The sequence below is a fragment of the Zingiber officinale genome, chromosome 3A, assembly GCF_018446385.1.
Source record: "Zingiber officinale cultivar Zhangliang chromosome 3A, Zo_v1.1, whole genome shotgun sequence".
Taxonomy (NCBI): domain Eukaryota; kingdom Viridiplantae; phylum Streptophyta; class Magnoliopsida; order Zingiberales; family Zingiberaceae; genus Zingiber; species Zingiber officinale.
This window is the reverse complement of record NC_055990.1, coordinates 90,438,331-90,510,419: the sequence shown is the minus strand read 5'-3', so window position 1 is coordinate 90,510,419 and position 72,089 is coordinate 90,438,331. Positions and strand designations below refer to the sequence as shown.

Genomic DNA, 72,089 nt, shown 5'->3' with positions numbered 1-72,089 from the left:
GATCTAGACTCCATGGCACTATAGCAGAGGCCAACTTAGCCAGTTCATCCGCCACTTGATTTTCAGATCTAGGAACTTTTTGTATATTTACTTCTTGAAACTGGGACTTCAACTTATCAAATGCTTCAGCATATAACTTAAGCCTGTCATTATTAATTTCAAAATTACCTGACAGTTGTTGAGCTGCTAATTGAGAATCGAAATAAATAAGGACGCCCCTATATGTCGCGCGGCCTGCAATCCTGTTATCAGGGCTTCATATTCTGCTTCATTGTTGGTGGCTCTGTAATTCAATCTGATGGAGAGTTGAAGTCTGTCTTCCCTTGGAGATATAAGAAGAACACCAATTCTGCTGCCTTGTCTAGTTGAAGAACCATCTACATAAACTTTCCAAATGTCTTTTTCCTCAGGGCTTTGAACTTCTATGATGAAGTCCGCTAGAGCTTGTGCATTGATAGCCGAGCGAGGTTGATATTGAATGTCATATTCCCCAAGTTCAGTTGTCCATTTGATCAGTCGACCTGATGCCTCTGGGTTGAGTAACACCCGTCCAAGAGTACTGTTGGTTAATACAATAATCTCATGTGCTAAGAAATATGGGCGCAACCTCCGAGCAGTCAATACTAGGGCATAAGCTAATTTTTCTAGTGTAGTGTATCTACACTCAGCTCCTTTTAATAAATGGCTAGAAAAATATATAGGTTGTTGTTCCTTTCCTTCTTGTCTGACTAATACAGAGCCCACGACGTTTTCATTAGCAGACAAATATACCCAAAGAGTTTCTCCTACTATGGGTTTAGCCAATACAGGGAGAGTAGACAAATAATCTTTCAATTCTTGGAAGGCCTTATCACATTCTTCATTCCACTAAAATTTATTAGCTTTTCTAAGTATTTTAAAGAAATGGAAACTACGATCGGCCGATTTAGAAATGAATCTAGATAAGGCTGTAATCCGGCCTGTCAGTCTCTGAGCTTCTCTCATGTTGCGTGGTGGCTCCATGTTCTGCAGTGCTTTGACCTTGCTTGGGTTGGCTTCTATCCCTCGTTCGGACACCATATATCCCAGGAACTTCCCCCCTTTCGCTCCGAATAAGCATTTGCTTGGATTTAATTTGAGCCCATACTGCCTTGCAGGTCTCTTCTATATCCCTGCATAGATCAGCAACTTGAAGAGACATAATTAAGATGTCATCAACATATACTTCCATATTTCTACCAATCTGCTTCTGGAAGACCTTATTCATAAGCCTTTGATAGGTTGCTCCTGCATTTTTTAGTCCGAAAGGCATAACATTATAACAATAAGTACCTTCAAATGTTATAAAACTGACTTTTTCTTGATCTTCTTTAGCTAAGGGAACCTGATGATAACCCTGGTAAGCGTCTAGCATAGAGATGTATTCGCATCCCGCAGTGGAATCTACCAATTGATCGATCCTGGGTAGTGGATAATAGTCTTTTGGGCAATCTTTGTTGAGATCTCGGAAATCAATGCATACTCGCCATTTGTTTCCAGGCTTGGAGACTAACACCACATTAGCTAGCCAGCTTGGAAATTATACTTACCTAATGTAACCGGCTTCCATGAGTTTAGTTATTTCTTCTTTAATAATCTGATTTTGTTCCGCACTAAAACTCCTTTTTCTTTGCATGACCGGGCAGGCATCTGGGAAGACATGCAAAGAATGCTCCATGACTGTAGGAGAAACGCCCGAGACTTCTTTGGGAGTCCAGGCAAATACATCATCATTCTTCTTCAGGCATTGCACTAATTCGGCTTTCAGAGCAGGCTCAAGATTAGCCGCAATATATGTAGTAGCTTCAGGTCGACCGACCTGGATCTGAACTTCTTCCTTTTCTTCAAAAACCAGGACGGGATGCTTCTCCCGAATGGCATTAACTTCCATTCTTTGAATCTTTCGGGCAGTGTTAGCTTCATTCCAAATTATTTCCACATAACATTTTTGGGCTGTCTTCTGATCACCTCGCACCTCCCCGACTTGGTCATCCACAAGAAATTTGATCTTCTGACAAAAAGTAGAAACGCCCGCCCTAAATTCGTTTAAGGCAGGCCGACCCAGTATCACATTATAAGAGGATGGAGCGTCTACCACCATAAAATAAGATCTCCTGGTTCTCATCAGAGGCTCTTCTCCCAGAGATATGGCCAACTTTATTTGGCCTAATAGTTGTACTTCGTTACCTGTGAATCCCTAGAGAGGAGTAACGATCTGTTGAAGTTCACTCGGATCAATTTGCAGTTGATCGAAAGCCTTCTTGAATATAATATTGACATAACTGCCCGTATCTATGAAGGTACGAGCAATGGTGTAGTTGGCTATCACAGCTTTGATGATCAGGGCATCATCATGGGGTATTTCTACCCCCTCGAGATCTCTAGGCCCGAAACTTATTTCGGGACCGGCCGCTCGTTCCCTACTACATCCCACAGCATGAATTTCCAGTCTTCGGGCATGTGCCTTTCTGGCTCTATTAGAGTCCCCATCAGTGGGTCCGCCCATAATCATATTGATATTACCCCGAGCAGCATTGCTTCTGTTTTCTTCCTGCTGAGTCGTCACAGCTTCAGAAGGTGCTTTCTCTGACACTTGGCTGGTACCGACCTTGCTGCCTGGGGTACTGCTGTCGATAATAGTTCTGCCTCTGATAACGCTCCCGATTAGCTCGTTTATTTCTTAAAACAAAACAGTCTTCAGTATGATGACTGCTAGTTTTATGATAAGTGCACCATCTCCTCGGTGCCTCTGGTTGTATTTCTACGTGTTGTACAGCTTGTGGGTGATACTCTGGTTGTCGATAAGGTGGATGAGTTACTCTAGGCCCTCTTGGTGGAGGCACGGGGGCCGGAGCTTTCTCCTTGACCTGGGTAGGGGAAGAGGTAGCACCTTCCTTCCTACGAGCAGCTTGAGCTTCTTCTACATTAATAAACTCAGTAGCCCGCTCAATCAAGGAATCAAAATTAACAGGAGAATTTCTTACCAAATCTTTAAAGAAACCATTATCATTCAAACCTTGAGAGAAAGCGCTTACTAATATTTCAGTAGCAGCATTAGGTACATCAATAGCTACCTGATTGAACCTTTTGATGTATGCTCGGATAGACTCTTTAGACGCCTTCTTGATTGAAAACAAACTCCAAGGGGTCTTATGATGTTAGCTAGAGCCCTAGCGTCAATCATTTGATGATTGTATTTTGGACTTGTTGTATCATATTCTATATAAATAAAGGCATTTGGTTTTTGGTTATTATACTTACTTGTATTGGTGTCAAATAAACTAAGTATAATAACGTCCTTGAGTAGAAGGTTCTCACCTATATCAATCGGTTAGTTGAACCGATAGTGAGATGACATAGGGAACACTACTCTTAATCATTCCTAGTCGAGTATTAACATTCAGGGACAATGTTAATGCAATAATACTAGCATGTAGGTCAACTCGATGACTTGATCTCACAAGTCATGGATATAAAGATATCAAGTTGACACATGGATATGCATTGGAGAATGTATACTGAATGACCCGCCATGAGAGAGTATCATGGATCGTTATATGAGTGTCATATACTTTCTCATGTGGCTATTAGTATGACTACTAGTCCTTAGACCTGAAGTCACTATGGTTCCCTACATAAGGAGTTATGTACTTTGGTTTCGTCAAACGTCACCCGTAACTGGGTGGACTATAAAGGCGATTACTGGGTATGTAACAAATTATGTGGAGGGATGTGAGTGATGTAGATGGGATCTATCCCTCCTATATGACGGGAGAGACATCGATATTCTTGATAGAGTGAGACCACGAAGTGCATGGCCATGCCCAAATGAGTCAATATGAGATATTGAGCTCATTTGATTAAGTGAGTCTACTTGGAGTTCAAGATTTAGATTGATTAGAGAATGACACGGTCTATACCTCACATTGATCAATCTACATGTCTAGGATAGAAGGACACTTGTCATATATTGTGAGGAGTCACAATTAGTAGTCACAAGGTGATGTTGGATCTCAACATTCTTGTAACTTGGGTAGTAATGATGTATTGCTAGATACCGCTCATTACTTATGTTTCTAAATGAGTTTAGGGGCATTGCTAACGTTACAAGAACCTATTGGGTCACACACAAAGAACAAGTGGATGGAGATTAGGTTCATATGATGAACCAAGAGGATTAGATTCATTTGATGAATCAAATTGGATTAAGAGTAATCCTAATTGAGTTGGACTCAATTGAGTTGGACTCAATTGGATTAAGAGTAATCAAATTGGTAATAATCATATTGATATTACCCCGAGCAGCATTGCTTCTGTTTTCTTCCTGCTGAGCCGTCACAGCTTCAGAAGGTGCTTTCTCTGACACTTGGCTGGTACCGACGGGACTGGTATTGCCTCCTACCGAGGCTTGACCGGGCGATATTCAAGTTTGAGTGGGCTTTGCTGCCTGGGGTACTGCTGTCGATAATAGTTCTGCCTCTGATAACGCTCCCGATTAGCTCGTTTATTTCTTAAAACAAAATAGTCTTCAGTATGATGACTGCTAGTTTTATGATAAGTGCACCATCTCCTCGGTGCCTCTAGTTGTATTTCTACGCGTTGTACAGCTTGTGGGCGATACTCTGGTTGTCGATAAGGTGGATGAGTTACTCTAGGCCCTCTTGGTGGAGGCACGGGGGCCGGAGCTTTCTCCTTGACCTGGGTAGGGGAAGAGGTAGCACCTTCCTTCCTACGAGCAGCTTGAGCTTCTTCTACATTAATAAACTCAGTAGCCCGCTCAATCAAGGAATCAAAATTAACAGGGGAATTTCTTACCAAATCTTTAAAGAAATCATTATCATTCAAACCTTGAGAGAAAGCGCTTACTAATATTTCAGTAGTAGCATTAGGTACATCAATAGCTACCTGATTGAACCTTTTGATGTATGCTCGGATAGACTCTTTAGACGCCTTCTTGATTGAAAACAAACTCCAAGGGATCTTATGAAGTTAACTAGAGCCCTAGAGTCAATCATTTGATGATTGTATTTTGGACTTGTTGTATCATATTCTATATAAATAAAGGCATTTGGTTTTTGGTTATTATACTTACTTGTATTGGTGTCAAATAAACTAAATATAATAACGTCCTTGAGTAGAAGGTTCTCACATATATCAATCGGTTAGTTGAACCGATAGTGAGATGACATAGGGAACACTACTCTTAATCATTCCTAGTCGAGTATTAACATTCAGGGACAATGTTAATGCAATAAGACTAGCATGTAGGTCAACTCGATGACTTGATCTCATAAGTCATGGATATAAAGATATCAAGTTGACACATGAATATGCATTGGAGAATGTATACTGAATGACCCGCCATGAGAAAGTATCATGGATCGTTATATGAGTGTCATATACTTTCTCATGTGGCTATTAGTATGACTACTAGTCCTTAGACCTGAAGTCACCATGGTTCCCTACATAAGGAGTTATGTACTTTGGTTTCGTCAAACGTCACCCGTAACTGGGTGGACTATAAAGGCGATTACTGGGTATGTAACAAATTATGCGGAGGGATGTGAGTGATGTAGATGGGATCTATCCCTCCTATATGACGGGAGAGACATCGGTATTCTTGATAGAGTGAGACCACGAAGTGCATGGCAATGCCCAAATGAGTCAATATGAGATATTGAGCTCATTTGATTAAGTGAGTCTACTTGGAGTTCAAGATTTAGATTGATTAGAGGATGACACGGTCTATGCCTCACATTGATCAATCTAGTTGTCTAGGATAGAAGGACACTTGTCATATATTGGGAGGAGTCACAATTAGTAGTCACAAGGTGATGTTGGATCTCTACATTCTTGTAACTTGGGTAGTAATGATGTATTGCTAGATACTGCTCATTACTTATGTTTCTAAATGAGTTTAGAGGCATTGCTAACGTTACAAGAACCTATTGGGTCACACACAAAGAACAAGTGGATGGAGATTAGGTTCATATGATGAACCAAGAGGATTAGATTCATTTGATGAATCAAATTGGATTAAGAGTAATCCTAATTGGGCTAATTGAGTTAGACTCAAGTTGATTCATGTGTTCAATGAGTCTAATTTAGATTATGACTCATTGAATCAATTTAATTAAATGAATTAAATTCATTATATTAAATTGGCTTGAATTAAATGGTTGGATTAGATCAACCATGAGAGAGATTAAGTCAAGTTTGACTTGACTTGAGAGGAAGATAAAGAGTCAAGTTTGACTTGACTTTATGCCACCTCATTGGTGAGTTGGCATTAAGTGGACCAATGATGATACTGCACATCATCATGGTTACTTAAGTGAAGTGCCACCTCATGGGAGTTACCAAGAGTTGTGACTCTTGGGATCCCATGGAGGTTACAAACCACTTAATTAGATGAAAAGAGTTTCATTTTGCAAGTGTAACTCTCATTCAAGTGATCTTCCTCCTCCTAAGCTCTCTTCTTGCTCCTTCTCTTCTCTTGGTCGTGGGTTTCAAGCAAGGGAGAAGGTGTGTGAGTTGTGTTCCAAGAGAATAAGGGAAAGTGAAGGTAACAAAGGAGGATACTACTAGTGAGTGTATAAGATTCCTTTTTGCTTTCTCTCTTTTCTCTCTTTTAAATCCTACCCGAGAGCCCAAGAAGTGCTAGCACACTTGTGGTGCTCTCTTCTCCATCCTTGAGTGTTAGAAAACACTTCTTGTTCGTGTGGATATCACTAGAGAGTTGTCTACGTTGACAACTTCGAGATCCGGTGTACCTTGGACTTGCGGGATTAGCGAGGGCATGCATCGAAGATATAAAATATTTTTCCTTTGTAGATCTACTGTAGATCATAGTTTGAAACTCGTACTCGTATTTTCAAAATTTTTCTTCGCACAGATCCAATGTCTAGGGGGCTTCGGGGTTTCCGTGACGCGAAAAAGCGATTTTCGCGGCTCGAAAAATCCAACAGTGGTATCAGAGACACGTGCGAAGCTTGTACGAGTTTAGTTTTTGTTTTTATGACAAAAATTCAGTTCTGTGATATTCTGTAATTTTATGGTTTTTTGAGTTTTTATGGGTATTTTTCTCGTAGAAGCGAAAGACAAGTGTTTCGGCACTTGTAGGCTTCGACTACCGAGAAGAATTTTCCAAAACGGCAAAGTTTCGCCCCAAAATATTTTGGGACAGTGGGCTAAGGTGCTCTTGGATCGCTTAGGAGCAACTCACGAAGGTAAGATCGCGGGTAGGGGTACTCCCCCTAACCCCACAAGGGGATTTGCTCCGCGATTGTGCCCGAAATCGCTAATCAGGACCGCCGGAGAAAATTTACTCATAAAATCTATAAAATTATAAAAAATTACAGAAAATTATGAAAAATATATAATTTTGAATTATATATTATTTTTGTGATAGTCATGGCCCAAAAACTCAATTCGATTGGACAATTTGTGTTGTAATTCATAATACGGCCTGCGCGCTGTGATGTGATGTGTGTGTTGTACTTGTATTTTTATTTTTTTTTATTTTATTCGTGACCTGCGCGTCGTGTCTTTCTCTTATATTCTGGTTGTAAATTAAATTTAGACTCGAATGTAACTCGAGTTTCAAAATTATAATGTACATAATTGGAGCTGTGGAAGGTCCACTCGAGACAGAGTTACGAGGAGGGCGCGAGCAACACAAGGTGGTCAAACGAAGAAGCTTGAGAAGCTGTTGACCTTAGGTTGACCATCCGATTTTCTCATTGACTTGAGAAGATCGTAGTAGGGCCATGATATAATCACAAAATTATTTGATTAATTATTTAATTAATTGTTTTGTGTGTATGTGATGCATGCTAGTTAATTAAGTAATTAATTAGTGTCTTACGATTAGATTAGATCTAAGTCGTGCACATGATGCACCCTTCGATTAGATTAGATCTATCGAGTATATGATACGCATCATCGTTTAGATTAGATCTAAATCACGTCAACTCGTAATGTCTACCATGCCGTGATACCTACCACTACCTCGATCGCATGTTGTTGTTGAATCTGCCAAAGCAGAGCAACACATACTATCTTGGTAGGGTACGGAGGGACAATCTTGGTCCCGCCTATCAATGCATGGGTGAGTACAACTCAATTAGATTGAGTATTCCTAGTTAACTCGGTTGGATCGAGTATAACTATAGGCATTCTTCCAACGATTGGAAAGTTAGGTCAAAATCACATATATATTAACTCTCGGGCGTATTAGCCAAAGCTAACTCGAGTTTTAATATAAATGCGGATTTTGATTCTATAAACAAGAGTTGCATAGAGATGTAATTGGTAATCGTTACCTACCGATCATACTAAGTCTTGGGCGTATTAGCCAAAGCTAACTCAAGGGTTAGTATGATGTGGATCTTGTCCCACATGAATTATAGAATTCAGTGGGAGCATCATTTAATTAAAGGCCTAATTAAATGATTAAGAATATGATATTTATTTCTGCATTTATTTCTGTTGTAGATTACCATAACGTCGAATACGAACATCTTCTCCCTGCGATCTGTCCTTAAGAAGAGCAAGCTCAACGGAGCAAATTTTCTGGACTGGTACAGGAACCTGAGAATAGTTCTCACCCAAGAACGTAAACTGTACGTTCTGGAGCAGCCCATTCCGGAGGCTCCTCCTGCCACTGCCACGCGAGCAGACCGAGATGCTTACAAGAAGCATCAAGATGACGCATTAGATGTGTCCTGTCTTATGCTCGCGATCATGAACTCTGAGCTTCAGAAGCAACATGAGTTGATGGGTGCTTACGATATGGTTGAACATCTTTGTCACCTATATCAAGGACAAGTAAGGCACTGGAAGAGAAACTCCAAAGGATACATGGAAGATCTTAAGAAGAAGAGAAATAAGATTTCTACTTCAGGTATACATGTTATAGAAGTCAACCTCTCTATTTCTTCATCGTGGGTATTAGATACCAGATGTGCTTCGCACATTTGTACTAATGTACAAGCGCTGAGAAATAGCAGGGCATTGACGAAGGGTGAGATAGACCTACGAGTAGGCAATGGAGCACGGATTGCTGCTATTGCTGTAGGAACTTACCATCTATCTCTGCCCTCTGGGCTTGTACTAGAATTAGATGATTTTTGTTATGTGCCTGCCTTGACTAAGAACATAATTTCAGTTTCTTGTTTGGACAAGAAAGGATTTTCGTTTATAATAAAGAACAAATGTTGTTTCGTCTATTTAAATGATATGTTCTATTGTAGTGCACTTCTGATAAAAGGACTCTATATTCTAGACCTTGAGAGCCCTATCTATAACATAAATACCAAGAGGTTCAAGTCAAATGACATGAACCAAACCTACCTCTGGCACTGTCGCTTAGGTCATATAAATGACAAGCGCTTATCCCAGCTCCATAAGGATGGTTTGCTGGACTCATTTGATTTTGAATCATATGAGATATGCGAGTCATGCCTACGAGGCAAGATGACCAAGACTCTCTTTAGTGGGCATAGCAAGAGAGCAACTGATTTGTTAGGACTCATACATAGTGATATATGTGGCCCTTTCAATGTTGCTGCTAGAGGCGGTTATAGATACTTCATCACATTTACTGATGACTTCAGTAGATATGGTTATGTGTACTTGATGACACATAAGTCTGAATCCTTTGAAAAGTTCAAAGAATTCAAGTATGAAGTACAGAACCAGCTTGGCAAGAGTATTAAGATACTTCGATCCGATCGAGGTGGAGAATACCTTAGCCATGAGTTCCGTGACTATCTAGCTGAGTGTGGGATTCTATCCCAACTCACTCCTCCTAGAATACAACAGTGGAACGGTGTATCCGAAAGGAGGAATCGTACCCTATTAGATATGGTACGATCTTTGATGAGTTACACAGATCTTCCGACATACCTTTGGGGCTATACTCTAGACACGGCAGCTTTTATACTCAACCGAGTTCCATCCAAGGCCGTGATAAAGACACCATATAGGATATGGACTAGGAGAGATGCCCAGGTATCTTTCATGAGAATTTGGGGTTGTGAGGCTTACGTTCGATGTCAAGTCTCAGACAAGTTAGGACCCAAATCCGACAAGTGCTACTTTATTGGATATCCCAATGAAACTAAGGGATATTACTTCTACATTCCCAGTCAGCACAAGGTAGTTGTGGCAAAGACTGAGGTCTTTTTAGAAAGGGACTTTGTTTCTAGAAAGACTAGTGGGAGCGCGTTCGATCTTGAAGAAGTTCAAGATGCGAACAATAACACTGATGCCTCGATGGAAGTTGAACTGGAACCACAAAGTGTTGTGGATGATGTTGTTCCACAAAGAGTTGAGGAACAACAACCAGTTCAAGTAGACATACCTCCTCGCAGATCTGATAGGGTACGTCGTCAGCCTGAGAGATACTCATTTCTCTTGTCTGACCATGATGACGTTGTACTCATAGATGATGAGCCTACCACCTATCAGGAAGCTGTGATGAGACCAGATTCCGAGAAATGACTAGAGGCCATGAGATCCGAGATGGAATCCATGTACACCAACCAAGTATGGACTTTGGTTGATCCACCTGAAGGGGTAAAACCCATTGGGTGCAAGTGGGTCTTTAAGAGAAAGACTGACATGGATGGACTTATCTATAAGGGTCGCTTGGTAGCTAAAGGTTCCAAGCAGATTCATGGTATTGACTATGATGAAACCTTTTCTCCAGTAGCGATGTTTAAGTCCATTCGGATCATGCTTGCTATTGTAGTTTACTACGATTATGAGATCTAGCAGATGGATGTCAAAACTGCGTTTCTGAATGGAAACCTACTCGAGGATGTGTACATGACACAACCTGAAGGTTTTGTAAATCCAAAGCATACTAGCAGAGTATGCAAGCTGCATAGGTCCATTTATGGACTAATGCAAGCTTCTCGAAGCTGGAATCTTCGATTCGATGATGCGATCAAACAGTTTGGTTTCATCAAGAATGAAGATGAGCCTTGTGTCTACAAGAAGGTTGTAGGGGATATAGTTGTCTTCCTCATATTGTATGTGGATGACATACTACTCATTGGGAAGGACATCCCTATGCTTTAGTCTGTCAAGACTTAGCTAGGGAGTTGCTTCTCAATGAAGGACTTAGGTGAGACATCCCGCGTTCTAGGGATACAGATCTATAGAGATAGATCTAAGAGATTGCTTGGCCTAAGTCAGAGTACATACATTGACAAGGTACTCCTACGGTTTGCCATGCAGAACTCCAAAAAGGGATTTCTGTCGATGTCACATGGCATGAGTCTTTCGAAGACTCAAGGTCCCTCTTCTAGAGAGGAGAGAGACCGCATGGATCAGATCCCTTATGCCTCAGCCATAGGATCGATCTTGTACGCTATGCTATGTACTCGACCTGATGTCTCGTATGCTTTGAGCATGACGAGCAGATACCAGTCAGATCCAAGTGAAAGTCACTGGATAGCGGTCAAGAATATTTTTAAGTACTTAAGAAGGACTAAAGAATATTTCTTGATATATGGAGGCAATGATGAGCTAGCTGTAAAGGGTTACGGTGATGCTAGCTTCCAGACCGACCAGGATGACTATAGATCGCAGTCGGGGTTCGTGTTTTGCATTAATGGTGGTGCTGTGAGCTGGAAGAGTTCGAAGCAGGACACAGTAGCTGATTCTACAACAGAGGCCAAGTACATTTCTGCATCAGAGGCAGCAAAGGAGGCAGTTTGGATTCATAAGTTCATCACTGAACTTGGGGTGGTTCCTAGCATTGCTGACTCTATTGAACTCTATTGTGACAACAATGGAGCTATAGCACAGGCGAAGGAACCTCGCTCACACCAGCGGACCAAACACATACTACGGCGCTTCCATCTCATTCGAGATATCATCCAGAGAGGAGATGTGAAGATTTGCAGAGTACCTACAGAGGTTAACATCGCAGATCCCTTGACCAAGGCTTTGGCACAGAGGAAGCATGATGGTCACACTAGGTCATTGGGGCTTAGAGCCTACACTGATTGGCACTAGTGCTAGTGGGAGATTGTTAGCTAGAGCCCTAGAGCCAATCATTTGATGATTGTATTTTGGACTTGTTGTATCATATTCTATATAAATAAAGGCATTTGGTTTTTGGTTATTATACTTACTTGTATTGGTGTCAAATAAACTAAGTATAATAACGTCCTTGAGTAGAAGGTTCTCACCTATATCAATCGGTTAGTTGAACCGATAGTGAGATGATATAGGGAACACTACTCTTAATCATTCCTAGTCGAGTATTAACATTCAGGGACAATGTTAATGCAATAAGACTAGCATGTAGGTCAACTCGATGACTTGATCTCACAAGTCATGGATATAGAGATATCAAGTTGACACATGGATATGCATTGGAGAATGTATACTGAATGACCCGCCATGAGAAAGTATCATGGATCGTTATATGAGTGTCATATACTTTCTCATGTGGCTATTAGTATGACTACTAGTCCTTAGACCTGAAGTCACCATGGTTCCCTACATAAGGAGTTATGTACTTTGGTTTCGTCAAACGTCACCCGTAACTGGGTGGACTATAAAGGCGATTACTGGGTATGTAACAAATTATGCGGAGGGATGTGAGTGATGTAGATGGGATCTATCCCTCCTATATGACGGGAGAGACATCGGTATTCTTTATAGAGTGAGACCACGAAGTGCATGGCCATGCCCAAATGAGTCAATATGAGATATTGAGCTCATTTGATTAAGTGAGTCTACTTGGAGTTCAAGATTTAGATTGATTAGAGGATGACACGGTCTATGCCTCACATTGATCAATCTAGATGTCTAGGATAGAAGGACACTTGTCATATATTGTGAGGAGTCACAATTAGTAGTCACAAGGTGATGTTGGATCTCAACATTCTTGTAACTTGGGTAGTAATGATGTATTGCTAGATACCGCTCATTACTTATGTTTCTAAATGAGTTTAGGGGCATTGCTAACGTTACAAGAACCTATTGGGTCACACACAAAGAACAAGTGGATGGAGATTAGGTTCATATGATGAACCAAGAGGATTAGATTCATTTGATGAATCAAATTGGATTAAGAGTAATCCTAATTGGGCTAATTGAGTTGGACTCAAGTTGATTCATGTGTTCAATGAGTCTAATTTAGATTATGACTCATTGAATCAATTTAATTAAATGAATTAGATTCATTATATTAAATTGGCTTGAATTAAATGGTTGAATTAGATCAACCATGAGAGAGATTAAGTCAAGTTTGACTTGACTTGAGAGGAAGATAAAGAGTCAAGTTTGACTTGACTTTATGCCACCTCATTGGTGAGTTAGCATTAAGTGGACCAATGATGATACTGCACATCATCATGGTTACTTAAGTGAAGTGTCACCTCATGGGAGTTACCAAGAGTTGTGACTCTTGGTATCTCATGGAGGTTACAAACCACTTAATTAGATGAAAAGAGTTTCATTTTGCAAGTGTAACTCTCATTCAAATGATCTTCCTCCTCCTAAGCTCTCTTCTTGCTCCTTCTCTTCTCTTGGTCGTGGGTTTCAAGCAAGGGAGAAGGTGTGTGAGTTGTGTTCCAAGAGAATAAGGGAAAGTGAAGGTAACAAAGGAGGATACTACTAGTGAGTGTATAAGATTCCTTTTTGCTTTCTCTCTTTTCTCTCTTTTAAATCCTACCCGAGAGCCCAAGAAGTGCTAGCACACTTGTGGTGCTCTCTTCTCCATCCTTGAGTGTTAGAAAACACTTCTTGTTCGTGTGGATATCACTAGAGAGTTGTCTACGTTGACAACTTCGAGATCCGGCGTACCTTGGACTTGCGGGATTTGCGAGGGCACGCATCGAAGGTATAAAATATTTTTCCTTTGTAGATCTACTGTAGATCATAGTTTGAAACTCGTACTCGTATTTTCGAAAGTTTTCTTCGCACGGATCCAATGGCTAGGGGGTTTCGGGGTTTCCGCGACGCGAAAAAGTGATTTTTGCTGCCCGAAAAACCCAACATATGATACCTCTTGTTGCTGGAGAATGGTGTAGAAAGACTTTCTTGAAGTCCTTAAATTTTCGAATAGACCTCTCCGGCAATCTTTTGAACCAGTGATGTGTCGCTACTCCGAGGGTAGTGAGAAACATTCGACACTTCACCCCGTAAGAAAATTGTTGTAATAATACCACGTTCTCGAATTTCAACAGATGATCTTCTGGATCTGTTGTTCCAGTATATTTCCCGATCTGAAGATTTTAATACCGCTTAGGAAGTGGATCCTCTAGTACACTTTGAGAGAATGGGGAGATGACTTTCTCAAGTGAGCTATCACTAGTTATCATTTTGATCTTACGCTTTTCTTTATCGGGTGCTTCACTAGAGGATTCTTGGAACACAGGCCTTCTACCCCCTGATCCATAAGAGTGCGAAGGAAGACTCGTGGACGTCTCGTCGGAGAAACAGCAGCTGGAGGAAAATATGCATGTTCCTCTTCTTCTAGCTCTTTTCCTTTCCGATGCTCGGTAGTTGATATTGCCGAATTATGAGCTGTTGGCAGAGTAGCTCCAGTGTGGGCTTGATGTTGTTGTTGCTGTTGTTGCAAGGCTTTCTGTACATGAGAGTTGATGAGAAAATCCAAATCCTCACGACTGATAGTAAGTAGGTTTGATTTTCCAGCCTCTTCCATCCTGTAGTCTCAGATTCAGGTGAAATACCCACAGACGGCGCCAAATTTGATCTTGTCTGAGAAGCTGGACACGACAGAGATCCGGAAGAAGGAAACCCACCGTGCTGATGAAGAATGATGTCCGCAGAATACCGATCCGAGAAATCAAAAGCGGATCGGGAAAAAATAGAGTCACCGGAGGTTTTCCTCGTACAAAGACCCAATGACGAAGAAGAACGCCAACTCTGAAGAGAAGAAACCCAGATCCGAGGCTTCCAAGACTTCCTGCACACAAGAGACCAGCCAACACTCTTGTCAGTGACCTAAGACCGGGGTGGGAATCCCTGGCTAGGCCCTCCGACGCTCAAGTTAGTGATCTCTCTAAGTGTGGAAGAAAGAAGAAGGAGATGAACAGTAGTTGAAAATTAGGGTTCTGAATGTGCCCAATGACCTGAACTTACCTAGCCAACGGAGAGGATTCCCCCTTTTATACCACTTCATATAACCTCCTTGGTCATGAAGTGGACCCCGGTTTGTTAGAATTTGTTATGAGATGACGTCAGCTGTGTACTTGTAGTAAATGACTTTTAAGGAATCTTTATTGTACCCCAGATGTACCTCCTTTGTCGTTTAGCACCTGCAAAATAATCTAAAAGCACATTTGCCACCGAAATATATAATACCTGTCATGTGGTTACATATTGCAGATATCCTCATTAATCATCCTATTTGAAATATTTATCTCTATTTTTCTCATGAGGCTCCTGTCCGCACCCTTTTATGCTATTTATCCTATCTAGTAATAGACCATATTTTGTCAAGTATTTTTCTAAGGTGTTGGTCGATCTGGCTGATATTAACCTCCCTTCTTCAGGATATGTCGTGATCAATACTATTCTATATGTTTCAGAAGTATCTCCCGACCAATATTAACTTACCTCCTTTGGGGTGTATAGATCTTCCTCCTGGGAAGTATATTTCGATCGATATAGACTTACCTCTTATGTATCGGCTGATATTAGCCTACCTCCTTTGAGGTGTATAGATCTTCCTCTTGGGAAGCATATTTCGGTCGGTATAGACTTACCTCTTATGTATCGACCGATATTAGCCTACCTCCTTTGAGGTGTATAGATCTTCCTCCTGGGAAGCATATTTCGGTCGATATAGATTTACCTCTTATGTATCGGCCGATATTAGCCTACCTCCTTTGAGGTGTATAGATCTTCCTCCTGGGAAGCATTTTTCGGTCGGTATAGACTTACCTCTTATGTATCGTCCGATATTAGCCTATCTCCTTTGAGGTGTATAGATCTTCCTCCTGGGAAGCATATTTCGGTCGATATAGACTTACCTCTTATGTATCGACCGATATTAACCTACCTCCTTTGAGGTGTATAGATCTTCCTCCTGGGAAGCATATTTCGGTCGATACAGACTTACCTCTTTTTGAGATATGTCCCGACCGATATTAGCCTATCTCCCTGGTTTCATTACCTCCCTTCTTTTCCTTATCGGGGACCCTTGAAACCTTACCCATATCAGATACCAATCAAAAAGATATGTATAAGATATCTTGCACCATATCTACAAATAAAATCATTTTACGAATATAGTTTTTTATAGAAATAAAAAAGGAGAAAGTATAGAAATATGAATGCATGTATCTCTATTTGATAACTCTCATGAAGAAAAAATCATATTGATGCCCAAACAGAAGTCAATGTGGGTTCATAATTTCAACTGCTTATCAAGTTTTTTGTAAGAATTCAGCAACAATTGAAATAGATTCTAGTCCTAGAACATCAGAAAATATGATCAGGTAACAATTAGAATGCTCGAAATACCTGAATATAAAGGCCATGAAGATGATAAATATAAGAATGCCTAGAATACCCTGTAGTGTCCAGAACCAATTGTTTTAATTAAGAAAATTTTATTTAATTAATTCAGATTTAATTCGAATTGATTTAATTTAAATGAATAGCTTTAATCAGGTGTAATTAATTTAGTTATATAACATCAGAATTTATATAAAATTTCATGACTTAAATATGTATAAAATTTATACGACTTAAATAGGTATAAGATTTATTTCATCGGTATAGGTATAAAAATTTATATACCAAAGGGATATAAATTTTTATGTAGCATAAAAAAGGGAAACTTTTGTCAAAAATTTATTGTTAGGGGATAGAATTCAAAGTTTGGAAAGAGCAAGGTATATAAAAATTTTTATGAAATAATTTAAAGGATGAGAGGGATTTGACACAACCAACTTATATACCTTAGAAAGAAAAAAAAAACCTTGCTCCTATTTGGTATGTTCACCCACCTCTCCCAAACTCCTAGCCTCCACCTTCTTCAAAATCCCACGGGTCCTAAAGCCTCCCATCCTCACCTAAAGGTCGTCTGTCCTAAGCTCTAAAGGGCGGACGAGAGGAAGGAGATTGGTAGCAACGATTTGGAAGGCATAGTCTCTACTTTGATTAATGCTTTAATTTTAAAAAAATGAAAGAAAAAAATTGATAATCCTAATTAACCTTATTGACTATCCCTGAGGTGACCGGCCCGACTCCACAAAAATTTTCCACCAACCACCAGGATAAATCGAAAAACGCGCACAACGGGCAACCCAGAAGCCCAATATCCATTGGTTGCGCACCTTGTTTGGAAAAAAAAAATTCCTACAAATACGTCTAGCAGAGGATCAAACGGCGGGTGCATAAGTGAAACCTGGATGTTCTACCGAGGAGAGGAAATTGGAGGGTAATAATGAAAAGACCAAGAATACCCCGAGAACACCATGAATACTAGAAGTTCTAGAAGTCCCATCATATTCCAACCAAGGAGAGGAGTTCAATCTTACAGTCGAGAGGATAATAATAATTAGAAGATCTAGGATACCACAAGAATGCCATGAATATCCGAAATCCCTTCATGTTAAAGAGAGGAACTCGATCCTTCAGTTTGGAAAGTAATATCCATCCCGATCAAGGAGAGAAACTTGATCCTTCAGTCGATTAGGTAATAAGGAAAAGACCAAGAATACCCCTAGAATACAATGAATACGAGAAGTGCCAGAAGTCCTATCAATTCCGATCGAGGGAGGAGTTTGATCCTTCGGTCTGGAGGACTAAAAGCATCATAGTCAACTTTGAATACCAAACAATTATACTACCAAGCTTTTATTTTTTTCCATCAATAGTAGTTGAGAAGATAAATTGCATGAAGAGAAAAAGTGGATTCGTGTGATAGTTAAATTAATTAAGAAAACTTGACCATGAAAATAAATAAAATGAAAAAAAGAAATAAGAGTCGAAGGAAAATAGATAAGGGAACAAGAAAAAATATAAAAGATCAAAACATTAGATACCGACATCCTACCCTTTAGATTTCAAAGAAAATAGAACATTCTCATGTCATTCAAAGTGAAAACTAGACTGACGAAAAGAAAGAATGAGATTAGATAATGAATTTTTTATCAAATTTCAAGAAAAAGAGAAGAACATTTGTCAATCATCCACATATAAGCAAGTGGAAACAAGAATCCAAACCTAGAATGAAAAGGGTATGTTGTCATTATCAATATTAGTAAATATTTACAAGTTGACAAAGTTTATTAATTGATCGATATGTAACAAATGATCGATTGCATAATAAAAAAAATTAAAAGTATTGAAAATAATATGAAATTAAAGAAAAATTGCAAGTGATACTTATAATGAAAATGAAAAATTGGTGAATATGTTGTAAAGAAAAATATGTTGGGAGAAAATATGGTAACAACGAAATAATACTAGAAAATAGGTAATAAAGTATCATATCAAAAGTTCCCAGGTGTAGTAGCCGTGGAGGCTCAGAAGTAGGAAGTATTGTCATCATAAAGTGCATGCAGTCTGTAATGTCCCAATTTTTTTTTACAATATATAAATATGGGGCATCGCTTACTCATACTTTCATAGCAGTTCCTTAGTTCAAATAAAATTACATAGACGATTCGAAAGAAAACATAGCCAAATGCAGAATTTAAACTGGAAGGTCTTCGGGTTGTACTGCCATTGTCGCGAGTTGGCTCACTGATCAACACCTTCTGTCTAATCTGTCTCATTATCTGAAAAAAAACGTCTGTGAGTCGAGAGAGTCAGCATGTTCAAAATTATGTTATGCAATAGTTAGCATCTATATAATCTAGTGTACTAAGAGAAACAGATGCTATGTAACTTAGAACCTTCCTACTAACATACCATGAACGTAAACATTGACATCGACATAAGCAAGAGAGAATAAACATAAGCATGCATATGAATAAACATAATCATGAGCTACTAAGAGAAACACATGCTAGGTAACTTAGAACATTTCTACTAACATACCATGAACGTAAACATTGACATCGACATAAGCAAGAGAGAATAAACATAAGCATGCATATGAATAAACATAATCATGAGCATGTATATAAGCATAAATATAAGCATACGAACAAATATAATCATGAGCATGTACATAAGCATACGGATAGACTTAATCATGAGCATGTATATAAGCATAAATATAAGCATATGAACAAACTTGATCATGAGCATGTACATAAGCATAACATAAGCATACTTGCATGATATAAACATACACATAATTATAAACATACACATAAAAATAGACTTTATCATGAGCATATATATGAGCATACATGAGCATGGACATAGCATATCATGAACTTAACATATTTATAGCATATCATAAACCTAAATATTCATAGCATATCATGGACTTAACATATTTATAGCATAACATGAATCTGAACTTAGCATATCGTGAACCTAACTTATTCATAGCCAAACATGGAAATTGATATTGGGTTTCATTTGGGGCCTTGTCACCTAAACGGGATCCCTCTGGTGTCTTTTCCCTCACAGTATTCTTATCAAATCCTCATCATTTTGTCACAGTCGACTTACCCGATATTGGCTTCCTCTAGGGCCTTTTCCCGTAAACGAACTCCCTCTGGGGCCTTTTCCCATAAATAGAATCCTTTAGGGTCTTTTTCCTCACAGTATCCTCATTAATTCTTTATCATTATCATTACTTTATTACAGTCAACTCACCTAATATTGGCTCCCTCTAGGGCCTTTTCCCGTAAACAGGCTCCCTCTGGGCCCTTTTCCCTCACGGTATTCTCATCAAATCCTCATCATTTTGTCACAGTCGACTTACCCCGATATTGGGTTCCCTCTGGGATCTTTTCCCAAACGGGCTCTCTCTGGGGTCTTTCCCGTAAACGAACTCCCTCTAGGGCCTTTTTCCCTCATGATATTCTCATTAAGTAATTTTCATTATCGTGATAAGATGTAAGAGGAAACATAAGATCCACCTAAACCTAGATCATATTAAGGTATCATAATATTTCATAAGAAGAACATGAACATGATATTATACGCAAGCATGCAATTTCATATCATATATATAGCCTACTAAACTACCATGATGTGGAGTAAGAAGCAACTTGAACTTACCTAATCTAAAGATCCGAAGTCTAGACGTAGCATATATGCATAGTCATCATGATAAGTAGAACATAAATCAAAATCGTGAACTCATTTAAGGTACCTAAACATACATGAACCCGAGGAACTAACATAAACATGATATGAGGAAACATGAAGAAATCGTAGGGCAGCATCATGATGAATATGACCTTTAAAATAGAATTTAAAAACTACTCTTAGTAAACTGAAATTTACTAGTTTTGTAAGGTGATTTGAGCATTGGAAAGTTTCCAATCTTCTAATGGAAAGCAACTAAAGCATGGCCCAAACATGAAGTGCAACATCCCCATACATAACTCTTAAAACATAATTTAAACCTACATTTATCATGTCCGAAATTTGCAAGGTCTATAACTTATTTTGAGCATGCATAGTTCCCTAATTCCTAAGAGTATACAATTAGTAAAAATATGAAACAAGTTGTTAAGCGAGATCATGAGGACTAAAGCTCTAAACTGGAATTTAAAACTCACCACTTAAAAATTGAAACTTGGAAATCCTATTCTGTAATTTGAGCATGCAAAGTACTCTAACTTTTAAGGGTAAACACATAGGAAGCATGGAGCGGAGTTATCATCAAGATGAACAGCCACTAAAATCAGTAACTAAAACTGAGCCTATAGAATCCAAAACATGGTGAACCTTACAACCCCACTTGAGCATGCAAAGTCCTCTAATTTATAATGGGAAAACCTTAGTAAACATGAAACAATTGTGAAGGTATCATCAAGATGAATAATCCCTAAAATCAGTGACTAAACTCAATTCTTTAGAATCCAAAATGTATACAAATTTACAGAATTAACTAAAGTGCATACAAGTAGAGAACATACATAAACTTGTAAAGCAAGAACATGATGGACAACCCTTAAAATTTAGTGAGAAAACTAACCCCTCAAGAAGCCGAAAACCTCATCTATACATACCATTTAGAGCTTAGGAAAATAACTAAACTAGGATAGCTAAACATACATGAAATTGAGAGCTAAAATAAAACATGATATGTGAAGAACATGAAATAGTTGTAGTGTAGCATCAAGGTAAATGACCCCCCTAAAATCAGTGAATAAATCTCCTAAATAAAATATAAACCGTGGAAATTCTAGAACATAATTTGAGCATACAAAATTCTAAATCTTAGATAATGGTACTCTAAAAAAACTGAACTTAAACTAAGAAATATGAACCTAGCAAAAAGGTTTCCAAAACCGCTTTCTTATCATGTCCGAAGTTCCACATCTATACAAGCAATTGGGAGAATAAGAAAAGAACCTAATCTAGAGCATCATACCCCAATTATCAGCCAAGAACAGCAAGTTATAGGATCCGAATTACAACAAATCATAGAACTAGCAAAACATAACATCAGGTAGAGTTCATGCACAACTTGTAAAGAAACATAATAACCAACCCTTGACAATTAATGAGGGAACTACTCCTCATGAATCCGAAATCATGCATTTATACAAGTAATCAAAACTTTAAGAAAAGAACTTTAAACAAAAACACCACAACTCAATCTAAGGTATCCGAAATTCACAAAACATGGAAGCTAATTTAAAGTATTAACATATTTGAAAACATGTCTTAAGTACTTAACTATTACTCCTTGTCTTTCCTCGAAACTCTAGCACTGGTGGAGAAAACAAAGGGTAGGGGAAACCTCCTTAGGCCGGCGGCAACAAGAAGACAAGGTGGAGTTGAGGGTTTAAATAAAAGAGAGAACTTAGGGATTGGTCTCAATTTCTATTTCCACATCGCTCCACATATAATATGGTTATATAATTCCATATATATATTTTACTTAGTCGTATAAATTTTATTCATGATATATAATCTATAATACTATAATTTCTTAATTGGTTACCAAGTTCTCTTTCTATATATATTAATCCTATATTCTCCTTATTTAATTTTATTTTTTCTTTGTAATTATACCTAATATATATCACGTAATTTATTATTTTATTTCCATATTAGTTAGATGAATAATCTCTACAAATTTATAGATGCTAAGTTTTATCCCTAAATGTTAAGTCCTTTAATTCTAAGTTTTATCCACATATTATAGTTTTTCCTTTTTATTATCATACACGTTACATTTCTATAATTTATAGTACATATATTATTTATATCTCATTTACGATTAGATGGAAATTTATACGCATAAATGCTAAGTCATGTAAAATAAAAAATTTATATCTATATGTTATATTAATTTTTTTTATACACACATTTTGGTTTTTAAAATAAACTTTATACATATTTATATTCGTCCGTTTTCTTAATTGATTCATTTCAATTCGATAAATGTAAGTTAACTTAATCAAATCTAACTAAATCTATCTATTAAATTAATAAATTCTTAAATAAATCCAAATTCTAATTAAATTATAATTTAATCCAATAGATATCCTTAATTAAATAAATGATTTCGGACGTATACAGTCTTATTGGGAGAAAACAAAATATGCTCGATTACAGAGCAGAAATGAAGCAAATAAAAAAAATAGCAAGCAACCAGTAAAATTAGATGATAACTAAATTTAGACAGAAATATACTGAAATATAAAGGTAAACAAATCCGTTAGAAGTTGTCCAAGTTTACATGACACTTACAGACTATTAACTATTTGCTCAAAAATATCCAATGAGGCCACCTTGAAAGATGTACTATACAACGAATAAGATTTAGCATAGTCTCAATTGTTGCATCTCCAACATTTCATGAGTGCAGTAATATCAACATATTTCATCTGTAGCAAATTGTTTGAGGATGAGAAATAAAATGGCTCAACCAAATCTCTGTTGCAACAAATATTTAACTAGTAACTATAAAACACAATTACTAAGGATCATTAATTCAATTAATAGATTATGTGAAACAAAAACTTCCATAGTACCTATAAAGAATCTTGAAATACCAAGGTAAAAAAAAAGACATATTCAATGACTTACCAGTGTAGGTAGCTGGCCATGAGTAAATAGTCATCTGATCAAGAGATTTAACCCAATGACGGATAGTTATTTACTCCATCAGCAACAATTCCCTTGATTCCTCTTGGGCAGTCTTTGCCTTCTCCACATGAACTATAAAAATATACATGTTAGTATTTAACATCAGTAGCAAAGTAAAATAAGATTTACCATTCTTCTTCTTCCCTTTCTTGTGTCTTTTTTCATTGTGTTTATGGATTTTTTTTTTACTTATCTCTCTTTGAATTATTGAAAGGTAAGTTGGTGCATTCCCCTTTGATAAGGGAAGGAATTTATTTTGCACAAATTTAAACTCTTGAAAAGTACAGGTTAAGCCATGTAAGCATACCAATCCATCTTGATCACCATGAACCTTAAAACAGCCTTTTGGTTGCCTAGAATATTAGTCTCAGCAATATAAACTCCTTGTTGATAATTGTCCATCTGGTGTATAAAATATCAAGAAAAGCATACAAAGAAAAAAACAATTGCAAACTTTTATTATGCTATGATCATATTTAGACCAAAATGGAGTTGGGAGAAAGAGTCGAAAAATGAACTTACATAGTAGAATAGGCCAAGATAACAAAATATTCTAATATCTTCTACATGGTAAACTTATTTGACCAAATGAGGCATTTTTTTTTGTAAGTTTTACAAGTTCAATGTTACATGCACACACGTCCACCAGCCATCAACTCAGCAGGTAGGGCAAAATTTAAGTAAGAAATCCAATTAACTTATGGAGAATGAACAAACTCCATGACTTGGCAGTAACAAAATAAGTGATCATGTCAACACTCAATGGCTATAAAACACAATGATCATTTTCCGACCTTCAATACACCACAAAATGCATTTCAAAAAGATAACATCTATTTCACAGCCAAAAAGCACAAGGCATATCTGTAAGAATAGAATATGTTCACCTCATGAATCAATTTAACTTTAAATGTGTTTACATGTCTAACAGAAATAAAATTTTATGCACCAACAGTAAAAGAACAACATGGTGCTTTAAAATATTTAGAAAAGTTAGTGCCTGCATAATGAAATAACTTAAAAGTGCAGTATGTTTGAACTGGAGAATGTTTGTTATTTGCTATAAATTCTAATTAACTCAGAAGAAGAAGTATTTGCAAGACAACATATTTTCAGTGAGCATATCTTGTAATGAATGATCTAGGAGAGTGTTAAAGTGTTGAAAATAAAAAAACAAATGCAATGAGTTACGAGTCATATAGAAAATACATTTCGCATCAATAAAACAAAAAAGAAACTTACATTTTCAAATTCAATGAACAAATCATTTAGGGATATGAACAAATTCAATGAACATCCGGAGTTTTACTTGAGTTTAGCAGCAAGGCATCAATCTCTTGTAAGTTTCAGTTCCTTTTTGTGAATAGGAGTCCTGAAAGTTCTTTCTAGTTCTTGTTCATTATCTCTTATTTGCAATTAGAAGCACGCTTTCTTTTTTTGGTATCAGAGCTTGTTGTTCATATGGCTAACTAAACCTCTTAGCCAAGGTATTCAAAAGGAGAGGTCCCTGGGGTAATGATTTAACCATAGCTTTTGAAGGCTGCCAAATTTCAAGAGATTTGCCCAGTTCATAATAAGGCGACCTGAGTAGCTACCAGTAGATTGCAAAAGACCACAGTACGCGTAAGACTGCAGGAGGTAGCAGCAGTCCGTCGGGTGAGCAAGAAAACAAACTAGCACTCACTAAGCCGTAAATGATCTTGGTTAAATGTCAAGACGTTGGGAAGAAGCTATAGAAGAGTGGTACTCAAAATCTGATACCTCGAACTTAGAAGACCTTGACCTAGTTGAAACAAAGCCATCAACAAAAGAACTAGCTCACAACTTATCAGACAACTTATCAGTTGTATACGACCGTGTTTGTTTATCTTGTCGAGACCACCTTAAAAACTTTAAAACCATACTTGAGGAATTGGAGTTTTTGAAAAAGGAAAACCAAAAGACAAACAAAGCCCTAGTAAACCTAATAAAAGAGGTAATAGACAACAGACCCCTTACAGAGTCTAAAGTTCAAGAGTTGATCCTAAAAATAGTAGAGCAACCCAAGTTGATAGAAAAATATGCTTTACAATTATCTGCAGAATTAAAGAAAAAGCTGGAGCGAGTTGAAACCTTACTACATAAGGTAGAATCTTGGACTGGCACATGAGCTATATCAACACCCAAGCCAGCCAGAGTTATAGAGACGCCGTCCAAGCTACAGAAGAAATCGAGGCACCTGCTATTGGTTTTTGCAGACCAGCTGAGTACAAAGAACCAACCTCTAGCTCAGGAGCTTTACTGAAGCAAGGTAATACACAAATACAACTTTTAGTACAAATACAGGAGAAGCTGCTGCATATTGAAGAAAGAATAGCCAAACTTGAAGCTAAGAAGCTAACAACAACTCTTCCAAAGGAAGTTATCAAAGAATACGACTTCCAACGCAGAAGCCACCATGAAGGAAAAGAAACTTATTGGTACAGTTGAAACAACTATCAAATGCCAAAGCAGCACGCCTTGAGCTCTGGAAAAGCTACTTTCAACTACAGGATGTCATAAAAAGCATCAAGAACACGCCGCCATGAAAGGAACAGCTAATTAACCTTGATTCCCCATAACAATGTATTGAGCCTCGAGGAGCCACTCACTTGTTATCAGAAATAAAGCCTAAAAAGTAAGATAAGTCATATAGACTTTGTTGGAAAGTTGTATAGACTTCATTGGAAAGGTGCTAAAGAAGGAATCCGTGAATGATGATGGACCCAATGAGCACCCAGTTCACGCTTTTCTCTTCTTTATAAGTACCTTTAGTTCACTCTTGCAAAACACGGAAAAACATCCGGAGTTTTACTTGAGTTTAGCAGCAAGGCATCAATCTCTTGTAAGTTTCAGTTCCTTTTTGTGAATAAGAGTCCTGAAAGTTCGTGGCTGCAAATTGTTCTAGTGTGTGAATCCTAAAAGGATAAAATTACATGAGAAATCAAAGGAGGAAATGAAAGTAAATATCTATTATAAAATCAAAGATAATTGCAAGTGAACTTCTATGGATGAAAAAAGGTATGTATACGTTGCACCATAACTTAAAAGAAAAACACTTTATAAAAGTTACTTTACAGAAATAAAAAAGGAAAAATTATAGGTATAAGAAAGCATGTACTATCATTTCAGCAGCTTATCAAGTCTTCTGAAAGAATTCAAAAACAGCTCAAGTAGATTTCGTCCCCCAAACACCAGAAAACCTGACTCTATTGTGAAAAAAACAAATTAGACACTAAAATATCAGACATCACAAATTACAGAGAACGTAGATTTAGAAACCAATATGACAAAATTCATCTGAACAAATTTTAAAGAGAGACCACAAGTTTTCACAAACCACACTGATCCATCCATTTCAATAGAAGATTGAAAAAGAAAATCAGTCAAATATATAAAACTCAATTAGTTCAATAGAATAGCTTATTGCCAATAAACAAATTTTCAACTCCAAGAAGCAGGGAAATTAAGTGAAGATTCAAAAAACTACATCGCATATGTCAAACAAATTGTTACCTGCAATTATAGAAATCTTAGCATCCAAGAAAAGCAAGCTCTCAAATTACAAAAGAGCAGTAGTTATCAGGGCAGAATGGAATGAATTTAACTCCCAACACAGCAAGAAAACAAATCCGTGCAAGCATCAACTGCAAGACAACAGAGTAAAAAAATGCATCAGATTTGTTAGAAATACTTAATTAAGTAATTGTTTCAAGAAACAGATTAAAAAAAAGCATTGTTATCCAAATTAAAATTTGAATTAATCAATATATAAAAAGGTCACCTAAGATCTCAAAAGGAGTCTTGATGTAAATAAAAAGAAAGTAAGAAAACAAATGCCCATTATAAAATAAAACAAAATAACAAGTGAAGTATTGATGAGAAAAGTTAATAGTTCGTTAGATGGTAAATCCTATGGACAGAATAAAAAGTTGATAGAGCATATAACAATGATTATTTAGATATTTGAGGATATAAATTAAGTAATAATAGAACTATCATGTTCTTTAGAAAGAATAATATTGGCACCTCGAGCAATATGATTTGAGCGTGATAGACAAGCTTCCTGGTGTCACTTGTAATCTGTTACAAAGTAAAAATCATAAGAGAAGGAACAAGCAGATTTACAAAAAAAAGTGTTAATCTATAACAAACATAAAGAGAAATGATCAAAGAAAAGTATTTTCACATATATAGACCTTATAACTGAAAGAAGAATAAATAGGAGCAACACTTTTTGCCCATGATAATGCAATATATCATATCAAAGATGTACAGAAACACAATTTATCCAAATTTAACATAATGTATTCCAAACAAACCTATAAATTGAGAGAAGCAAATTCAGTTTTTATTAACACAATGCTAGAAATTATAAAAGATTGGATAATGAGTTTGCATCTCATACTTTTCGATCAGAATTTCCTAGATCCTTCAACAAATTAGGTGTTATCTTAGCATTAATATCCTCGTGAGGAAGTCAATTAGATCTAGATTCAGAAAAAGAGAATTCAATAAAAAAGGACAGCTCGGTGCACGAAGCTCTCGCCATGCGGGTCCCGGGAAGGATCCATTGTACGCAACCTTATCCTACTTTTTGCAAGAGATTATTCTCAGGATTCGAACCCGTGACCTTTTGGTCACAAAGCGACAAAAAGATATGTCTTTTCAACAAAAAGATAATTATCAAATAAATAACCATAGTGATGAATTAAATAAATCCAACAAAAAGATAATGTTGCATCATTCATACTTGACCTTATATGTGTTCTTTTCACACTTAGCATCCAAAGCACTCAAAAGAGCAAACTAGACATCAGTCAGGAAACCTTGAATGTCTCAGAAAGCAAAACTTAAGATTCTGATCGTCATAACAATTATTATTTGAAAAGTCAAAAAAATTAAACTGGGCCTACAATTTCAATAAATCTGATAGTCGCATTCGTGATTGGTAGATTGCAACCCAAACTCTTTGCAAAATTTAATTAAATTTTATAACCAATGCTTACTTTGAAGAGAAGATTTTGTGAGAATTACAAGTTGTAAAAAGATTCCAACAGCACCTTTAACTTTATAGGCGTAATTCCAAAGTCTTCAACTGTAGATACCATCCATGAAATGCCTTCACCGGAAACCTTGGGATTCTTGCTCTTTCATGATTTTGTAGAGCTTGAACATCAACAAAGCATCTTGTAAGAGATTATACAAATTTAAAAAAAAATTGTAAAAACAAATCAAATTCCTTTAATATCAAAAATAAATCATTGACCAACTACCTCACAAAAAATGGTAAAGCATTCCATTGCTTGATTTCATGTTTTAATATCAGCAGCCCTGTCGTTTATGCATGTCAAAAAGAAACATCCACTTAGACCCACTAGATTAAATATCCTTAAAATTAAAATCTAACTACAATGGCAAATTAGAATGGGAGAGCCGGCATGGGAGCAACTCATTCAAGAAAACTTTTGACATAGATACAAGAATATGAAGGAAAAATAAATAGTTGTTCCATACCCAAAAGACACAGCACCACGCATCACTTTGGAATTTTTTTCATGATAGAAGCCATTTAAGTAATGACATCAATGAGTAGGTGCTGAACTTGTCCCCATAAACACACTAAAATCTCTTATTAAGAAGTGTTGAAATCTATAACTATCTTTTTGTAATTTCCACTTTGGTATGTTACCTGTACATTTTCCTAATTCCATCAAAGTACATCACATAAAAACCAAATCAAAATCTAAACATATTATCTAGATTCTGAATATTCTCAATTTCCTCTTTAAAAAACAAATAGCTTAAAAGACATATTGAAGGGAAGCCTTGGCGCAACGATAAAGCTATCACAGGTTCGAATCCTGGAAACAACCTCTTGCAAAAAGCAAGGTAAGGTTACATACAATGGATCCTTCCCCGGGGCCCCGCATAGCGGGAGCTTCTTGCACCGGGCTGCCTTTTTTTTTATCAAATCTCAAGGTGATGTTGGATTTTTATGTGAATCTGAAAGATATGTAGTAGGGCCGGCACACACTTAAAAGAGAAACACTAGCACCATAATAATAAAATATTTAGCTTTTTATCTTTATCTTTATTTTATCCAATCAATCTGAGGTAACCAGTCACAGTGCAAAATTAATACTTTCAGAAAAATATATGAAAAATCAAATATCATTTCTGAAATGGATTTTCCAAAGTTAGAAATGATAAATATGTAACCCTTCTAGACACTCAGGAAAAAGATGAATTCAAACATGCTGTCGGGGTTCTAACGAATCCAAATAATAGCATCACTATTCTACATCTATACCCACATGATTTCAATTAATTGACACAATATTTGTATGGTCTAAGAAAATTAAGCATATTTCTTGAACTAATAATTATCACAAGTTATACTATGCTTTGTTTGATGGCAAGTATATGATGATAGTCTTCACTAATTAATTGACGCTATACTTTGCTAATGACTGATTGACTTGGTAATGCAAACAAATAGTTTTAAAAAAAGCTTACTTGCTAGAGGAATCAGAGCTCTCATAAGCATGATACTGGAAAAGTGGCAAAATAGTATCGGTTGCATCCAACTTCTGTCGCTTGTTTGCATTAATTTTATTAATATAGTCATCAAAATTATTTTGGCTAATGACTACATTTTCTCTTTCAATAAGGTCTGTCAATCCTTGGTCAGCTGCTAAAGTTGCAGTATCTTGTATAGATATTTTTGGGTCCTGGTCAGGATCCTTGCTAATTGATACTTTCTTAGAAGTAGCTTCTAAAATTAAATCAGAATCTCTTGATTGTCTTTATCCTTCGTCAGCAGTATACTCTTCATCAGCAGTATCCTTCGTCAGCAGTTCATTAGGAATAGCTTCCTGAATCAGAATCCCTTATGATACTATGAAAAAAAACGGGCTACTTTGCTTAAGTTGTTCCTGCAAATTTTATTACCTTTAAAACGGAAAACAAAATAACTGGTTACTTTACTTAAGTTGTTCCTGCAAAACATGACAGTATGTGATGGTAAGAAAACTAGAAACTGTGCTCAAGGAGAACAGTTAAAGGCAATCAAAGTTCTGATATACAGGAAAATATTTTAAAGCTGCTAACCTACTTTGCTGAAGCTTACCTGCCCCAACATTATTTCATTGAGGTCCACTTCCACAGCATGCACCCGCAATATAAGTTTGTTTTAACTATCAATCACCTTGAGTAATGGAGAAGCAGATGGAAGATAGAAGCAAAGGCTTGAAGCACATGGCCATGTTTCCACAACTTCAAAGCAATCCAAAAACATGTTACCTGTAGCTAAGTATGTATACACTTTCATCCTTAGGGTAGTTATTCTAAACTAGCATTTTGTACAAGGGCATAGATCTTTTGAAGGATTTTCCAAACATATCTATAGATATTATGTCATTAATTTCATTTTTCTAGTAGTGCAACTGACAATTTCTTTTCTTTTCTTTTCTTTTTAACCAATTAAAATTTATGTTAGGGTAATTAAAGCATTAATAGGTTTAAGTAATTAATGTATTAATAAGTTAACGAATCCGACCAGATTGCTAGCAATCCGACCCGACTTATCATTTTAAATACATGTTTTATTTCCCCTCCCTCACCTTTAAAGTCGTCGACCTCCCCCACACCCCCATCCAAACCCTAACAACTTCGGAGGAGATAGAGGAAGAACCCCATCGGAATGCTTAAGGTCGTCTTTCTCTACGTCTCGCTAGTCATCTTCTATATGCAAAAACACCAAGGCAAGTTCGCTTTTCGGTTTTCGATATTTACTGCACCATACGGATCGTAGTATAATATTTTGATTTGTCGTAAGGTTTTCTATTATGCTTTTATTGCACTATATGGATTATATTCGCCTTTCCCTATGTTTCTGCTTTTTATCGCGCCACATGGATTATAAATACGAAAGCATGCATATTACATACTCAATAACAAGACAGATTATGGATGAGAAAGCTAAATTAACGTACATTTGTTTTGTTGTTTGATACTTTTTAAATGTGGTATATTTTGACTTGCCTTTGTTTTGACCAAATAGGAAGAATTATTGATCAGATTGCATTGTTTTGTATTAATTTGTTGACATGCAAAACTTTGTTGCCCAAAAGGTTACTGCGTTGTTGTATATTAATTTGTTGACATGCAAAAATTTTGTAGTTCAAAGGGTCATTAATAGACATGCACTTAGATAACTGATCTTGAAGTATATTCATGCAATATCAAGCTTTCAAATGACACTAAAATTACAGATTTCATGCATCTTTTATTGTTTCAGTGCATTATACGTTGTCTAAAAGTTATGTTGTTACTAGTTGGTTTAGGTAGATATATTGCTAGGTATCGGCTTGGCTATTTTATCCAAAATAGTATTAACTTTTTTTTAACAGTAGGTAGAAGTCCTGGCTCGATGAATCTTATGTTTTTGAGTGGTTGAAATTGTTAAAAGGTCGATACAAATAAGAAGTTAGGGAATCAGAGAACCTTATCAAATAAGAAGAGTTAGGGAATCCAACTTAAGAAGGTCCAGTGAACCTTACCAAAACAAAGGGTTAGGAAATCCGACTTAAAAAGGGTCCGGTGAACCTTGCTAAAACAGAGGGATTAAGGGATTCAATTTAAGAAGGGTCTGGTGAACCTTACCAACCTAGTACTAGGGTAAACGTTTCGTCAAACGATCAGAGGGAATGTTAATTACAAGTCTTGTAATTTACATACAAGTCTTACAAATAAAATAAAAGATAACAAAAGTAAAAGAAGGGAATGTTAATTTAGGGTAATTTGGAGGTTCATGAAACTAATGTCAGAAGTTACTCTCTATCACTATTTAACATGGTACTTATCAAAATATTTCTTGTGAATGCGACAAATGATATTTATATAAAAGGTTGAACTTGCTATGTCTTTTAGACTCACTAGATCTATATGGTGCAGGTAATGAGGAGACGGAATACTTGATGGATGAGAGGTCTTATACTTGACAGTGCACAGGCTTCTTTTCTTAGTCTCGTTTTCTTCTTGCATTAGGGTGTTGGGTCTTCTAGTCGAAGTTGAGTCATTTGTTTTGGTAATTTGTAAAATACGGCAACAACAACAACAATCAAGTCTTTTTCCACTAGGTGGGGTCGGCTGTATGAATCCTTTTACGTCATTGAGCTCTATCTCCTATTATATCATCTATATTTAAATAAATTTTATCTTGTTTTATTGTTGCTAACCAAGTCTTTTTTGGTCTTGCTCTTCTCTGTTTGATATGCATGTTTATCATAGTTTCACATCGCCTAACTGGAGCATTTATTAATCGTCTAAGTACATGTTCGTACCATCTTAAACGTGTCTCTCGGAGTTTTTCCTCAATAGACACAACTTCGACTTTCTCTCTAATGCTCTCATTTCTTATTTTGCCCATCCTCGTATGTCCACACATCCACCTTAACATCCTCATCACTGCAACTCTCATCTTCTGCTCATGTGCTCGAGTCATAGCTCAACATTCAGCTCCATATAACATAGCAGGTCTAACTGCAGATTTATAGAACTTACCTTTAAGTTTAAAAAACACTCAACGCTCCTCTCCATTTCACTCATCCTGCTTATATTCTATGTAAGACATATCTCTCAATCCCTCCATCGTTTTGCAAAAATGATCCTAAATATTTAAATCTCTCGGTTCCGGACAACTTGTTCTCTCCTATCTTAACAATTGTTTCATTACTTCTAATATTACTAAACTTAAATTCCATATATTCTATCTTTAATCTACTAAGCTTAAAACATTTTCCTTCTAGTGTTTCCCTCAAAGATTTTAGTTTAGCATTTACTCCTTCACATGTTTCATCCACCAAAATAATATCATCTGCAAACAACATGCACCATGGTACTATGTCTTGAATGTGCGTAGTGAATTCATCCATAATTAGTGTAAAAAGATAAGGACTTAGAGTTGATCCTTGATGTAACCCTATCTTTATTGGAAATGCTTCAGTTACTCTGCCTGAAGTCTTTACTCTGGTCGTTATATCCTCATGCATATCCTTAATTAATTCAATATATGTTACGCTAACACCTCTCTCTTTTTTAAAATTCTCCATATAATTTCTCTTGGGACTCTATCATAAGATAATGAATATCATGTGTAGATCTTGTTTTTGCTCCCGATATTTTTCAATTAATTGTCTAAGAAGATGTATAGCTTCTATTGTCGACCTTCCAAGCATGAACCCAAATTGATTTTTTGTCACTGTGGTCTCCTTCCTTAATCTTTTTTCTATTACTTTTTCCCAAAATTTCATAGTATGACTCATTAATTTAATACTCCTATAGTTTGCACAATTTTGTAAATCTCCCTTGTTCTTATATAAGGGAATTAGAATACTTATCCTCCATTGATCAGACATTTTTTTCGTTTTCAATATCATGTTAAATAATTTTGTAAGTCATTCAATATATTGTTTCCCTAAGCACTTCCATACCTCTATCGGAATATCATCTGGTCCAATGGCTTTTCCATTGTGCATCTCATTTAAAGTTTGTTTTACTTCTGAAGTTTGAATTCTACAATAAAAATTAAAATTTCTATGCTCATTTGATCTACTTAAATTACTTAAGTTAAGTTGGTCACCTAAATCTTCATTAAAAAGTTGATGAAAATACCTCTTCCATCGCTCTTTTACTTCTCCATCGTTTATTAATACCCTATTACATTCATCTTTAATACATTTTATTTGGCTAAGATATCTTGTTTTCCTTTCTCTCACTTTAGTTATTCTATAAATGTCTCTTTCCCCTTCTTTTGTATCCAATTTTTTATATAATCGTTCAAAAGTTTCATTTTTTGCTTCACTCACTACTTTCTTAGCTTCTTTCTTGGCTATTGTGTATTGTTTTAAGTTTTCCTCATACTTACAAATATATAATTTCTTATAAGCTATTCGTTTTTCCTTCACTTTCTCTTGTACTTTCTCATTCCACCACCAAGATTCTTTACTTAGTGGTGCATGTCCCTTTGACTCACCGAGTACACTCTTAGCTACTATTTTCAACTTTGATACCATCTTATCTCATATTGTATTAGAGTCACCGTATATTTCACCTAATGCTGGTACTTCTACATTCTCCTTAAATATATTTTGTTTCCCATCCTTTAACTTCCACCACTTAATTCTAGGAATCATATATATTTTCTTTCTATTGATACTATGTTTGAGGCGGAACACTACTAACCTATGTTGGATAGTTAAGCTTTCTCTAGGGATGACTTTGCAATCTTTATAAATCTTTCTATCCTTTTTCCTTGGGAATTGATTGGAATAATAATTAAATAATAAGGTTATTTGAAAAATAATCTTATTGGAATTTTTTTTAATTTTTTGAGAATTTTTCGGAGCTCGTAAGGCGTATTTTGAGGGTGCGAATCTTTAGGCTTGGGAAAATCCTGTTTAGAATACCACTTATGTGGGAATTGATTTATCAAATAACCTAAGTATATGTATACATTAAAACATAGGTTTCTTTTTCTTTATTTCCCCGATTCATTCCTCCTTCGCCCTCTCCCTCTGGCGATGACTCCTCCCGATTTCCCCATCTCCATCCCCGATCGCCCTCTGCCCCCATCGAGCGTCGACGCCAGGACTCTTCACAGCCGCAGACGCCACCACCTCTCCCTTCTCTCTGCATCTCCTCCGACCACCACGAGTTGATGCTAGGTCACCGCCGCCTTGTTCCATCTCCTTTCTCGATCCCGCCGCCTGTGCCCTAGCCACCCTCTACCCTAGCTTGGATCCACCATCAGCGTGTCGTGCCCTAGTGCCGACACAGATCCAGCACATTCTTCTTCGAGCCGTGCCCTAGCGACGCCATTCTCCTCTGCTCGAATCACCTCCACAGTTGCAACTAGCGTCATCCAAGAGGGATCAGTGGATATGATTAAGGGTTTCAATTTGCACTGTTCGTCGGTGGCGATCTACAACTCCAACCACTTTTCCGACAAGTAAGCACACCGATCTCATGCCAACAGTAGAGCAATCGGATTTAGGGTGAATCTGGGTTAGTGTTGGAATATTCAGAAGCTATGTTGGTGTTGAGACTTTTGTGATTAATTAGCTTCCCTGTTTTTTTCTTAGCTCTGGCCCATAGCGCTGTTCCGACCATCTTTCCTACAGTAAGGGGTTTTCCGGTAGTGGGCTGATAGAAGGATACTCAAATTTGGGTAAGTTGTGGTTTGATTCATACATGAATGTAGATTTAAATTGGAACGATGTAGTTGTTAATCTGTTGTTACTTGGATAATTAGTGATTAGTGGATTTAGAATGATTTATGATAAGATTTGATTAGTGATCAATTGGTAATGAATTAAGTGATTCATGATGCTAGGTTTGGTTAAATATGAATTACTAAATCTGAATTTGGATCAGAAGATGAAACAATTGGTTGATTGAGGATTATTGGATTATCATTAATTAGGGTTAATTAATGATCGTTTCGATTAGGGTTTTTCCCTATTAGTTTAGGTCTTGAAGCTATATAATATGTGATTTGCAGGACTTTGATTCGAGATGAGAGTCTCGACGTGGGTTATATTTCGGATACGATCTCTATTTTTTAGGCGGGTACCTTTGACTTATCTCTTTTGATATGCGTAGTAATTTATAGCGAGTAGTAATGATTGTGTTTAGCTACCATTGGTATGTCACTACTTGATACTTATAGCATGCCTTTGTTTGTTATTATCTGTTATGCATTTAGACTTATATTCTTTTGTTCTTGCCATGTGTACTTATGATCATATAAGTAGTGACATACATTGCCTTACTGTGTACAGGACTAGTTACTAGACATACCTAACATGTGTACCTAGTTTCATGATACTTAGATCCTTGTTGGATTTCTTTATCTTTTTGGTATATATTATGGAGCTATTAGGATTTACATGTTGTAGTGTCATGCATCATCTTGCATGATTGCATGTTGAGCGATTGTCGGCTCCATTGTTATTGAGCACATCACCAATTACATGATCTGCACACACAACCACTCATAGATTAGTGGTACATCAAGCAGGGTGTATACAGTTTGCTCTGTCGGTCTACTCATGGGTAGCGATGACTGCAGCGTGTAGCGGGCAGGGATCCCTCCCCTTGACCATGATATAGGGAGATAAGAGCTTAGGCTCCCCCACTATGTTTGGGGTAGGAGGATAGGTGTACTCCGACAGCATCCTATCCACTCGGTCACTCAGGAGTAGTGATGACAAAGTGCACAGTTGTCATAGCCCTACCCACTCGGTCTCACCATCGCGTGTGAGATGGCTGACTGGCGTCAGGGGTAACCATGTCATATTTGCATCATATGCATGGATTGCATTTATTGCTTGTGGTTGCTGCATTTTGTATGTTGCATTTTTGGTGGTTGCATATGATTGACATGCATATAGGAGACACTTTATGTCTGGTCTGACGACCCTTATATCCAGATAGGAGGTCCTGGTTAGTACAGTTTCTTCAGCCTTTTCAGTTCACATTTCCTATTATTGTTCGGGAAACTGTACCGCAAGCATTGTGTTGTATTTGTGTTTAAGCCGTGCCGGCAAGCATTGTGTTGTTTTGGTTTATATGGACTTTCCTTTTGTTTTCCGTTATGTTCTTAGTACAGTCGTATGGGTTGTTATATATATAACTGCGTGGTTGTGGTTATTTTGTTCCAGCCGAGTGGACTGACTATATAACTGTGTGGTTATATATATATATATATATATATTCCAGCCGTGTGGGCTGATGTATTTTGTTTGTGACGTATTCATTCTTCAGATTGTTATCGGTACAGGGGAGATGCTCCCGGATTTTTCTCTGGCAAGGACTCCTCTGGGATGTGACATAATTGGCTGAGTTCATCTCACTAGCACTGTTTGATCTTTTGAAGATTTTATTCACTATTATGATATTCAAACTCAAATTATTTTGGGTTTCAAGTTGAACCAGTTTATATGTAGTATCATTTGAAGTTGTTCTATTTAATTTGAATCTCTTAAATGTTAATACATTGTTTGATCACAGCACTATATAGGAGAAGGTGATACAATAGAGAAAAATCAAAAGGTCGCAACAACAACAATCATGGGCAAGTACCCCAATGACACTAAAGTATCTCACTTTGATCCTGGTGAAATGGGAACTCATAAGAACAATAAATGGTTGAACCCAAGCCAAAAAACATTACTAACTCCCAATCATGGATGGCAACCTGAGGCTAGCTAATGATAACATCAGAATTTAATAATAAATATGGCTTGAAGACATTAATTATGATTCAAGCCAAGAGATTCAAAGGGACACCATTTTCAGCTAAGAATATTCTTAACATAGAAGGAAAAAAAAAAGAATCACACATTATTAACCTAAACCAGTGGTTAAGGTGAGTAAGCTCACTTGAAATTCAATTGCATCCAACAAGTTAGAAGCTTAAGTAAAGAGCGAAAAAGCATACACTGCAGTTGGCAAAATATAGAAACCAAATCACGAAGGTTAAGTCCATTCTCATTTGTCTGTATATTCCTAAAAGAAGAGTTCTTCAGGATACTAAGTGCTAAATTATTAGGGTAGAACTACAAGCCAGTTCATCAATCACTAATCCTCTATAGATATAATCCTTGGGCCATAAATATTAGTAGATGTGTGTATATAACATGAGAGGTTCAATACTATCAGATACAAAGTGGCATTTCATGAGTGCACTTGATCATATTGTCAATATATCAAACTGATACCAGTTTCACATGCTCACATACTCTAATTGGTTAGCTTTTCTAGTTTATCTCAATATTATGAGAGAAATAAAGTATATGGTCATCTCCATTGTTTTTGTTAAGCCGTATTTGTAAATAAATTTTATATAAGAAATCAATACATGATAATATAATCACTTAGACAACTCTTTATTAGAAAACAAAATCACTTGGGGAATTAATTAAAGGATCATGCAAGGAACATTTAAATGAAAGCCTCTAGGTGAGATGCCTAAGGCAAAAGTACTCAACCAAAATAACAAAAGAACAAATGGTATAAGAAAAATTGATGACCGAATCTAAAATAGTCAGTCTAGGTGTTGAATATTTGGATTGTATTAACTTAACTATTATAATGTTGAATCATCCACCACCTGTGATAGAAAAATACTTATATGGCAACAACAAAAAGCATTATAGAGCACCGGCATGGTATTTTTACTACTCATATTTAATTGAAAGCATAACTTTGAACAGAGAAACTCTAATAGGACTTGGCATTAAAACAAACAATTGGTCAAATAGGAAAGCAACTGCTTGTAAAACTAGAAAAGAAGGAAAGCAACAAAGTCATAAATGGAAAACAAAATAACCAGTTACTTTGCTTGTTGTTGCTGCAAAACATGAGTTTGTGATAGTTAGAAAACTAGAACCCGAGATCAAGGAGAACATTTAAAGGCAATCAAAGTTTTGATATACAGGAAAATATTTTAAAGAAGCTAACCTACTTTGTTGAAGCCTACCTGCCCAGCATTATTTCATTGAGCTCACTCATTGAAGGAGTTCTTTTCACAGCATGCTCCTGCAATATAAGTTTGTTTTAACTATCACTCACCTTGAGTAATGGAGAAGCCGATGGAAGATAGAAGCAAAGGCTTGAAGTCTTTTTTTCCATGTTTCTCAATTCAAAAAACCAACAAAAACTTGTTTCCTGTAGCTATTTTAAAACTAGCATTTTGTACCAGGGCATAGATCTTTTGTAGGATGCATGACAAGAATGAAAAGTAATCGGCAAACAGAAGATAGAAGGTTTATATCAAGGAAATATAAATGGTTGTTCCATACACAAAGGCACAGCACCACACATCGCTTTGGAAATTTTTTCACAGCAGAAGCTATTTAAGTAATGACATCAATGGCTTTTTGTTGAACCTGTCCCATAAACAAACACGTTAAAATCCCTTATCAGATAAGTGTAGAAATCAATAACTATTTTTTTATAATTTTTACTATGGCATGCCACGATATGTTTTTCTCATTCCATCTAGGTATAGTACATAAAAATAGAATAACAATCTCACATCTAGATCCTAAAGATTCTCAATTTTTTCTTCAAAAAGGCCAATAGCTACAAAAGACATATCTTGGTCAGTGTTATTCCGACCCACATTAGTGTTATAATGATTGATTTGATAACATGTTCTAAATCATGATAAGTAATGAAATCTTGTAGGTTGCACTACTTTGGAATTGATATATGGTGTTATAATACAATGAAACATGCTACACATAATGACAACACAGATTTATCACTTATGTTCCTATACGAAAGAATGCCACATAGGTAAACTAGACAACTAAACATAATAATGACAAGAAAGAGGGGTTCATTACTTTCTAGTTGTCCTTCCAAACACTATTTCTTTGAGAGATAGTTTCCACCTTTACGCATGATCACAATCTTCCTTCAATTTCCTTTAAACTCATTTTGCTAGGCTATTATCAATCAAAGAAATTAAGAACTAGATAAGTTAGAAAAGAGTATTAGCAAAAAACCCTACCCCAAAGATCTATAGAATAATTGTTCTACATTAGCTTGTTTTCCTACTTTGAATATGATTCCATGTAAAAGATAACAAGAGGTCTTTAATTCAAAAAAAAAAAAAAAAAAAAAAAAGAACTGGAGTTTTGCTAAGACAAATTACCTCAACATCTTCAATCTCAACAAAAACCTTCGATTATCTCACCCCATTTGTCGTTTTCACACACAGCTTTGTAATAGACTTTTGTTGGTAGGGAGCTAAAAAGATATCCAATCAAATTGAAATTCATTAGTTGGATATGAAAATCACATTACAAATAATATCTGCGCTCACCAATGCTTGGGCAGGTTTCTTCCCAATAAGCATTCTAGCAGCAAACCGCCTTATGAATGAGCTATCAGCCCTATAAAAGGTCAAGGAACAAACCATAGAAACCTACGTAATGACTAATGAATTATGAATTATCTATTGCAATCATTTTATTTTGTTGAAACTCCAACAAAAAGCATGACAAAAGTAGTAATGGTTGTACATGTAAACATAAATACAAAGCCAAAATGACAAAGAATTATAGCATTACTAAAAAAGCTTAATGTGTGAATAAAAAATATGTCAACTTTGGAGCTTCACCTAACTTAGTCAATAGCAAATGAGAAACAAGTTATATCATTGTATTCAATAAAAAGATAATTAACAATCCTGTCTCAACTGGAAAGAGGAACTCGATCCTTCGGTCGGAAGGGTAAAACCAATAATATTATGCTCATGACAAGAATGTCAAAAGTCTCATCCTTGTCCGACCGAGGAGATAAGTTCGATCCCTCAACACGGAAGGATAACAAGAAGGCTAATAAGATACTTGAAATTGTATTGAAACCATAAAGAAGTCTAATCCTATCCTAACTGGGAGAGGAACTCGATTGTTCGGTCAGGAGGGTAATAAGAAAACCAATATTACCATGCTCATGCCACGAATGATAGAAGTCTGATCCTATTCCAAAGAGAGAAGCACGATCCCTCGACTGGGAGGATAATAAGAAGACCAAGAAAACCTTAAAAATGTCCTAAATACCGCGAAGAGGTCTCATCCTGTCCCAACCGAGGAGAGAAACTTAATCCTTCGGTTGGAATGGTAAAAAGAAGACCAATAATACCATGCTCATGCCAAGAATGCTAGAATCCAGATCCTATTTCGACCGAGGAGAGGTCTCTGATCCTTCAGACAAAGGGGGGAGGGTAATAATAAGAATATTGAAAAATCCAAAAGAAAACCGAGAATATCCAACTACCCGTTCAATCGTGACAAAAAAGAGGGTAATACGAAGAAGGCCAAGAATACGGTGAGAATGTCCTGAATACCGTAAAGAAGTTCCATCGTGTCCTAATCTGAGAGATGAACTCAATCTATTAGTCGGGATGGTAATAAGAAGACCAATAATACCATGCTGATGTCATGAATGCCAGAAGTCCCATCCTGTTTTGACTAGGGAGAGAAGCATGATCCTTTGGCTATAAGGATAATAACAAGACGGCCAAGAATACTCTGAAAATGTCCTAAATACAACAAAGAAATCCCAATAATACCATGCTTGTGCCAAAAATGGCAGAAGTTCCATCCTATTCTAATAGGGGAGAGGAGCATTATCCCTCGGGCGAGAGGATAATAACAAGAAGGCAAAGAATACCCTGAAAATGTCCTGACTACCACAAATAAGTCTCATCCTGTCCGAGCCGGGGAGAGGAACTCGATCCATCGATCGGGAGGGTAATAAGAAGACCAATAATACAGTGCTCGTGCCATGAATGCCAAAAGTTTCATCCAGTTCTGATCGGGGAGAGAAGCTCAATCCTTTGGCCGAAGGATAATAACAAGAAGGCCAAGAATACCCGAATACCACAAAGAAGTCTCATCCTATCCTGACCGAGGAGGGTAACATGATCCTTCAGTCATGAGGGTAATAAGAAGACGAATAATACCATGCTCATGCCAAGAATGCTAGAAGTCCCATCCTATTTCGACTAAGGAGAAGAAGCTCGATTCTTGATCGGGAGGATAATAACAAGAAGGCCAAGAATACCTGAAAATGTCTTGAATACCACAAAGAAGTCCCATCCTATCCCAACCGGGGAGAGGAACTCGATACTTCGGTCGGGAGGATAATGCCATGTTCATGCCAAGAATGTCAAAAAGAACCATTGAATTCAAACCGGAGAGAAGAGCTTGATCCCACAATTGGGCACAATAATAAGAATGTCCAACCTTGATAGGGAAAATCCCTCCGAGGCAAGGGGGAGTAGCGACCCAAGACTAGGGCAAGACCTACCCGACCAAGGGAAGTAGTGACTCAAGGTCATGAAGATTGTACTAAGAATAGGGTAAATCCCACCCCGACCAATGGGAGTAGCTACCCAAGGTCGTGAGAATTGTACTAGAATAAGGGCAAGTCCCGTCCCTTCCAATTACTTGATTTGGCAACATAAAGTAGCTAAGCTTTAGGTTCAGACCATAAAACAATCTTCACCTCTAATAAGAGAATATCATATAGGAAGCTAACAATTTAAACGAAACCAATCATGAACAAAAATTATTATGATGTTGAAAGAAAAAAAATCAGTCACAAAAATAAAAGAAAAACGCAAAAGAGTTGGTCACCTTACACCAAAAATGTCTGAATTATAACCTCATCTTGTTTTCTTAACTAATTAAGAAATATAAAAAAAAAATCAATGTTAGTTCAATCTTTCTCGAAGGAAAGAAAACATTATTCTAAAGCATGACCGCAAGCAAGGTTTATAGACTTGGTATAATCAACTTATGCTATGATCATGGTAGCAAATTTAATCATTTACTAAATATTGTAGCATTTTCTTTGATGAAGCAATAGTTATAGTAAAAATAATCCATATTTTGAATTATAACATGATTATTGATGTTTTTTTTCAGAGCTAATAGTAAAACATGTTGGCAACCATAGTAACGTTACAGGTTGGAAATATAAAAGAAGAATTCAGTAGCTAGAAAAGTAATGTAGCCAAATAGAAATAGTCCTAGAAATATTTCACGTGATGAAATAATAACTAAAGGGTGAGTGCTAGATAAGATCTCGCAATACGAGCAATGAAGATCTTGCCTAAACTTTCAACAGAAAACAATGATTACATACATTTCAGTTTATATATATATATAATTCTTGTCCTTCTCAATTAGGTTTTTCTTTCAGAATCATGTCAACATAATACCAATAAACTAAAGAATAGCTCACTACCAAAAGAGAATTAATCAAATGTCAAAGTTTTAAATTAAAGGTAGAGCATGAAAAGATGAAACATCAAATCAAAAGTATATGGTCTGTTTCAAATATCCGAGGTTCTGTTGCATTTATATGGAGGTTGGATGAGGAAGAAAAGGATTTAGGACATTGTAGCACAAGCTGCACAAGAAAGAGAGCCTCTACTTTTCGACTTGATCATTATTCAAGAGGTGAATAAGCTCATTCATTTCATAGAATTGCGATCCTACGTAAAATCGATTTAGGGTCAAGATCGGATTCTAGAATCGTACGATCTTACCAAAAATTCTTAAAATTTTATCATACATGATTAATAATTAGAAAAAATACCTAAAAACTCATTTACATATAAATAGATAACTAATTTGCATATATATGCAATCATTTACCCTCAGCACCTCAGATTACATTACTATATGTACAAATTTAAATTAACTAGTAATTTAACTACCATTATCGCATAGTAATAATATTTATATTTTCATATAGAATATAAAATTTCTATTAAGACAATAATAATAATTTAAAGGCCAACAAAGCACTTAACGTATATAACAGAAGCTATTGAATCCTTTGATTCAAATATGAACGCCGGAAATAATCTTCTAAAGACTAGTTGATGCCACATAATACTAGACCACAAACTGATCATTTTGGAAAAAAGATATGACAAAATATTATTGATAAAAAACTAACTCAAAAATGATTAAACATATGTTTAAATAATTTTAAACCCTATCAAAATGAAAAAAATAATAAAAAAAGATAAAACCTTCTAGGCTTCCGAAAAGGATTTAAATTATATTTTTTGGGTTTGAAATAGGGTGGTTAAGGATAGACTTTGAAATTTATTAAAGATCTCTGAACGAATTTTGATTTGATATATTATAGACCTCGTGGTTCAATCCGAGTCAAAAGTTATGACCTCTCAAAGCTTCCACCAATCCTGCTTCGATTCTGCTCCGATCCTGTTACGATTCTACCGATTCTGTTCTGATCCTGCTATGATCCTACTGCAAAAATCGATTCTGCATGATCCTGGATGGATTTTGGATTTCCGGATCGTAGGATCGTATGATCCTACGATCCGAATCGTGATTTTGCAAACTATGAGCTCATTACAACCCATAAGTGCTTCAGCAAATTAAAACAAAAGAATTTCCACATTGTCTATCATGAGTCAATGCCACAAAGCATTAAGAACAGAACAGATTGGATGTATCTCAAGAAAGAGACAAAACATAATGCCTATATGTTGATAGGGTGAATGCCCTAAATTATAGCAAAATAGTCATTTCTAGAAGGTCAAGCCTAAGCAAAGAAGGAAGAAATTGTAGATATAATGTAAACCTAGGAATCAACTATTGTAAAATCAATTTTGCCAAATCTAGTAAATTTTGTTTTTTTTCTTGGAACCTTGCTGGGATAATATCATCCAACATATATATTTTTATGCTTGAAAATTGTAATAGCAAGATAAAAATAGCTATTTTGTGTAAGCACTATTGTATTTTGTACTTCTTTGTTCATTGATGAACATTTCCACCAAGTACACAATACAAATCCATGATTTTGTATTGCTTCTTTGTTCTCCACAAGAAACTCAAATCATAGTAGTTTCCTAGTTTAGGCTGGCACTTGGTTAGTTGGAAATAAATTAGCAGTACATAACCTATCTGTATCTAGCAGAAAAATATGGTAACCTATCTGTATCTAGCAGAAAAATATGGTCACTTACAGTACTCCAAAGTAACAAATCCACTGAGAGTCAAGGCTAGACTTAGGACTGCCGCTCTTCATGTGGGAAAATGTGCAAGCATTAGAGAAGATATAGGAAAAAAACATCTATTAAAAGCAGAATATTAAACACTTATCAATTGCATGAAAAAGATAGCATCACTTTCAAGCGATAAGGTTGTCACCTGGTTGAAAGAATAGCGCATAATAATGAAATTAAATTGTCTACAAGTGGATGGATAATATCGGAAGGATCACTTGGTAAAACAAAGAAACTGAAAGTCGCCTGTAATAAATAACTAAAATAAGGACAAAGCCAAAGGACAGGTGAAAATATAAAACCTCTTAAGCAAGCTACCTTTAGAATGCGGTTTCTAGCTTCAATCATGGTTCCACTAAAACCCGAGTTTTACACGCACACAAAGCAAGAGTCTGCAAAATATTGACACATAAATCTCCACATGAACAAGAGCAAAGACATCTTTATCATCCCCAATAATGGAAACTTCAGTCTGATGAGGAAAAAACATAAATCACCTGAGTTTGCAGCTTGAATCAACCAACTCATTCTCATCTCACCCATCAATCTCAGGACATAATCGAGCATTTGATCTCTTTATTTTAAAGGGAATGAGATGCTCATTTCAGAAGAATTGATGACAACACGACCTTTACAGGAAGTGATAGAGTTATCAACATTTTACAATGCTCAAATAAGTTTATTTGTTAACAGGAAGAAAAGGCTTCAACATGTCCACACTGAGCATATGAACCTCTCCTCCAAAGTGAAAGCAAAAAAATAAAATCACAAAAGAAAAGAAGTAATATTTGGCAGCAATGTCTTGGTAGAAGACAAAAATAGAAAAGTTTGCACAAATTAATCTAGGACAAGCCCAGATAACCTTCTTGTAGTTCTTGATCTAAGAATTAAGTGAAGCATGTATTGAAATGTTTTCAACTGAAAAACTGATGTTTGGTATATGTATTAGTTAACATAAGAAGGCAAAAATACCAAATTTTTTAGTTGGTTAGTCATACTGGAGGGGTATAACCCAACCCAAACAAACAAGGAATACATTTTAGCAAAATTCGCTCTAGTGTTGACAAATCCTAGTTTTCAAAAGACTATATAAGAACATAAAATACTAGGCTCTCTTAGCTGAGACTATTGGTTGTTTTTCAATGCACCTTCCTGTCAATGCTTCAAATATTTACAAAACAAAAAAAGAGAACTTCAAGATCTGACACCACGAAGTTCTGGCATTTACATCAATAGAATCCATTTTCTCTAAATAAAGACTAAAGAATTTCATTAGACTCATCCTCTTATGCATAGATATTTGGCGTGCTCAAGAGTGTCAAGATTCTTATTAAGACATTATACGCTAAACTACTTAATATGATTTTCAAGTTAGAGCAATGTAAATTTCAAATTTAGGCCTAGGAATGAATGATAATGATTAAGCATTCCAAACTTGAGGTTTAAAACTAAGCACAAGTTCCAATTAATATATTTGAAAGAATCAAACCATTATTTTGTTTTTTCCCTCTAGTCGTACTTATTATCCAAAATCATGTGAATACTCTTAGAAATAGAAGTCTCTAATTTATTTAAATATATTGTGTAATGGAAATTAACAACAATTTAGATGTGTTCTCTAATATTTCAGTCAGTCTATCATTGCGAACTAAAATTATGAATGTCTCAATCATTTGTTTTCTTTGTTTGCAAATATGGATCATGTGTAGGTGCAGATCAATGAGACCGGAAAACTAAGGGGGTTGAACAGCACTTCAACCTACAAATAATTTTTGCCTTTTCTTGCATTTTATAAGGCCAAAAAAACTCAATAGTGATTTGCATGATGCTTGTATGTTTGTTCATATTAAAGTAAGCACATCAAAATAATAATAATCATAGAAGAATGCAATGCTAATAAGAGACCTTTACATGCTTAGAACCCTAATCCTACTAACAATCTATCCATAAGTTAAGTTGATCATGTCAACAATCCAACTGTGAAAATCTCCTTGGATAAAGTGGAGAAACCACATGTACAAAGACCTTGTAGAAGAAGCCTTTTGATAGCACTAAGTTGCATTTATCTTGACCAAACAAAGCTAGAAATCAAATATGATTTTCATGCATTATTCTAAGAAGAAACATGCTCGTTGTTTATATAAAGAGGCCTCTACAACTAACCAACAATACTTTTTGAACTTATCTTGACAATTTAAATATGAAGGGGAGCCTTGGAGCAATGGTAAAGTTATTGCCATGTGACCAAAAGGTCACGAGTTCGAATCCTGGAAACAGCCTCTTGCAAAAAAACAGGGTAAGGCTGCGTACAATGGATCCTTCCCCGGGACCCCGCATGGCGGGAGCTTCGTGCACCGGGCTACCCTTGACAATTGAAATCTATTTCAATTGACTCAAATTCAAATAAAAAGCCATGCATCTCTTATTGACAATTTAAAAATCAACTAAATAAAGTTTCAATTGACTCAAATTCTCTTTAGTCAATTGGATTCCTTATTTAGTCAACTCAAGTATAATAGAGCACATTTTATTCACGAACAAATAATATGTAGACAGCTCAACAGTTGATTGAACACTAGTGGACTCAATCTGCTAAGAGATTCCAATTTTGCTCGCTCACACCACCGTAACCCTATGTAAAAAAGCTTTGGGATCGAGCTTGGACATCGACTACAACAAGAAACTCATGTTACTAGATCGAAGGTTCTCTACAAGTCAAATTTACTCACATCATTCATGGATAATGTTGCCCAAATCACGTGAACCCCAAAATTACAATTTAACATATTTCTAAGATCATTGCCTTAAGGACTTCGCTAGCTTCCATATCTTCCACATGTCCAAAGGCTAACCCTTCCTACGATTGACCAAATGCCTCACCGCTACTTTCAATCCATTGTATGCAACCCTAACTAAAACCCTATGTGATACATCTCCATTGACGTTGACCACTTGAGGCACAATTGCACCAACATCATGTTATGAGAAATAATATGAATAGAGCACTCACTTTCTAGACATATAGGGTATGACATATATACATACGTTATAATTTCCTTATATAGTACCCTTTTTCAATGTCTGCTAAAGCCCAACTACACTATCAACCACCCTTCTGCCAAAACCATATGTGTTCTTACTGTGACCAAGGTCTTCCTTCCCTCACGAAACCATCTTCTCCAACAAACAACCCTTCACAGCTCTATGTAATAAAAAAAAGTGCCAAGGAGCCAAAGTTTCTACCTCTGCCTACTACCCCAAGAAATAGGAGAGGATTCCTCTGCCTCTTTTCTTGGAGAATTGAATAGTTTGTCACAGAATGCAATAGAATAGATACTCCTTGGAGATAGAAAGACTATAGTACTTGGTATTTCAAATTCATTAAGTAACCAAACATAGGAGTACTTATTCCACATAAAATCAAAGGGAATAAAATAGTAATTACCACATAACTATTTTAGAAATCATGTAGCATTATAGTATTGAAATATGAAAACAATAATTAAAAAAAAAAAGGTATGCAACCACCCAATATAAAAACACTTAAAAGAAAGAAGACAATTTAGAGTCATAGTTGAGCTCATATCTCAAGAAAAATAGCAAACTCTTAGTAACACCACAATGAATTTTTAAAAAAGTAATAAGGGATCAGATCAAGGATCATACCACTAGTGCAATTATTCTATAGCTTGAATGACTTGTTGAAGGAGCATATCTAGCATCATATCCATACATTAGTGCTAAAGTTGCATATGTATCACCCACATCCTCTAAAACTATCAGAAAAGTAGGACAAAAACCTAGAAGAAATTTTAGAGAAATGAGTTGCATATGTATTGGACAAAAACCTAGAAGAAATTTTAGAGAAATGAGTTGCATATGTATTGCCAGGATTTTCACCAAGTAATTATTAGAAAACTTAACAAAAAAATAAATAATACAATGTGAACCGCAAAACCAATTGAGGTTAACTGTGTCTTGTTGATGTTAAACAAAAAGGGGCAATAAATATTTAAGAGTAAAAAAAATAATACTTCTTAGAATTATGGTTTTCACTATTTTATGTACCAACCGATAGTTGCGTAGGGATCAAGACAATATTAATATAATAGGTAAAATTATAAACCACAATGCACGTAGAACTGTAAAATCAAGAAATATTAGTCCTTAGTGGAATCATATCTATCATGCAATGCCTTAATAGATTAAGAATTTTGTTCCAAAAACAGACTAATATGCCAAAATGTCGAGGCAAGAATACTATTCATAGATTGAGTATTTCTATCAAATATACTTAAAAAAACAACCTAGAAGAATAACCCTTGTTTAAATTGTGAGTGTTGTCTCACATGTATCAGGAGATACACCCAATTATAATTCTACTTCAACACAAGGCACAACATGCCAATAAAACACAGCATAGTGAAGGAACAGGAAATATTTTGTATAGCATTGTTTTTAAAAAAAAAAAAAGTATAATTACATGCATTCACAGACCCAAAATGAAAACCTTAGACATAACTGATTTTATCTCAAACTTTGTCGTAAGTATAATGCATTAATAAGTTAGATCGAAGATACGATCTATGTCTAACTTATTGAGCGAATTAGAGAAACTCTCATAAACAAAAACACAAATTAGACATGAAGATGCCGAAAAGAAAACATCACACACAAATGAAAAAATAATTATATAGTTGATGGACACATAGCAAATAGTGTTTCCAAACTCCTATCAGCAAAGCTTTTAGAAATTGCTAATGGTGCACATAGACAATTCCTTCACTCAGACCAATCAATAGATAACTATTTTTTCAATGTCAAATCAACACATTGATAAAGAGAGGATTAAAGAAAGGATTAAAGGAAGGACATTAGCACCAAATAATAAAGAGAAAAGAAAGTGTTCAAATGATTCAAGGGGAAAAAGAAACAAAACCAACCTTGGACATTCTGGCTATTAATCTTGAGCAACTTGGAACAATTTTTAGAACTCAAAAACAAAAAACTCTCTAAAGACTTCACATAGTTGAAATATCAACAAAAGAGGCAACATAACATGTGTCATAAATTTACAAGACTTGATGTCAAGGGCACGAGCATGGATCCAATCTAGTGGCTAAATTTTTAGCATAAAGTTAAGCAAGACTTGGTTCTTTAAGTTTTCATTGATGAAGAATTTATCATATTTGGCAGTTTCTTATATCAGTTCTATGATTGACAACCACAATTTAGCAAGGTAATGAAAAAAGAACAAAAATTCGAGGTAATAAAAAAAATCAGTTTATTTTGCACAATTCAATTCCAATGACAATAGATAAAAGAAAAAAAATCCTTCCTATTTGGAAAAAAATTTAAAACATAATTGATTGTATAATAGAAATGATCACCTCCTTTCATAGCAATAAGTAATTGATCTATTGGCCACAATGAAGCAACCCTACGGGATGGGAGTGAAGTGGATTTACAGCTGCATTTTGAATCTACATTGAAGCTTTGCACCGGATGCCAGCAACTAGGACACCATGTAGTGCACTGTAATGCCTCCTGGAATCCCCAAACAATGAATACAATTGTTGGGAACCATGAAGACCTGGATAGTGCTATTAATGAGGCCAGTGATCAGACAACACAAGTCCTGTGATAGAGGGAACAGCCCGACAGAATAGTCAACCACCTACACATCAGCAAACAGACAATGACTGTAACATCAACGTGTCACTACCACTGATATTAGAAGATCTTGAGGAGAATGGCCCACCGACCCTGGTGTGCACAAATGGTCTGAACCAGAAGGACATGTGCCCACTTGGGGATAGTAACGATTTAAAGCTGTCCCAACCTCTGACAGTCTCAAATGAGGAAGCTACCTGAAAATTAGATTCTAAGAAAGGTTCATATACTCACTCAAGGGAAGTCATCACAACGGAAGGGAACTTTTAAATAAAGCAAGAGCTGATCCTACAAGGCATTCTGATACAATTGCAGCAATTGCAGGACGCTTAGTGACTAATAAAATCTCTGACATGCAAGAAAAAGAATTTGAGAAATAGTTTCAGCAATCATAAATGCAGGAGTTCAAAGGATGGAACCCAATTGCAAAAGCTACCGTTCAATACTGCCTGAGCACACGCAGGGGCTACCATTTCAACGACTGCATTCACTATTTGGTGTAGCTCGTGTCAAAAAAAAAAAAAAGAATTAGAAAGCATGGTAACTAACTCATCGATAATGAGAATGTGTTTGTTCTGAGCATAATTATCTTTCCATATTCCAGTTATAGATTATAAGTCACTAGGTGAATGTATCTTATTCAATTCCAAAGTCTTGCACCTTCAAAAAATATATAAGCAATGAAAAAATTAAAAAGCCATACATATCTAGTGAAGTATGTATAAGAAATGATAGCATTATCCCATTCTCAAGAACTGAAGTCACTTGAGCATTAACCAACATGCCGGGAACCAATAGGTCAATTGAGAGACTTTTAAGATCTTTAACCTACGATAGAAAATCAAGACAAACAATAATTGGATTAAACATTAAAACATAGACAAATGAAAGACTAAAACAAACAACACATTTTGCGACCACATCAGGATCAGAATCATCATAGAGAACAGCTCGAGCTTTATCAAAGCTTTTAACATAACACTATATAAATTGTCTCACAGTAAGCATATTGGAAGAAGAAAAGTGGAGAGCAATATTTCTTCATGAATCAATAAAATCACAGTCAGAAAAATGAAATAAATAATAGCGACAGAAGATAGAAAAAGCTACACATGGAACAAAAAAATCGAAAGTTACTTTCCTAGAGAAAATAGGCAAATGAAAACTTCCCGCCAAGAATGACCAGCCATAAAAGTACATATCTGAAATACTTATCAGATATCATCAAACAACACATTGTTGACAAGATCAAAAAACCATTTAAAGTTCAAATAGTAACCAAACAACCGATAGGCCAAAACATAGAACAAAATATAAAACTAGAACCATAGAATTAATTTACCTTATATATATGTTCATATGATTATAATTTAAAACTGCGTAGAATTATTTATCATGGCTGAGATACTGCAACAATGACATCAATAAATCTTTAGACAATAATGGTATATCACAATTTGTTCGTTACATCCACTCATAAGATAAACATATATCAAGATTAAATTTGAGTAATTATTATTAGAAAAGGCAAAATTTTGGTACCACAATAGACAAGAAATTCCTTTCAAACATAATCCTAATATCAATCAAACTAATTGTTAAATCATAAGCATTCTTTCAAATCGCAAATCAAATATGAGTACTCGAGTGATCAATACAAAACATCACAAAGTACTAAGCTATCTAGTCACAGTTTCTAAGAAATCTAGGTAAAAGAATTGGAAAGACAACCACCCAAACTCAGAATTAATTGAAAACCAAGATTTCAATGATGATAAAGGAAATCATCATATGGAATGTGCATCAAAATAGTACATTCAAAAAAATAAAAAAATGACTAAATGATTTTGTCCATGCGCCTTTCATACATGTTGCTAGGCAGAAAATAACTTAATATAGTCAATAGTCCTCTCAATACATACCCCATCAAACATAATAATCTTCCTTGAGGAAGAAAAAACATGTGTCAGTAACTTAGGAACAAGGAGAAGACAAACTGAAAGTTCAAAAAAACACAAGACATGAAAAAAGATTATGCTGCTTAATTATATGTATTCAGAAAGATATATATTTAGAAAGCAGCAAAACTGGAACCATCTTGTCGTGCTTTACTTAAACCAAGTGCATCAATTTTGATAAGCTTATTAGAAATTATTAATGAAGGGGAGCCTTAGCACAATGGTAAAGTTGTTGCTTTGTGACCAAAAGGTCACGGATTCGAATCGTAGAAATAACCTTTTGCAAAAAGCAGGGTAAGGTTGCATACAATGAATCCTTCCCCGGACCCCGCATAGAGGGAGCTTCGTGCACCGGGCTGCCCTTTTTTTTTATTAGAAATTATTAATGAAAAGAGTGATAAACACACAGAAAAAAAAGATACAATACCAAAAGTATGACAATATATCAAGAAATTATAAAATCTTAAGTGATAATCTGATGTGAAAGAACATACATATAAAATAGACGTGATGTTCGGGTAACAGCTAATCGACGTGATGTTGAAATGCACCATACATCATTAGGATATCTAGAACACCTACATCACAAATGCTGACAGAATTTAAGCAACAAAAAATTTAACTAGTTAGAAGGAACATATTTACTTTCTACAAACTTCAACACAGCATAAGTGAACCTACTTAATTGTCATCGAATTCACACCATTATTGAAAGCAATGATTGTTAATCCGGGAACATAAATTTATTAACAACATGTGATTGAGATTATAAAGTTGAAATGCTTATACAAAAAATTATAGGATTCAATAACCTAAAAATAATGATAACAATTAGTTTGGTAGATTATATATGAGCTACTACCATGGAGTAAAAAAATCAAAAGGAATCCCTCTTTTCCAATCCTGCCCCAACCGGTGAGAGGAACCAGATCCTTGGTTATGAGGAAAATAATAAAAATGTGAAGATTACCAAAATATCCTTTTCATTAGGATTGAGATGAAAGGACTCAATCTTACGACTAAGAATAATAATAAGAATGTCCAGAATACCAGAATACCAGAATATCCATTTCCTTTGGACCAAGGAGAAAAATAATAATAATAATAATAATAATAATAATAATAATAATAATATCTGTATGTACCAGAATTATAATCCAACTGAGAAAAAGAGCTCGATCCCACGGTCATTAAGATAATAAGAAGAAGAATGTCTGAATACCAACGATTTGCTGTTAAGAATAAGAATGCCAGAATACCCACTCGACTGATGGGAAGAGCTCAATCACTATATCAAGAGGATAATAACAAGAAAGCTAAATAATCTCCCAATCGAATAAAGGAGTTTGATCCCCGGTAGGAGGATGACAACTAAAAAACCAAGAATATCAGAAGTCTAATAATATCCTAATAGAGCATATCAATAATGGCCCAGTCGGAGAGAGGAGCTCAATCACAATAACAGGAGAAATAACTAGAAAGGCAAGAATACCAGAAGTCCAATAATGTCCCGACCGAGGAAAGGAATTCGATCTCTTGGTCGGGAGGACAACTAGAAAACCAAGAATACCAGAAGTCCAATAATGTCCCAGCCGGGGAGAGGAGCCCAATCACTAACAGGAGGATAATAATCAGAAAGCCAAGAATACCTGAAGTCCAATAATGTCCCAACCGAGGAAAGGAATTCGATCCCTTGGTCGGGAGGATGACAACTAAAAATCAAGAATACCAGAAGTCCAATAATATCCCAATAGAGCATATCAATAATGTCCCAGGCAGAGAGAGGAGCTAAATCACTATAACAGGAGGATAATAACGAGAAAACCAAGAATACCAGAAGTCCAATAATGTCCCAGTCGGAGAGAGGAGCTCAATCACAATAACAGGAGGAATAACTAGAAAGCCAAGAATACCAGAAGTCCAAAAATGTCCCGACCGAGGAAAGGAATTCGATCTCTTGGTCGGGAGGAGGACAACTAGAAAACCAAGAATACCAGAAGTCCAATAATGTCCCGGCCGGGGAGAGGAGCTCAATCACTAACAAGAGGATAATAATCAGAAAGCCAAGAATACCTGAAGTCCAATAATGTCCCAACAGAGGAAAGGAATTCGATCCCTTGGTCGGGAGGATGACAACTAAAAATCAAGAATATCAAAAGTCCAATAATGTCCCAATAGAGTATATCAATAATGTCCCAGCCGGGGAGAGGAGCTCAATCACTATAACAGGAGAATAATAACGAGAAAACCAAGAATACCAGAAGTCTAATAATGTCCCGACCGAGGAAAGGAGTTTGATCCCTTAGTCGGGAGAATGATAACCAGAAAGCCAAGAATATCAGAAGTCTAATAATGTCCCGACCGAGGAAAGGAATTTGATCCCTTGGTCGAGAGGATGATAACTAGAAAACCAAGAATACTAAAAGTCCATAATGTCCCAATAGAGCATATCAATAATGTCCCGGCCGAAGAGGAGCTCAATCACTATAATAGGAGGACAATAATGTCCCAACCGAGGAAAGGAGTTTGATCTCTTAGTCGGGAAGATGATAACAAGAAAGCCAACAATACCAGAAGTCCAATAATATCCCAACCGAGGAAGGAGTTTGATCCCTTGGTCAGGAGGGCGACGACTAGAAAACCAAGAATGTCCCAATAGAGCATACCAATATGTCCTGACCGAGAGAGGAGCTCAATCACTATATCGGGAGGATGATAACCAGAAAACCAAGAATACCATAAGTCCAAAAAATGTCACGACCGAGTAGATAAATTAGGTATAATATTAAAAATTCCGATAAGACTAGAAGACGAGTCACATCTGGGATAGAATACTAATGAGATTAGAAAACCAATCCACTAGGGGATATTTGTGAAAAAAGACTAGCCCAGGCTCGGGTATATGTCGAAGATATAAGAAAACCAAGATCACCTAACAATATCGAGAAGTCTAATAGGATAATAATTCCAATCCCTCCCGGAGATAGTAAGTGAAAAAACCAAAAGATCTGAAAAACTAATGTTGTTGAGGGTTATTAGTAAGATCAGCAAACCAATCCCCTAGGAGAATATTAATAAGATATGGATAAGATTATAAAATTAATCCTACTCGGGGTACAGACTAATACAATCAGAAAAACCAATCCCGCAAGGGAATATTAATAAGATCAGAAAAGCAATCCCGATAGTGAATAACTAGAAAACCAAGAATATCAGAAGAGTCCAATAATGTCCCAATAGAGCATACCAATATGTCCCGACCAGGAGAGGAGCTCAATCACTATATCGGGAGGATGATAACCAGAAAACCAAGAATACCGATAAGACTAGAAGACGAGTCACATCTGGGATAGAATACTAATGAGATTAGAAAACCAATCCACTAGGGGATATTTGTGAAAAAAGACTAGCCCATGCCTGGGTATATGTCGAAGATATAAGAAAACCAAGATCACCTAACAATATCGAGAAGTCTAATAGAATAATAATTCCAATCCCTCCCGGAGATAGTAAGTGAAAAAACCAATAAGATCTGAAAAACTAATGTTGTTGAGGGTTATTAGTAAGATCAGAAAACCAATCCCTTAGGAGAATATTAATAAGATATGGATAAGATTATAAGGGGGCGTTTGGTTCTTTCCTAGGAATAGGAATCGGAATGAGAATCATTATATTGTGGAATGGGAATGGGTATGAGCATGGATATCACTCTCAAAAGCAATGTTTGATTAGTTGCATATTTTCTATCGGAATAAATCAAAATTTCCTTTTTTACCCTTAAAAGAAAATAAGAGAAAAAAATTAGATGTGAGAGAAAGATGAATATGAGAGAAAAATATGATGAAAGAGAATGATGAGAGAGAAAGTCTCATGAGAAAGAATAAAGAGAGAGAAAGTGTGCTGAGAGAAAATGAGAAAAGGGAGTGTGATAGGAGAGAGCATGATGAGAGAAGATGAGAGAGAAAATATGATGTGAGAGAAAGTATGATGGAAGAGGATGTGATGAGGAGAGAGTGTGTGATGAGAGAGAAAATGTTAATGAGAAATTGAGGAGAGAGTGTGTGATGAGAGAGATTGAGAGAGAAAGTATGATGAGAGAGAAAGTGTGATGAGAAAAAAAGAGAACAGTGAGTGTGATAGGAGAGATTGAAGAGAGAGAAAGTATGATAAGAGATAAAGTGTGTTGAGGAAAAAAGGAGGGAGTGTGACAAGAGAGATTGAGGAGAGAGAAAGTATGATGAGAGAAAAAAAAGGAAGAGAGTGCGATGGAAGAGATTGAGCAGAGAGAAAGTATGATGAGAGAAAAAGAAGGAAGAGAGTGCGATGGAAGAGATTGAGAAGAGAGAAAGTATGATGAGAAAAAAAAGAGGAAAGAGAGTGTGATAGGAGAGATTAAGGAGAGAGAAAGTGTGTGATAAAATGATGAGAGAGAAAATATGATGAGAGAGAACAAAGAGAGAGAAGTGATATGAAATAAAAAATAAATAAATATATTTTGATATTTGATATTAAGGGAGAAAATTTTAGTTTTATGCCAAGGGTATTTTTGGAATAAGGGAATATTTTGATTGATGAAAATAGGGTAATGACTCATTGAAGGGGAGGTACATGGGAATGAGTTATTACCCAATTTCAAGGATTCATTCCCTTATTTGCATTCTTATTCCTATAATTCAAACATTAACAATGACAATCAATGATTCTCATTCTCATTCCCCACCCTATTCCCCTAAACCAAACGCCCCCTAAAATTAATCCTACTCGGGGTGCAGACCAATACAATTAGAAAAACCAATCCCGCAAGGGAATATTAATAAGATCAGAAAAGCAATCCCGATAAGGAATAACTTAGAAGTCAAATAAAATAAGAAATTCAATCCGCATTATAAGATACTATAGCTTGGAGGTTGTTATTCTCAAATACATAGAGATTCTGCTATAGACAAATTATTAGTAGACACTCCTATAGTTCAACCAACATGGAATATTGTAGGTTAACATGGTTTTTGGCTTAATCAAATTGCTTCATTAATATATAATCTATATCCCCTATACAACAACAATCAAGCCTTATTAGCAGGGTCGGCTAATCAAAATCCTCTATGGAACTAAATATTCCCCTCTTACATGTAAATGATAGAATTCAGATGTAAACAGTTCAAAATACATACAATAATAAATAATGCAATTAATAATGATCCATGCTAGCCATATATAACAATGCAATCAATACAAACACTTAATTTGCAAATCAATTAAGCCCATTGCTAAAATTAAGATAGCACCACTAATTCTCCTTCACAATCAATAGCAGAAAAATTAATAAATTCCGAATGTATACATCGAGCATCATGTGTCTACATTTGTTGCCATTTAAAAGTTCAAATAGATGTGATTGATTGAACGTATAATCAAAAATAAATCAACATATATCCATTTCAAAATGAACAACCGACGAGGACTAACAAAAACCTATATTGTATTAGTAAACTTTTAACAAAGCACAAGCCTGATCATATAGCTGATAAAAAATGACTCTGATCAAAGCTTAATCAAAATAGCCAAGAGTGAACTTAATTGATTCCTGATCATATAGTTGATAAAAAATTGTTTCATTGAAATTAGCACAAGCCTGTTCCTTGTTAGATTGATCCTCATAATCAAATAGAAAGCACATATGAAAATAACTATTGTAAGAAGAACCTTAGAGGACTCATTCTGAATTTCTAAACTCACTTTCTATATTTCATACCAATAAAGACCAGAAACATATGAGACCAAAAGAAGGTGAAATCACAATTAATTAAGCTAAAGAACCAACTATAGAAATGTCAAAGCAACTATTATAAAATCAATCAGAAACGAGAGCAAAAAAAAAAACCTGGATGTAAATGGCAGCTCTATGCTCCTTGATGTGCATATATTTCTATAGGCCAAGGAAACCATGAATACTAAATTGGAGTACGACAACAACTGAATGAATATACATGAAGCCATCCCCGAACATGCAAAAAATTCTGGCCAACCTAAGAAAAACAAAGAAATGTCATGCAATTTGATATCTCAATAAAATTATGCTATGCACATAAGGGATTAATATATATAACGAATTGCAACCCAAAAGAATAAAGTAGAAAAAATTATATAATCAAAAAGTGGAACTCATGTTATCACATTAATTCACTTCTATCCAATGAAATTTAAAAATTATATCCGCAACATGGATCGAGTACTTCATTAGTGTCTACCACAATGCTCGTACTCTACAAAGAAGTTTGTAAATATTCCTTGGACCTGGAAAAAAATAATAATTAGCTTTTAAAAAAGCCAATTTCTTCAAAACACTTCAGATTAAAAAAAAAAGTAAACATTTGATGCCCACAAAAGCTTCCACAATGCTATTTAGACTTAGAACTATGCATTTTATGGAAAAAAAATTTCTGCAAAGTACCTATTGTAATTGCAGCAATTGCAACAACTCTAGTGACAAAAAACTCCGTGACTAACAAAAATTTTGAAGTGGTTCTAAATTATCTTTGCAACATTTTCCAAAACCCCATTTCTCCGTGCATCTAAATTGCAATCTAACCAGCTCTACGAATGATTTTAGGCTCCCAAAGCAGGAAAAGACAAATACTTCTTGTAAGCTCATAAAGATATATGGCCTCAGATTTAACAACCATAAAGACATCAACACAATTGTTACATGTTTTTACTTACAGTGGCTTCGGACAAATCTTGCAAAACATGAAAGAGGACGAGTTAAAAGAAAATTAACTAAGAACTTTACCTACTAGTTACATGTGATTAACTTTCAAGATAAAGATTATTTTTTAGAAAAGATAATCACATGATGGCTGAGTGCAACAATGAAACCAATAGCGGTGTCAATGGGATGATGTTAAATACGTAGGTACAAGAATAATTCAAAGTTTAGAAGATATGTTATACTTGACCCAAGGACTAACTTCCAAGAGAATGTGAAGGACATAAAGTATCCTCCGATGCTATAAGAATAGGCAAAAGTAGTATTACGATACTGAAGCACTTATTGCACCTATTTAGTTAGGGAAAAGTATGAACATAGATCATGATCTAGAAAAAAAAAATAAGATTTTTGACATGTCAAACCCTCAAAATCACAAGAAGGTTGGATAATGAAATGGAATAAAGTTCTCTCGGTTCACTATTAGCAGCACGAAATGACTCATCTGCAATGTGTAGCCAAAAACTGATCATGTACGGTCAATTCCAACTACAAACAACAAATACTTTTAAAGTGTATACTTTTAAAGTGTATGATACACAACTAATAACATAAAAAGAGAATTGAAAGCAATAGCCTACAAAAAATTAACAGAGATGGACTAAAAGGGAAATTGTCCATAAGGAGCATGATACTCAGTTGAAGACAAGGAAATTCTTTTATAAAAAACTGAAATGCCCATCTAAATTTACCTACATAAAAGAGTTGACAAGGAACATATCTGGACAACATTATTGCAAAAGAAAAACTTCAATATTATGCTGAAGATAAACGACCATGCTCATAACCTTGATTTATTGTGTATTACCAAGATCTTCCTAGCACTCTGGATGTCAGTCAAGCTACAAAGGTTGTTTTCCTTGCAACATTTTGTAGAAAAAGGAAATTTTCTTGACAAATAAAATAAAATGTAACTCTGGAAAATCAAAATTACTCAACAGAGTCATGTCATGGAAATTCCAATACCAAGAATATGTAAAGACTCAAAACATCAAAGAATTGCAAGCATTCCATAGCAGTAAAGAGGAAGAAAAAGGAGAGGAGTGAAGAAGTAACCCAAGATCTTGCACATAACTAGGTCTCATATGGGCCTTCAACTATCCATGGAAAGGAACAAGGAAAATGAAGTTGGTTTCAATTTGTCTAATTGAAATAAAAATGAAAGGAATGCATCCAAAAGTCAATACCTTGCTATACAACTCAGGCTTCTATCAAAGAAACAGAATTATCTGGACCAGATCATTGAATGATTCATTTACCATCCTTCCTTTCGTGGAGAGAAAGAAAGTACAATGGTATTTTGTTGCTTTATATATTTATCTCTTTGAAGATATAGAAATCCTAAAATTCCTTTCTAATATGACAAACTAACATTATCGGATATGATGAAAGTAAAGGGACTATTCATGGAGGCAGAGCATGGACCTATCACAAACAACCTCAAAGAGCTGAATTGCACCTAAGTTGCCTTAGACAACTTAGGCTAAGATTCTCGGTTCCATTAAATTAATAGGATGTCATAAGATCAAATGGAAAAGAAATCTTGGAAGGGGGAAATAAAATGTTTAAGTGTGCATACAAATTACTTACTACAAAAAATATTTTCAAGAAACTAAATGTCGAAGAATGTTATTAAGCTAACCCACATGTGTGTTGATTCAGACTAGAACTTTAAATTATACCAAACATTCTGTAATAAAATTTCTTATGACAACTGAACATCACAAACTGAGAAAGGAAATTTTTTCCCTTTTTCTTCAAGAGCATCTTATACCTTAGAGATCATCTTGGTGTTCTGAGTAATCAAAGTTTAACACCATCATGTTGTGGTAAGTTATAAAAGGTATTATCTGTGAATGTATCTAGAAACCAAAAAAAATAAAAACTCTACTAAAGTAAATTTAAGTTATTTAACACACATTATTAAGAGCCTTCCACAATAACTTTAAATGGAATCATCTGGGTATATATAACTTAACCCACCCACTCACACTAGGGATTATCACCAAGTTACGGCTCTCTAGAAAGGTTTTTTTTATACAATTCAAATATTTAGATTTGGAAAATTCAACAAGAAATATTCACATAATGTATTGTCACTCAGTCTTTGCTCTCATTACCAAACATATAGCAAAATTGATAAGACAAGCTGTCTTGATGGAAGGATTCCTCACCCGTCTTTGTTGTACCACATAATGTGAGCAACAACGAAGCAGTGAGTAAAAATGCAGTTAAGAGAAATCCAGGCATTATAGATCCGAAAAAAATTACCACAGCACAAAAGATGCAATAACCAAACCCATACGTCCTAAGTCAAAGAAACAAACACAAGCATAAGTTGGGAACCTAGTAAAATTACATCAACTTGTGTGACAGAAGTTACATTAACTCGCAGAAAATAACATGAATTTCAAAGGTAAAGAAGCGATAAAACAAAGTGAATGTTTGCACAAATGGCTCTACTACCCAGTACAAACCAAGAAAAGGAAACAAAACCAAAACGAAATCGGACAAAGAAATTATGAGAATTCACTAAAATAAGCAGCCAATCACAATACTAGGGCATCGAACAAAAATGCCCAAATCCCACAACACGAAGCAAGATTTCTGGCATCGGAAGAAAAACAGGGAGCAGGAAGCGGGATTGGATACCTTGCCCCCGGTGCCCATCACAGCTCGCGTCGCTGAAGCTCCTCTTCACGCAACGAGTCGAGCGGAAGGGAGGAAACCCGAAAATTGGAAAATGGGCCGGCAGAAGGGGAGGAGGCGAGGAAGCGGGGTGGACGGAGTCGAAACCGAGGAGAAAACCCGACGCAAGGAGAAGCCCGACTCAACCTCTTCTTTCCCCTTCGACTCCGTGTGGCGAGGAAAGGGGCGACGTGGGAGATGGAGGGGCAAAGCGATGACCTGCCTCTCACGCAACGGCATTATAGCACGCTAACGGTCATATGCTTTATTATTAATTGTCATGTAAAAAAATTAAGAAATTTGTTGATTTTAAAACAAAATAAAGATAAATTGATTGATGATTATAATTAGATATTTAATTATGAAATTTTAAATAAATAATTTTAAATAAATTTTAACTTGATAATAATTATATATTAAATTATTTTTAAAAATATTAAATAATTAATCACATATAAATATTTTTTAATTTTAAAAATTATATATTTATCAAATTAAATATTTAAATAAAATATATAAAGTCAACCAGATTGTCTAATGTTGCAAATCAGGAAGCAGCTGTACAGATTCGAAATCAGAATATGTGGTCAATATACGATCTAGTAGCAGAGTATCAGATTTCAGAAATCAAACTCACTGGAGTTACATACTTTGTGGCAGGCTTGTGTTCATGATTTTTTATCTTGGAATGGATGAGTAATTGAGGTTGTTCAGCCTTTATATGAGATACCGCAGTAAATGTTGATCCTCACTTACATTGTTGTTGTACTTGTAACAAGAATGGTGTATCAAGAATATTGCTCTTTTAGTCTTTGTATCTCCTGGAATTTGCTTAAATTCTAGAACACTCTGTCGATATTAATTGTTGTGCCCTAGATGTTTTCCTGTCACCAATTCTGATTGCATTGATAATTGCTTCTGTTCAAATTCAAGACTATCTGAAGTTATTGTACTTCTGGGTTGCTTTAATTCATGATTTGCTGCAACAATGATTTGTAGCACTGTCTCACTCACACTGAGCTAGATCCCTGCGTTGAATTTCTGCTGCTTTGAGCTCTGAAATTCTGAACTAGAGCCTGCTTGTTTTCTAGATTGAGATGTTGTCAAACTTATCCAAACCATAAAATTATATTGTTATATTTCTCTAAGACTTTCCCTCAGCTTGGAGCTTAGATATTTTCATGACTAGATATTTTATGTCATGAAGCCTCATTTAATGTATCGAATTTCTCTTAAAACATCAACTACTAAAACTGATTGCAAGTATTGATTGATATGTGCCTACGTAGGTTGGCTCAGTGGTACTTCCAGGTGGTGTTATTGCAATAGATTATAGGATCGATTCCTAATGTATGAAATACATCACAGGTCACTTGATCCCGTGTAAAGGATTATTGTACTAGGTGAAATCCTCATGATTTACCTCCCTTCCAAATAGCATGGGGTAGTCCGGAAAGGACACACGGTGTAAGGATTATCACCTTTTTCTATAGTTAGTATTGATTGATATGCACTCCAAATTTTGGGGTGCAATCCCAGCTACCGTAGAGTAAGAATTAAGTAATCTTCTCTGATGCGGTGTTGAGGAGGGACCCCACCCTGCTATCACGGTGGAGGTCAAAGTCAAGACGGTCAACGCGTATAGGGCATTGACTGGTTGAGCGAAGCATTCCTTGACCGGGAGAAAGGATCTGATCCACCGTCGCACTCGACACGGGGAGCAGTCAAAGATCTGACGCTCAAGGGAGAACGACGTGCAGAAGCCGAGCCAAGCGACTACCCCGCTCGATCGAGCAATAAACTCAACATCAACCAAGCAAGCAGACAGTGAGCTTCCGGCCGAGTGGCAATCCTACTCGCCCCAATGACAAATCATGACAGAGGATTTCCGCCCGAGCGGCTATCCCGCTCGGCCCAACAACAGACAATACACGGGCAGAGGATTTTCGACCGAGCACCTATCCCGCTCGGCTCGACGGCAGACAGTACACGGGCAGAGGTTTCCGAGCGAGTGGCTATCCCACTCGGCCCGACAATAGACAAAACACGAGTAGAGGATTTTTGACCGAGTGGCTATCCCGCTCGGCCCGACAGTAGACAATACACGGGCAATGGACTTCCGCCCGAGCGGCTATCCTGCTTGGCACGACTGCAGATAGCACGTAGACAGTGGAGTTCCTGCCGACGACTATTCCGCTCGGCCAAGCAACAGACACAGCAGGATATCTTTAGACATCCTTTTGGAAGCTTATGTCGCTGACAGGCAGCATGGTCAGACAGAGGATCGTACGGTGGAAGCTTCCACTATCACTTCAGAGATATGCTCGGCCCGTTAAGGTACTGTGTTAGGGACACTTTACTGACACGTCTTTTCAGAAAAAAACTTTGAGATGCGTGCTCGCTTTAGGAAATGTGCACGCACGCTTCCAGAGCTCTATATAAAGGGGGTCCAAGCATCGACGGTGGTATGTGTTGTGTGCAATTTATACTGTTGCGCTACAGTTTTCTTATTGCTTCACCAGAGACTGACTTGAGCGTTGGAAGGTCATCGTCGATGACCCCTTCCCTGGCTCAGCACTGACGCTGCTTGTGTTGCAGGCGGGAGGGAAGTCAACAGGAGCGTCACATCCCCAACATCCATCTCATCGACTTTCGGACAGAATCATATTTAGCGGCATCACCTGCATCCGAGCCGAGAGGATAGAAGACGCTGGATGACTAACCACCGTGACGCACACTCAGGAGGAGCTGGAGATGCTTGTGTAAGCTCGAGCAACAAAAATGATCAAGCAATAAAACAACAAGCATTAGCCGATCGGCTAACGTCTCAGCCTGCAACATCGGCAGCCGATAGGTGAGTGGGGCAAGAAGACCGAGCAGAGCAACTCTCCGTATGGGGGCAAAACAGAAGGTCGACCGACATATAGGGCGAAGCGCCACCCGCGCTGATTCCCTTCCACCTAGCTTTGTTCCAGACCCCCTCGGAGATAGCCCAAGCACATCAAGAGCGAGGATCATCTTCGAGCGATGCTCCTGTTCGAGATGCATGGAAAGGCAAAGCGCCCCGATGCAACACGTCTCCCAAAAGGATCAACCGACAGTTCTCAGAGGAGATCTTACAAGACCCTCTGCCCCGACACTACATCCCGTTGGCGATCGGGACGTGCAACGGATAGACCGACCTAGATGATCATCTAGATCGGTTCGATAACGAGGTCACACTGCACCAATACACGGATGGAGTGAAGTGTCGTGTCTTCCTCACGACTCTCTCCGAATCGGTGCAACGTTAGTTCAGAAGACTGCCGAACGGCTCGATACGGAGCTTTAAAGACTTCCGAGCCACTTTCCAGCACCACTTTGCAAACAGCCGATGCTACCAGAAGATGAGCGTCAGCCTCTTCGCCCTAAAGCAGGGCCCAAGGGAGCGCTCCGAGCGTACATTCAGTGCTTTAATCAAGTGGCCATGGGCATTTCCTCGGTCTCATCCAAGACTATGATGAACGCCTTCACCCAAGGGCTCGCCGAGGGAGATTTTTTCCGGTCATTCATCAGGAAGCCGCCCAGGGACTTCGACCACATGCTCAAGAAGGCCAACGAGTACATCAATGTGAAAGAAGCCCAGGCGGCCAGAAGAAAGGAGGCGCCGACCGAGCATACAACACCGACCGAACGCTGACCGTCAAGCAGCCATCAGCCGCACAAGGGGCCAAGGGCTGAAGGAGCACGATCGCACCAGGAGACTAGGGCACATATCGTACAGCATGTGGCGTCCGGTCGGCCTAAGGCATCGAAGGGCAAGGTATGGACGCCTATGTTTTGTCATTCCACCAGTCGGCGACGCACAACACGTGGGACTGCCGAGGACTGACATCGATTGCCAGCCGACCATCCCCTAGAGGATATCATCGTTGATCTCCATCTCCCGATCGATGATAAAGGAATCGATCGACCGGGCAACGAGAGGATGAAAGAAGGTCGGTCGAGCGGCACCACCAACAGAAGTGGAGGGATAACGTTGATCCCTCCTGAGGCCCAGCCGAGCGAAATAGGTCATCCGCTCAGGAAAAAAAAAGGAACAAACCTTCTCGAGGAGAGATTGCCATGATCGTCGGAGGGCCGACCGACGGCGACTCTAACCGAGCCAGGAAGTCATACGCCCCGCGGTTGGAAATCCATGCTGTCAGATGCAGCAAGGAGAAGGTCGAAGGATCCTAGATCAGCTTCGGTCCTAGGGACCTGGAGGGAGTAGAGATCCCTCATGATGATGCTCTGATTATCCAAGCGGTGATCGCCAATGTAACGACCCAAATTTCCTCATTTTGAGCCCCAAAAATAATTCAAAAATATTTAGAAATGCTATAGAAAAATTCTAGAGATTTTTAAAAAATTTTAGAGTATTTTTATGCTATTTTTGGAGTTCGTTTGGTATTTTTACCAAGAGGAAGAAGTTTAAAAAAATAATAATAAATATATATGTTGAAGCGGGTTTTGAACCCAAGACCCCGGACCCAAGCAAAACCGGCCCAACCAACCGAGCTGCGCTCGATTTGTTAATCAGATATGGGAATCAATTGATTTAAGGCATAGTTTCGATTAAACTTAAGTGTTTAAAAAGGAATTTGTGTTATTTTCGGAAAACCTAAAATTACCTCTTATAATTCTTTCTCTCCTTTCTTCTCGGCGACGGCGATTTCTCGCGACAGCGGAGCTCGGGCAGAAAACAAGCCGCGGCTAGGTCGTGTCTCCGGCGGCCGATCAGGAGTCCAATCCGAGAGCTCTTCACTTGCCCAAGATCTTCTCACCGAGGAGAAGCTGTAGGCGCAAGGAGAGGCCGGAAAATTCGAGTTACCCGAACCCTAGAAGCGATTTTTCCGACTGTGAGTTCAAGAACGCAACTGTAAGTTGCTACTCACCTGCAGTAGGATAGTTCCGAAGTTTATTCCTCGTTCTTTTCCTTGTTTCCGAAGCTTTGCATGAAATCTTGCTTTCTAATTGATTTCGACGATTTTGGGATAGAATTTGGGGTAGTTTCGATTCTGATTTGGAGCTGTGCTTGCTTTCTTCATGTAGAATGAATTATGAACAGATTAGGATGATGTAGAATAAATCCGTTGATGCTCTGTGTCATAGAATAGTTATGTATGCTTGAGGGATTTAACTTGAATTGGTTTTGTTTCTGGCATAACTATGGTTTTGAGAATTTATCTGTTAACCACAGGATTCACTTGAGAACGTTGTGTCTTGTGGAGGGGTTTGGTGTGCGATAATGCCACTTTGATGGAAGTTTGCTCCTTGTGTTGTTCGGATTCTGTTATAAGGACTATCAAGGCAGTAGGATAGGTTGATTCCTTCAGGTTTTGAAATTGGTTGGGACCTTGATATGCATGCTCGGTTCATGTGGAGTTTTATAGTTTCCAAATTTTGTTGTTCTTTTATGGTTTTCTTTCCTTGTTGCTGTGAATTGAGGATTTTTGTACCAAGTTTAGGATGACAGATGGATATTGGTTGTTTACAAGCTTCGAATTTTGTTGCTCTATTAGGACATAAGCTGTGAACAAGTTCTACATCGGTCTTAATTTTAAAAGTTCCAGTAAGTTTAACTTAGGTGGTGTTGTAGTTTTCAGATCCTTGTAAATACTCAAATTGAGCATACACTACAAGAAAACATGGTTTCAGAGACGAAAAAATCAGTTTCTGAAAGTCACTTTTCCGTTTCTAAAAAAAGTTTGAGACAGAATATTCCGTATCTAAAATCCGTTATTGAAAGCCCCGTTGCTAATTTAAGAGACGGAAATATTCCGTCTCTAATTTAGAAACAGATTAAAAAGTCGTTTATAAATCTGTTTTTAAATTAACCAAATAAAATAAATTTCAAATACAAAATCTGTCTCTAAATTTTGTTTTAAATTCGTCATTAATCTGTTTTAAATAACATATAAAAAATAATTTTAATCGGTTTATAAATCTGTTTATAATTATATTTATAAATCTATATATAATTTTATTTATAAATTTATTTCTATTTTTTTATTATATTATATTTCTATATTCTTATCTACTACAAGAAACACACACACATTTCAAATAAATATTTAAAATAACTAATTTCTAATCCAAAAGTATCATAAAATTAACATTGGGATAAGTAAATATTTACATCATCTAATCAAATGTATAAATTTTTAAATCTCATCTTAAGTAATCTAATCTTTACATTCTATCACGACGCTCATGATCACAAGGATCATATCCTCCTAGATATAATGATTTGAATATTTCACCTCTTAAATCATTTTACAAACCTTCTCCTTTTCTTTGCTTTGCCTACCTTAGTTGATAAACTTTTCTTCCCTCTCTCTATTTTTTGTGATAAGAAGTTCAACACTTTTTTACTTTCAATAATGTCTTCATCTATCCTCTTGCTAGTAGCATGCATGTCTATGATTTTTTTCCCTTTGCCCTCCCTTGTCTCGAACTCCATGAGATGAATTACTTCATACGGATTAATGAACCAACCAAGTTTGTTGAGACAATCTAGCAAAATCAAAACATGAAATGAGTAAGTTTAATAAATATAAAAAACAAGCATGCAATGAAATAACCTATATAAAAAAATGACTACTTACCAACAGTACAAATTTATATTATCTCCATTGAGATTTGGACCACAACCTATGGGAGAAATGAGATAATCAAACTTAGGACAATTAACATATTAAGAATGTTAATGATAGTCTAGATATAGAATGTTATAAGAAGCAATGCTGGTATATGATGTATGATATTTATTTTTTATTACTGTAGTATGAAGTTCAGTAAATAGAGATGCACAAGTTAAATAGAAGACATAATAATAATAAAACTAGCTTAACACGCTTTAAAGCGTGCCTTTTGTTGACCTTTTGTTGACGGTTGGCTGAAGAATATGAAGCATATGTTATCATAACCACATGACTATTGAGGAGCAAAATGGTAATCAAGTATCTCCCATGAGCAGCACTTTCCCATCTTCACTGAAACTTTAGACTATCAGCAATAGCTAGCAGTCCCAGATGATTTATAATCAATTTTCAAGTAATTAATTAAGTATCAAACTCATCTCTGTGGGAGTTGATAAAGCAAATGATAGAGACGAGATCAGTGTTTGTGGTGAAATGTTTCAATCCCAACATCCCTTTGAGTTGTTGCATGATGAAGATGACCGTTGTACCTCCCATGAAACCAGTGATCATCGAATGTGAGAAGAACTCCACCACTCAGCCTACATATGCACGTATTCATCCATCGAGATATATATATATATATATAATTAGTGAAAATATTATCGACTTTTTTTGCAGCTTACGTACACTAGAAATTAACACACTTTAATTCTCATCAAGCGAGGAAAAACTATTAATAAATAGAAACTCTGCATGGTCAATTATAATTTATTACCTGAAGATGCCGAGTGCCGCTTGAAAGAGTCCAGTGAAGAAGGCAGCGGTGAAGAGCAAATGCGTGTCCAACTCCGGGTGGTCAACCGGTGATACTTTTGCTCCGATAGCCGATCGAAGCAAGAAACAGCTAGACGGCGGCGGTGCCCCCCATAGCCACGTTTGTGGAGCTACCAAATATTGAACTCTAGTTGAATAAATCTTTTGTCACCTTGCTTTGTTTTCATTCCATTGAGAGTTTTGGTTGAATTCTTGATGAGCTAGATTGCTAAGATGGACAAAGTTTTAAGTGTGGGAGAGAGATCTCTTCACTTGATGTATCAATCTCTACTTGTTGTGTGCCAAGTTTTGATTATAAATTCTGAACAGTAAGATTCTAAGTGGAGCACTTGATTTTCTCATTACCATCTAATGTTCTAACCTACTCAAGCTTTCCATGAGTTAAAAGCATGTATCTATAATGGAAGTGAATTTTGGGACAATTTATTTCCAATTCTGATTTCTGAAATGCACAAGCTGTTAATCTGCAACTGTACACTGGGAATTGGGGAGTTCAATTTTAGTAATGTTCTGAAATTGATGATAGTGCAGCTGAGTCCTTTTTAGACTGAATGCAAGAGCTACAGCTGATAGAAGTGTGGATTGCTGAAGCTAAGTGCACAAGACAGTAATTCAGAATTTGATAAAAAAAAATTTTTTGAAATCTATTTCTTTCTCTTACGGTTGCTGTTGAGAAAGTTTTGGAATGCCAATTTGAGTGCCTAACAGTTATGCAGAGGATTGCATTACAGAAAATTAAAGAGAAAAAAAATCCGAAGAAATTATATGGACCTGAGTTGAAGTGTAGTTCCTTATCAGTGACAACCTTAAGTGAAGTTTGTATCTATCCATTGTTTGTTGGTGTTACAATCTTTCTAATCCTGTCAAGTGTCAAAACTTCCATACAAAGATGAGTTTATTTTTTCTTTTCCGACCAGTATAGACTAAGAACAACTGCAATTGAAGAGAGTTCATCTGAAAAATCCAGTTTCCAAGAAGTTAAAAGCTGAGTTTACAGTTTCTGAAATTGTCAGAAAATTAAGAGCTTCGACTCTAAATTGCTACAGGTACTTGATTGATGTTCTATTAATGTAATGGGAATGCACTTCTCAAGCTAAGTAAAAAGGAGTGTCAGCTGAAAGAAGAAAATAAAAAGACCAGGATGGCAAACTTATCAGAATCTGAATTCTGAAAACAGAATTCATTATGTTATTGAGTTGTTGCTTAGTTCTTGTTGCTGGGATTGAGAAAAATGCTGAATCTGAGTTCATAAAGTGCTGAGCAACTGAATCACTTTCATGGTTTTCTGATTCTTTTGCTATTTGTTGGGATTCTTCTACTATCACGTGACTAGTTGCAGGGCAGTAGTTGTGTGCCAGATTGGATTAGTTGTGTGCCAAACTCTTTGTTTGGTTTCCTAGTTATTGATAAACTCAAGTAAACTTCTTGTTTTTTCATTGACAAATGTTATTCTTCCTTATTCAAGTGTTCTACAAGTTAGAATTCTTAAGTGCAGATGTGGATCTGGAAGTTGGAAAAAAAATCTGAAGTTGAAACAAAAATATCTCTTTAAGTCTGAAATCAGAAACTGAAAGGGTGTTAAATTTCTATTACAAACTCCTGAACAGAAGGAATCCAAGAAGAGAATTTGATTTTCCACTGCCAGGAGAAGGAGAATCATCAATGCATGAAACTAGAACTGGTTACTGCAATTCCAATTGAAGATGTTTTCTAAAAAGGCTGAACCTGATTTCTGAAATTTTGGGATCTTTGGCAGCTTTAATTCTTGGAGTTCTTGATGGAATCAAATTTCTGAATCATATTTCTTGAGTTCTTGAATTCAAGCTCGTGCCAATTCTTGTTACAAGTTTCTGGTCATTTAAGAACTGAAGTGAGTCTATTATTCATTCACTGACAAGTGAAGGAAGGATTTGTACAGAATGTAGGGATTATTTGAAAAGGAAGCAGAGTGGTGGAAACTGTTATAAGGACAGAACTACAAAAGTGGAAGCTGCAGAGAAATAAATTTGTAGTTGATGTTTCAGCTTTAAATGCTTTGAGCTAAATTCTTTTTATTACAGATGCAAGGGCTATGGTTGTTGCTGTTAAACTTTGTTTGGGTCATTGCTGATGCAAGATGAATGAAAACTTCAAGTTTGCAGAAGAAAGGTGACATTTAAAAAAAAAGAAGAAACTGAACAGAATAGTGCCATTGAAGTCTGAAAAGATTTGGAGGTTGCATCATAAATCAGTAAAGTATCATTAGTTTCAATAAGTCCAGGAATCAGTTAGTTGGCTAATGAAATGGTCAATGAATGTATCAATAGGAAGTAGCTGCTGGATTGCTACTAATTCTGTTTGTAGATTTTTTATTAGTAAATGTAAACTTAATTGAAATCCTTATTTCCTTATTGTTGTCTGGTGTTCTGTTAACAAAAGAGAAGGAACAGAATCATAGAATCTTGGTATCTGAAATCTGTTTGAAGCAAATGTTCATGTTACTTCTGCTTTGCATTTTAATTGAGATATGAATTGATTTCAAAGCTGAAAGCTAGATGCAGGGATAGAAATTAACAAAGTGCAGAATTGAATTATAGATGTTTAAGACCAGCAACTTT

At 36.4% G+C, this 72,089-nt stretch overlaps 3 long non-coding RNA genes across 41 annotated transcripts; all 3 read right to left on the bottom strand.

Moving 5' to 3' along the window:
• Window positions 1-18,564: 18,564 nt before the first annotated feature.
• On the bottom strand, window positions 18,565-22,896 carry LOC122052036. Its single transcript, XR_006131735.1, has 2 exons — window positions 22,858-22,896; window positions 18,565-18,803 (listed from the first exon to the last, which is right to left on the bottom strand). It is a non-coding gene; the product is annotated as an uncharacterized LOC122052036 (long non-coding RNA).
• Window positions 22,897-23,237: 341 nt separating this feature from the next.
• LOC122052034 lies at window positions 23,238-62,225 on the bottom strand. Of its 39 annotated transcripts, none has more exons than XR_006131731.1 (23): window positions 61,958-62,225; window positions 58,421-58,565; window positions 53,034-53,117; window positions 51,018-51,409; window positions 50,874-50,929; window positions 50,674-50,778; window positions 50,299-50,585; window positions 48,575-48,708; window positions 45,406-45,537; window positions 45,227-45,300; window positions 45,054-45,154; window positions 40,175-40,244; window positions 40,004-40,098; window positions 39,693-39,794; window positions 38,822-38,880; window positions 28,551-28,608; window positions 28,338-28,443; window positions 27,304-27,357; window positions 26,791-26,921; window positions 26,396-26,483; window positions 25,369-26,192; window positions 23,564-23,658; window positions 23,238-23,328 (listed from the first exon to the last, which is right to left on the bottom strand). It is a non-coding gene; the product is annotated as an uncharacterized LOC122052034 (long non-coding RNA). The 39 variants fall into 39 exon arrangements; XR_006131732.1 differs by having other exon boundaries at window positions 25,374-26,192; XR_006131717.1 differs by having other exon boundaries at window positions 23,244-25,536; window positions 25,842-25,905; window positions 26,044-26,192.
• A 6,131-nt stretch (window positions 62,226-68,356) lies between these two features.
• On the bottom strand, window positions 68,357-68,962 carry LOC122053882. The gene is made up of 3 exons (XR_006132426.1): window positions 68,896-68,962; window positions 68,623-68,668; window positions 68,357-68,530 (listed from the first exon to the last, which is right to left on the bottom strand). It is a non-coding gene; the product is annotated as an uncharacterized LOC122053882 (long non-coding RNA).
• Window positions 68,963-72,089: the final 3,127 nt, after the last annotated feature.